General features: G+C 45.3%; 1 long non-coding RNA gene across 4 annotated transcripts; it reads right to left on the bottom strand.

Moving 5' to 3' along the window:
• Window positions 1–1,415: 1,415 nt before the first annotated feature.
• LOC140248618 (uncharacterized) lies at window positions 1,416–58,588 on the bottom strand. 4 transcript variants are annotated; one of them, XR_011902864.1, is made up of 7 exons: window positions 58,513–58,588; window positions 57,288–57,339; window positions 10,590–10,738; window positions 5,214–5,300; window positions 3,032–3,227; window positions 2,215–2,321; window positions 1,416–1,846 (listed from the first exon to the last, which is right to left on the bottom strand). It is a non-coding gene; the product is annotated as an uncharacterized lncRNA (long non-coding RNA). The 4 variants fall into 4 exon arrangements; XR_011902863.1 differs by lacking the exon at window positions 1,416–1,846 and adding an exon at window positions 57,424–57,561 and having other exon boundaries at window positions 1,860–2,321; window positions 58,513–58,583; XR_011902862.1 differs by lacking the exon at window positions 1,416–1,846 and having other exon boundaries at window positions 1,860–2,321; window positions 10,637–10,738.
• Window positions 58,589–72,089: the final 13,501 nt, after the last annotated feature.

A 72,089-nucleotide genomic window follows, 5' to 3' on the forward strand; every position in this document is an offset into this window, starting at 1 on the left:
TCTGGAGTTGAGGTAAGTGCTGCACCACGTGGCTGTCACTATGGAAACGAGTATTTTTACATGGTAAAAAATAGTCCCATGAAACTCCTGTAAGCTGTTGGTTCTAAAGCCACTTGGCAAGCCACGTGGCTATGGGAGAGCAAACCTCTTCCAGGAGGGTGGTGATGGTGGCACCAGTTCTGCCACCTGTGCTGGAGCAAGCGCAGGTCGTAAAGAAAGGACTGTGAAGTGCTGGGCCTAGCTCATGTGCTAGAGTACGTGAACAGGAGTTTCTTAGGATATATACTCTGATCAGCCTCTCTATCAAAGCCCTGCTTTGATTTTTAGGATGGTAGCTGCCAACAAGCCTTTCTTTCTCCCTCATGTCACCTCAGGCTCTGTTAAGATGCCTGAAGATAAGTCTTTGTATTTTCTCCCTCCTACTGACACGTGCTTACAGTACTGAAATAAAACCCGACTCTGGTCTGTGGGTACAATTCAGTGCCACCTCCTGTTTATTTTCCAACGTTGTGTTGGTCTGAAATTCCATTTTTATTTTGTACTCGTTGGCAATAGAGGGTGCCCAAGGAAAGAGTTGAAAAATAGATCTATTAATTCTGTTAATGCGCTATTTCATGAGAAAGCCCACAAGGAGTTGGACCCGATGATACACAGGGGTCCCTTCCAACTTGGGATCTTCTATGACAACAAAGCAGCATGCAGGTGAGCACATACTGTGGAGCTGCTTTGCCTTCCTGTGCTCATCAGCGTGGCTTCCACAGGCAGGAGGAGAAAGAGAGCAAAGCACACAAGGATGCGGCTCTCTGAAGCACTGCATGCTCCCGGTGAAAGGGGGAAGGAATGGAGCCAGCCCTCCATAGAACCCAAGGGCAGCTGCAGTGTCGTGTGGACGTGCTGAGACAAAAACACACCAGGTCTGAATTTTAAGAAGGGTTCAGGGATGAAATGAAGTAAACGAAGTAAATGAAGTACCATTTGCTTAAGTATAAAAGCCACATCCAGAGTAACAACCCCTTATAAATAATACAGCCCCCCCCCCCCTCCCCCCCCCGCATGATATTACAGATTGTTTCAGTTTTGATTGGCTTTGCACTACTTTTAGATGCTGTATTGAGGGATATGGGTTAGGCAATAGACACTGGTGGTAGGTGGATAGTTGGACTAAATGATCTTGGAGGTCTTTTCCAACCTTGGTGATTCTGTGTTACGGTATTTTGGGGGGAAACTACCCAAACAGACTGCAGTACTACGCAGGATCCAAAAGGCACAGGGAAGGTTTCTGGGTATACCCCCCCGACTCCAGCTTTAGGGCTGCCAGAAGCCCAGTGCAGCACACCATCCCAGCAGCCAGAACTCCAACTGAACAAGAATGGCAGGCACTTGCTTAAGCATTAACACTCACACAAATATAAAACTCAGATTGAGCCATTTATTCTGTGCATTCACCTTTCATTGCAGTACGTGCAAAAATTAAGTACTTCTAACTGCTGAATGGAGCAAACAGAAATTGCTTCCATCATCTAAAGCTGACAGCCAGCTATTCAGCCCTCCATCCTCCCTACTGGATGGCCAGGATGATCGGGTTCCTTAACGACGAGCAAGAGCATTTCATTTTCAGCAGCATTGCCACATTATGGCGTGCATTAATTTGCTAGGAAATCATTTTAGAAGAACATAAAGTGTGATGGATTCCAGTTAGAAACACAGAGTACAATAAAGGCCCCCTCTGAAATGTGACATCCCAAGAAATTCCTTCACAAAAAGAACTGGAAATCAGCCATCTTACCCAGACCGTATCTCCACACCGCATAGTTAAGAGAAGGATGGAGATCATCCATCAGGTCATCTGTTAGCAGATATTAAGCATTAACCTATTTCAAATGTTATGTGTGTTTGTAGACAGAAACTGAATAGGTCAAAGAGGCTTCTGGTTCACAAAGAAAGATGAAATGGTATTTAATGCTGCATCTGAATAGCTGCCCATGTAAATAGAGGATGTGTGCAGGGGTAATGGGGGTTACGTTGTTGTAACCTTCTGTTTCTAAAGGCTTGCATTATTTTATCATGTGAAACAAACCTTACAGTGAACAAACCTTGCAGCCACCTTACAGGTAGTGAGCTTTAAAACAAGGTTACAATAAACACAAGAGGCCAGGACACAGAGGACACATTTTCTGTTAGCAGAAGACAAGTTTAATAAAACAGACTTCTTACATGTCAGGTTGACGGTGTCATCCTCATTCCTCCCATGCCCTTCATGGTGTTGGCTGAGAGCTTTTCACTATGGACAGGACTCAGGGTTGCTTCTGTAGGAAGCTTTCCTGAAGGGGAAGATGAGGATGTGTGATGCAGCCACCCACATGCGTCTGTGCACTTGCATTTCCAGACTGTCCCATGTTATTTCTGATCTCATGTGTATTCTGACTCTCCCCTCCATCTATCTTTCTGCCAGCATCACATATCCAGGATGAGACTGAGGTAGTTTATAATAATGGCTTCAACCTGCTGAGTTATGATCACAGGAAAACTGTCAAGAAATCCTTAATCACTTCTATGCTACCTTGTTTGCTTTCTTTCTCCTGTCTTAGCTTTACACCCATTCAAATGCTCATGACAGATGGGAGAGCAGGGGGCCAACACACAGGAGTGCACAACCAGTCTTACTTGTGGTGGGAGGAAAGGGAAAGCCCCACCAGTGAGAAGCACCCACTGTCCTGCATCCCAGAGCAGGGAGCTGCTTCCAGAGATCAGAACCAGGCAGCTTTAGTGCCATTTCCAAGGAATGTGGTCACAGCACCCTTTACAGAAAGTATGCAATGAGGTGTTCCAGCAGGACAGGGACCACAGCCATCTCTGCTGTGACATGTGCCTGGTATACGGAGACTGCTCACTCCACTGCCTTCCATACCTCTTCCCCGTTCACACAGCACACAGATGCCTAAGGACTGGACCCACAGAGATGTTTAGGAGGCCTATTCCAGACTTCCATGGGAGGCTGGTTACCTAAATAGGAGTAGAGCACATGATTTACCTTAGCAGGTCTGGGCTCCCGTGGCTGTGCCCATGGTGGGACCCTCACTGCTCCTCTGGCTGGCGTTGAAGTGTGGTGCAGTGCCACCCTGGTGTTGTGAAGTAGCCGTTCTCCAACTGGTGACGGCCTGATTCACAACACCAGCTGCTGCACGGCACCTGGCAGGGCCCTGCGTCCTCTGTGCTCCATCTTCATCCTGGAAAGCAAAGAGAGGGTTAGATCTGTCTTTCCCACAGGGTGTGCGCTCCCACCTCTTGTTTACAATGACACCAAAGTACTACAGTGAACTTCTTCCCCCAGAAATGGCAGACAGGCGCTGCAGTTGAGATCTGCTGCACTGTACCACTGGCTGCTGTAGTGTGATGCGGGTTCAGCTACATCCTCACTATCCACATCCTGTGTTCATCCCAGGAGGGATGGAGGCTCACAGGCAGGGGACGTAACCTAGAAACTCAGCCGAGCCCCAAGAGACACAAAGAAAGAGGCTGCTGCTTTTTCACCAATGCCAGGATGCTGTTAGAAGGACAACGGTGCTGTCGGGAGTACGTGGCCTCCTGGGCACTGTACTGCCATTCAGCCTCACACCCCTCAGCATGTGCCCTGCCTGGAGTGGGTAGGACACCAGCACGTGCCTGGTCTGTTTCTGGGAGCTGCCCAGGGTGGTGGCACACGCAGTACTGCCCACTGGCTTAAGGGTCCTGCTGGAACCCAGGGTGACCCAGTCTGCAGGCCCTGTGCTTCCCTGCATGGCCCCATCCATCAGGGATGTGAGGAAGTTGAGAGATGCAATTCACTGCTGACCAGCAAAGACGGTATGTAGACTTCAGACTGATTTCCCTCAAAATGCTACACGTGTGGTACAGGGACTCACTTGCAATGGTCAGGTCATTCTCAGTGGGATACCAGCATCACCTCATGGGCTGCTAACTTGTCTACACGCAGGCAAACAACAGGCAAACACTCGAGTTTAGTTTGTGCATTAAGGACTTTCCTCAGCAACCAGAGCTCAAAATGAAGCAGTTTCTGTCACCCAGCTTGGGACTGTCTCTGTGATGAGAACCAAGTGCAAGAATCTTGAAGCAAAACAGGGAGAAAGCACACGATGTGGAGCCTGGCACATTGCAAGGGAGAAAATGCTCCTTTGAATAGCTCTGAAGCAGGTTTGATGTGGAGACAAAACTTCCCCCTTTTGTGATGAAGGGAGTTACCCCTATGCTTCCCTATTTAATCCAACAGAAACCTCATGCACTGACTTTCCACTGAGGAGATGGGAGATGGGGTCATGACCAGTCTCTAAGCAAAGAACTACAAACAAGTGCAGTAAGGAGAGACTTCCCAGGTCCTACAATGTAGCTGCCGCATGACATGGAGATGAATCTGACACCTCTGCACGTGCACGCACTTGTAAAGTCTCAGCTATGTCACGCTGACACAGCTTTTATTTAAAGAGCAGTTCCTGAAATTTTAATACACAGCGCTACAAGAAACAAAACAGCGTATTCATATTTTATGCAAATCTATTATTCAGCTTCAACATGGAAAAGGAAGAGCCTGAAAGTGGAAGCCGTGCTCTGGCTGCTCCTGAGCAGCAGTGACTCGGCAATGCTGGCTGAAGGTGACCAGATGCTGAGAGGTCCCCCCTGTGTGCTGCAGTGCTGCACACACCAGCAGGAGCACACTGCGTCGCACCAAGAATAATGCCAAATGCATTCTGCACATTCCCCGTTCCATGGGAACACTGAAGTCTGACAACGGTACTGTGGGTGGGAACAGAAAAACAAATGATACGAGCTTCCTTCAAGGTTGTTTAAATCCTTATGAAACCTTTCACGCAATCTGCATCCAAGTACAGCAGAGTTCTAAAACGAAATCAATCTCCTGTATGCATCGCTTGCTGCCCAGAAGCCAATTTAAAAGCCTTTTCTACTAAGAACCAGCAATACGCACTCTGCAAGTGAGAAATGAACACTTAACCCAAGACTCTCTCTCTCCTCGCTGCACCAGAGATGGATGCTGCCTTTCTGCCTTCACCCTCGCTGTCAGATAGTCCAGCACGGTGTTAGAGCACATCTGATTTGCAATTTCCACACTCTCCCATTTTCTCTTAGTACAGTTTTACAATTTTTAGCCACCTATGGGCTGTAGTTTTCATGTTCTCTACGTGGTTCAAAAGCTTTCTTACCATTTCCACTGGTGCTCAATTTCCTTAGCAGCTGAGTAGTGGCAGAGCAAGCGCTGCACTCTCCCGTGCCGGCTGGTGCTGTGAGCCCTGAGGAAAGACAACAGAACACATATTTACTTTGGGATGAGGCCAGTATGTGTTCGTTAGGAGAAGAATCTCACCTCCTATAAACAGGAAAACAAACTTCTTTGTTTGGTGGGGGGTGATGAGGGACGTGAGATTCAATAATGCAGCTCACCCTTTCTAGGAATTAACATTTTTGGGGGGGGTTTAGAAACAGAACAAAATAAAGAGAAACCAAAGAGCTGCTTTCTTCACTCTGAATTGCTGCCTGGTGAGCACGGTCCCCAGGTCCACACAGGACAGTAAGTGCAACTCCTCCAGCACAGCTCTGCTCTCACTGCTAATATTCCATGCAAATAGATTTCCTTGCTTTGGTCACAGCAGTCTATTAATTCAGCCCGCTTGTCTGGTACATCTTTATCCTCCGCAGGTTAATCCTGCCAAATTCCTTTGCTGTAGTACATGTCGCACAGCATATAATATCCAACAATGCAATTTTGCTAATCCTGTTTTATCAGCTTTGTTGCTCTGTCTGGTCAATCCAACAGTGAAAAAAACGCACGGAGGGTTTTTTGCCAACATCTCCCCCTCTTTCGCCCACCCCCCTCCCCAACTTTGCATGGTTTCAATTAAATGGTTCGAGAGCAGAACACACTGTTTGGATACCCGCCAATGCCCTTCAGACGCAGAATGTCAAGGCACTTAATTATATAGGTCTCCAAACTCTTTCAGACGCCCCACCTACCCAGCCTGCCGCATTTACCGAAGGCAAGTGTAAAAAATCGCCTCAAATCTCTTTTTAAAACACTTTCCACGCATTAAGGACTGGAAGATGGCTGAATAGCGACGTATTTATTGCCCATTATCTTACCGAAAAGATTACACAAATGAGTAAAGACTGTCTCATTAACAGTTCTTTGTTGCCTTGTTTACTGTTTAGTGGACTCATTAACATTAATTATTAGAAGAAGAACATCAATTATTGCAATAACCTTTGTCAAGCCCACTAAACTGACTCAAACAGCCAATGAGCCGCGCTTGTCAAGCAGGATTTACATGTGCAAAGCTAAGAGAAAGGACAGCCGAAACGCGCGGCCACCGCGTGTCAGCGTTCATTCCGGCACCAGCAGACCTCCGGGAAGAAAATAAAAGGCGAAAGCAACGCAGGGCTGGACTCCAGCAGGCCCAGCTCCACGGGGGAAGATGCAAACTGAGCCATCCCTGCTTCTTCTTGCGCTCGGCACGCCGTATTTATTACGCTAATTATTTTAGTGCGGGGACTTTCTGGCCCCCGGCAGTGCAGCCCTACGCTGTGTAATGGAGACACAGGATGCAGGGTGGGTTGCTCGCTGCCTTGCCAAGGGACGTCCTTACACCTTATGGGATGCTACGGCTGGGGTAACCCGCTGATTTCTTCTTCCTTGAGGAAACCAACCCCAGGTGCGGATCTCCTCTGCCTGAGCCCAGTTGCAGGAATACTTCAAATCCTCCATTTAGTTCAGCAGCTCTGGCAGGAGTTAAATATCAGCGGTAGCACATCTATAATTGAAAATACTGCCAGGAAGAGGGCTGAGTCACTAAGCTGGATCCAGCACCTCTAACTCTGTTTCTCAGGCTAACTGCAAGCACTTGCCCGTGCCCGAGAACGAAATGAGCCTTTTCGGAAGGACCCTGAGCCAAATCCATGGCTCGTGAGATTGTATTTGTACACAAATAGAAACAAGGGCAGCTAAGCACCGCACTCCTTGCAGATGCTTCCACAGCACCACGCTGCGAGCTGCTGGGAGAGAATAAGCTGAGCACTCTCTGCTCCAGCTGGGTTTTAAAGAGAAAAAAGCTTGTAATTTCGGAGAAGCTGGTCTGTGACAGTCACACTGTGTGCGCTACAAGCCGGAGCCTTCCTCCGGGTCTCGCAGTGCAACCCCACCTGGCCCAGCGCTTCCCCCACCAGCGCTGCTGCAATGGCTTCGTGTGGGTCTCCCTGCTAATGGCTGCGTGCAACAATTAAGCTGATTGCTAAATTAGCAATTCTGGCCCCGCAGCCCTGTGGGCAGGGGGAGGTCCACAGGGACGGTGCGGGCCCTTCCCTCGGCAGGAATTGTGCTGACAGGACAGTCCATCCGTCTTGGAGTCTTTAGACAGCTGTGCTTACCTAGCAGAATGTAAACATCTCTGAACTTTGCTTACTGGATAAAAGGAAGCATTAGTTTCCTATTGCATTTCCTTCTGCAAGATCAATCATACATGCAGGCTAGACAGAGCATCCCTGTGTTTGTAATTAATCTCGTAAAGGAGGAACATCTCCCCTCCATCGATTGCTATATTTGTATGCAGCCTTCCTGCGAGACAGAGAGTGGAAGAGGAAAATAAGGGCCAATAACAGAATAGTAATCAGCCGATCCCTTAAGAAGGGCCTCACCTAGTGTGCTATACCGACACAGCAAGATGCTTTTGTGGCCAGCCGGTTCTTTGTTGGAAAAATCACTTTGTAACAGAGTGACTGGGGACCTCAGCATTGTTTCTACATATCCTGAAGCCAGAGGAAAGTGAGGTTCACCAAGAGTTTGGGGCTCTTTTTCTCACTTCTTTTTCCCAATCCCATACACATGTACTGCAAGCAAGCCCTCTGCCTCCTGGATGTTCTGCTGCCTCTTGCCACGTGTCACTGCCTGCACACCACAACTTGACGCCACACCAGTTGTACACCGACCTCTCTGCACACAGCAGACTCCCACCAGCAGCTGTTCCAGAAATAGGTATCATTCACATTTTCCTTTGCACATATAGAAATGTTTAAACCCCAAGCTAAGGAAATATTAGCTAAAAAAGCAAAACCAAACAAAAACACACAGGTTTTTGCTAGATCACAAAGAATCATTTCCTCCTTTCTGAGCACGTATAGGTGCTGCACTCCTGAGGATGACAGCCTTGAGCCACTCAGATGCAGATGGAAATGGGGCAGCAAGCGCTCTCCTGCATTTCCTCAGCTCCAGATCTGACCCGCTGCTGTTTTAGATCTATCCGTTTCATTGCACAAAACACACTGAGCTCACTGACATTTACAATGGGCCAGCACACTCCCAGTAATGAGACAACAAATGGTCTCCCAGACATGGTCAGAGCGAATGTACTCTTCTGGTAGGCGCCATGCTAGTCTGGGCTGTCACTGCCTGTTGTGATTTAAAGGAATAATACACACATTTGCTTTTTGAGTGCAGCACTTGGACGAGTCAGAGCCTTTCCATGACTAACAGCAGCAGGACAGTGCTGTTACAGTTCACTGCAGAGCCCACCCTGTGGTACCACAGGGAATCTTGTTTTACAAGCTGAGAGATGAGGGCTTACTGCCTGTGCTTCCTGACAGAAAAAAAACAACCATGCATTTAAGGAAGATGATTTACAGCAATAGAGAACAGCTCTTCGAAATAAAGCATAGGGCTGGTATTATCTGCTGCATGACAAGCATCGTGGGGCAGCCTGGTCTAGTACCAGAGCTGGATGTTAGCGGCCCTGCCTGTGGCCAGGGGGTTGGAACTTGATGATCCTTGGGATCCGTTCCAACCCAAGCCATTCAATGATTCTGTGATCATCTAACCCAGCTTCCACACCATGCTTACGGAGTGCTCTACTGCTGTGGTCCTTGCTGAACACTCTGACATCATGCAGCCCCTTGCAGGACAGGTGCTGAGCATTTCTTTTGCATCGTTCCTTTTTAATTAAAATTACATTAAATTAGAATTTTTCTTTGAAGGAAAAAGATCTGGAATATGCACAAAATGCTGAAGTGCACCTTTTTCTCCTCTCCGTTTGCACAACTCTTTCTCACACAACACTCACATCTATGCTGTAACGAGCTGGCTTTCATCATGGAAATCGACAGCCCATTACAAGATCGCCTGTTCACTGCTCAGAGGAATCATCAGCAAAATCAAGTGACAAATGAGCAGTCTCAATCTCTCCACCTTGATCTCCTTGCTGCCTGCATGGCTGCGCACCTCACCTGAACGAGGGGTGCCAGATGTGCAGAAGCAGGGTGCCTTCCCTCTGTGGCTCCTGACCCAAGGGCCGACACTGAAAATCCGGGATGGGATTAAGAATCATCCCACCCTGCCTGCCTCTTGTCACCTGGCACTGCTCAGCACCTTCCCTGCCCATGCAGGATGCAGCTACTTCCCCCTCCTGCCCCACTCAGCTGCTGCGATTCAACAGTCCATACTGGAAAGAAATTGCACTCTGCCACCCTTTCTCACAAGATGCCATTTGCAAACACCGACTGCTACAACTGAGCTGTTGTTCGAGCATTCAGTGTTAGGGAAGGTGCAGAAGATGCAGTCTGATATAAGACATAATCACCGTGAATACTTGGCTAAAAGGAGAATGGTCTATCGAGGGCTGGGCACTGGCTGTAACCCAGGAAGCTCAGAGGAGCCAAACGTAACCCATTAAAGATAATAATAAAGTCACTGTGAGTTCCAAGTTAAGACTTGCACAGAGCAAAAAAGGAATTTTACTGTTTGTTTTTCCTTTCCATCCTTGTGACCGCCGCTGGCCTTTGCTCCTACACACACTCCTCTCAAGTCCAGACAACCAAGAAATGCAAACCGCTCTTCAGGCTGCAGTAATTTCTCAGTGGTGCTGACTGAAAAGAGGCTCCTGCTCCTCCCCCCTCCGCCTTCATAAAACTGAAGACAAATATTAATGTTGGTTCCTTCCTTCAGCCAAATGCTTCAGGTACCTTCGGTTCCTTTCTGCCATATGTTTTACAGCCAAATCACAGCTGCGGACAAGAACAAATAAAAGTGTTCCTTCTTAGGGAAAATGGACCCCAAACTCCAAATTCTATCTGCTGTCTGTCAGGCTTCTTTCACAAGCAGATACCCTTCTGTTCTCACACTCTGCAGAGACTTCAGACAGGCATTTCTCAGAGCAGGCAGGAAGACAATAACAACTAACAGAATTATTTGGTTCTGGTGAAGCCAGATAAAGACCACGCTCAGAGCAGGAATTCAAAATTACGTCCCTGATGAAATGTAGTTGCTGGTCGCGGTCATTTCCTCCTTCAGAACAAAACAAAACAAGCAAAAAGACAACAGCACAACAAAAGGAAATGCACCCCCAAACAAACCAAAGCAGAAAAAAAACAGCAGCCCCAAACAAATCTTAAGGACAAGCATGCAAGAGCTTTCCCTGTGCTTTGCAAAGAGCGCAGCGCGACCTGCATTAGTGCAAACCAGCTGCACAAAGCCACCTCTTATTCTGTGACCAAAGTGGTGGAAAAGCATGAATCAAAGTGCAAATACTTCAGAGCTTTACCGTTAAAGCTGCAGACGTGACAGAAAATCACATATGGTCAGCCGTACCGCAAACACGACGCCGCAGTCCTAAATCCAGCTGGTCTCCTTTATCACAACAGGATGCGTCTGTCTAGCAGTAGTCACCCAAAGAACAAAGTCATCTCGTGTCTGGAAGATAACAAGTTGGAAGGAGTCACGTTCAAGGATTTCAGCTTAATTAATAGCCATAGATGTTATTATCCTCTGCCTCTAGCTTTGCTTTTAGTTTTTTTTTCAGACACACTCTCATTTAACGAACAGAAAGCAATCAAGAAAATTAAACACAGTAACTCAATTAAGCATTTTTTGGGGAAACAAACATAGTAAACATACATTCTAGATTTTTACCGTACAATATTAATGTCTCCACAGGGAGACGGGATTATTATGGCACTAATTTGTTTAAGACAAACAAGCACGAGTCTTCTAAAAACGAGAACTGCAAAGCGATGCATTTTTAATCTGTACCCAAAGACAGAGCTGACAAAACACACTCACATGTGCAAAAGGAGCGCCTAGGAGCGAAGCTGAGCTCAGGTTAGTTGCACAAATAGGTATTTTTTCCTCCAGCAGAGATGACAATAAAAGTACTCCTGTCACCATCACAGGCTCCTGCAATGCTAATGTTGAATGTCTGTGTGTGTGCATGTGCACAGGCAGCTTTTGTTAACGTTTGTCTACAAAATTATCATAGGTGTCTTTCCTTGTGCACTGGTTTGTGTGATAGAGGTTTCAAAGACAAAACCGAGCCCTGCCTTTAATATAGTGTTATCAGAGGCATCTCCCTCGGGGAGGTGTTATGGTCATCGTGCTGACACCACAATGAGATATGCGCTTCTTCCGAGAGAGACTGCCACAAAGCGCTTCAGAGAATGGCTGCTCAGCTAACGGATGTGCATAATTACTGCTCGCGATGGCAGGTTTTGACAGGCAGACACGAGAGGTAGCACAAAGACATGCAATGGTGCTGCTGAGCTTGCAACTCGCTCCCTTGGCATCCTCCCAGCTGAACTTCTGCCAGAAATACCATTTTTTTTATGGCACGCCCACAGGTATTTGGAGACCCCAGCCCGCAGCTCCCCTCCCAGATTAGCGTCAGAAGCAGATGGGGATGCTCAGCCTGCCTTCGCCAATACCACAAATGGATGAAGATGATTCTAGAGGAGGGAAACTGTTGGAGCGTACCCAGAGAAGGGTCACAAAGATAATCAGAGGGCTGGAGCTCCTCTAGTAAGGTAAGGGCTGAGAGAGCAGGTTTGTTAAGTCTGGAGAAGAGAAGGCTGTGGGAAGACTTCACTGCAGCACTCCCGTACTTAAAGGGAGCTTATAAGCGGGAACAGGACCGACACTACATCATCTCATAGCGACTGGACAAGGGGGAATGGCCTTAAACTGAAAGCGGCAAGATTTAGGTTAGACGTTAGGAAGAAAATTCTTTACTCAAGAGTGTGGAGAAGCCCTGGCACAGCTGCCCAGAGAAGCTGTGGTGCCCCATCCCTGGAGGTGCTCTAGGCCTGGTTGGATGGGGCCCTGGGCAACCTGAACTGATGGGTGGCAGCCCTGCCCATGGCAGGGGTTGGCACTGCGTGGGCTTTAAGGTCCCTTCCAACCCAAACCATTCTGCAATGCTATGAAACACAGGTGAAAGCAGTCACCATCAACAGGGTACCGCAGCAATAGAGAAAGCCCAGATATGAAAGCGTAAAATTTAAATGTATGAGCAGACAAGATGTTGCTGCAGAAATACTTCCATGGAAGCCAACCAGCCTAACTCAGAGTGGAAGGATGAGGATCACATCTTGCTCCCAGTGTCACAGCTGTAAAAGTGTATGTACATGTTGGGTGCAATGGAGAAGACAAACTGATGGACAGTGTTTCCCCATGCCTTGCCCCTGCTCCCCCACACAGCTGTGGACAAGGTATGTGAATCCATCTGCTTCTGCCCCACAGGTACACCCATCTCAGGAGCTTCCATCCGAACTGACCAAAGCTGTCTATGAAAAAGTTCAGAGAACAACGTGTGTGGCACATCGGTGTGCACTGGTTCTGAAGGGGAGATGGAGGTGTGGGAATCTCAGAGCTCAGTGCAGGAAAAGCCAGTGTGTGGCTGGGGGGCAGCAGGAGCCCCATCACACATTGCAACCACGTTTTGAAAGGTTTTATAAACAAATCCAAGGGGGGCTATTAAGCCTGCCATTCTGTGTACAGAAGGATAAAAAAAAACCTTGTAGATGGGGTTAGCAAATAGAAATCAAACAGCAAATAGCAAAACTACATAAATAACACAAGAACGATGATTAGATTGCTGTATTTTGAGTGGATTTGAGGCAGATGTGAAACAGGTGGTAATTATTTGCTACAGAGTAACTGCAATTTACTTGAATTAACCGCATAATACATTTTGGCCACTAACGCTTGTATTAATGTACTGCTTTCTGAACTTCTTTGGGAAAAAAAATTAGTAGCATATCAGGTTGCATTTTACCACGGCACTTGCATTTACTTCATCCTCAATAAAATACAAACCTCCAGGCAGAACCTGAGGTCAGGCAAGCTGCCAGGACAGCACAGACAAGCAGGTCCAGGCAGAAAATGAGCGCTGGCTCTGTGCAGGAGCTCCCTTCCAGCTGGTTTCACCCCAAACACCAACACCACAGCCCATTCTGTACAGTCAGCCCCAGCCTGCAAGATTCCTCAGCACTGCAGGGCTGGCTCTTGGCTCCCATCTGCTTGCAGGGGGCCTCATCCAATCTCACCTTAGCCTTAAAAATTAACACCAAGCGAGCATGAGATCCTCGGGCAGTGGGAAATGGCAAACACGCTGTTATGCTCCACTGGAAACATTACCACGTTGGCACAGGAGAGAGGCTGAAGGGCAACAATTAATTATCACATTAGAGATGGGCACACACCTCCTGCTCGGTTTATTTTATTCTTAAAATCAGGATCTGGAAAGCCTTGCTTTAGATCAGGCTGTGCCAGAAGCTCGTGCTGCTGTGGTTCAGTTGCCCAGCCGCAGGCAGGCCCACTCCACCTCCCCTTCTTCCAGGGCCATAAACTAATTACAGCCGTGCTCCAGCGGAAGCTTCCTGTTGGGTTGGCATGCCATCCTTTTAGCATAGAACGATGAAAAATCTTCATTTGCTTCAGAGGAGTCTGCTAGCCATATTAATAAATTATGATGCTTGAATAAGAATAGCACGGCCTGGAAAAAAAAGAAAGCACCGAGCAAAAAGCATTACAACCGCTGCGCAAAGCACGTATTTGCTATATTTAGCTTTTTCACCCTACAGGCTGATAATCCCAAAGTAGAATGGAAAACCTGCTGAATCACTGCACCTCTAAAGCAGCACTCTTTCCAGCAGCACATGCTTTTAGTACATGCCTTACATGAAACCTACACCTGGCTCAGGGGCACAGCGCAGGGCAGGACTGCAGGAGCGCTCCTCCCACATGTAGGGCTCAGCCTTGCTGGCCCCCTACACACTGGTGACCGCAATAGAATGGTGACCCTCACCAGAACTCCCAGCACTCCTGGTATTGGGCTCCTGCTCACCCCAATGACCTGCAGTCCCATATGGCCATCCGCAGCGAGGCTTTCAATAACGCCTTCTTAAAAATAATACCCTTTTTCTCTCAACAAGCTTTACAAATCAATACAGAAAAAGAACACTTGAATTAAGCAGATGCTTACGACGTTCCTCCTGGCAATTTACGTGATTTATTGAGTTATACTGCAGTCGTCCTCTTTTTTTTTTCTCCTTTAAACCAGATTACGTCTGAACAGCAGCCGGCAACTAAAACATTTTTCCATCTTTTTATTTATATTTTGTTATATTGTTAGTTCAATAAAACTTAGGGAAGAGCACAGAAGCTACAAGATCTAATAGCCAGGATGTGCAATTAATCAGATTTGAGAAGCAAGCACCATTTATCTCCATAAAACAAATAGAATCTATCCTATTAAGAAAATCCATTCAAATCACAAATGTGACTGCTGCTAGTGAGAATATTTTGCTTGGCAAAAGGCCAAAAGGTTCTAAAATTATGTATTCTATTTTTATGTCCTCCCAGGATTGGATTAGTTACTAAGGCAACTGAAGAGTTCCGTCCTGCTGGTTAACAGCTATACTGTACTCCATAAAATCAGCTACTATATAGGGTCTAAGTGCCCGCAAAGCAAAGGCAGCGCACTGCTCTTTGGAGGCTATTTGCTAATGAGTGGCTTCGTACAACCGACCTCCCCTCCTTACTTTTTAAAGGCAGGTAATTATATCTGGGCCATGGGCTTTTTCAAAGTTTCATTTCTGGGTTGTACTTTTAAGAACAAAGAAGAAGGATGCAACCTCTCCAAATGAGCATCCTCCTCGACAAGGGAATTTGATCACTTTTCATTTCCTAAAGATGCCACAAGTGAATCAAAGAGATGTCAGTACAACGCACGCTCTCTGGTGCGCTGAATAGAAATAGGACATGGTTTAATAGGAAAGTGACAAGAAAGATAAAGAAGATGCCCCAAAATAGCTCTCACTCCTGGAAACATACAAGAATTTTAGCATAAAGGCAGACTATCTGCAACACCCTTTAAGTACCACATAAAGGTCGTATTTTTAGCTGATCCACTGCCCTCAGCTTTAATTACGTGCTTTCTTCATATGGCCATACCTTTGTCACCAGGGAGAGTGAAGTACTGCAAGCCTCTGAGGACTGCACTCTGTTTACTGATGCAAAAGCCCTATAAAAGCCCCACTGCGCAACTTCACAAGCTATCTGCCAAGCCCACCTTGAACTGCATAAAATCCAAAGCTGATGTGCAGCTCAAGGGTCAAGTCTTTTGGCTTGGGTGTTCCTTGTTCAGACAGTCAGCTAGATCCAGTCTCCTCCTTTCCTTTTGCAGACTCAAACCCACTTGAAGATAATATTATTCTGAAGGACAAGAGCACATTTGTGTAACAGCTGCCTCATTGAACATACTGGGATTGTTCAGTCTGGAGAAGAGGATGCTCAGAGGAGACCTCACCCCTCTTTATGACAACCTGAAAGGAGACTGTGGCAAGGGGGGGGTCAGCCTCTTCTCCCAGATAAGAGTGACAGGACAAGAGGTCAGCAATAGGCCTCAAGTTGTGCCAGGAAAGGTTCATGTTGGGCATTAGGAAGAATTTCTTCTCAGAGGGAGCGGTGCTGCAGTGGCACAGGCTGCCCAGGGAGGTGGTGCAGTCACCGTCCCTGGAGGTGCTCAAGAACCATGTGGATGTGGCACTGAGGGACACGCTTAGTGGGTACGGTGGAGATAGGTTGATAGTTGGATTAGGTGATCTTAGTGGTATTTTCCACCCTTAAGGATTCTGTAATATTTCCAGCTCAAGTGCAACGAGGTCAGATTAACTTCCTTCCTAGCCTACAGCAAAAAAAAAAAACAAAAAAACTGATAAAGCAGGCAAGTCATTTCTAGCTCAGGATGTTCCACATTACCAGGCCTCTTCCCTGTGCAAACCACTAGGAAACACCTGGTTAGCAAACAGACACTCTGGGCCACACAGCAGTCCCACAGCTGCCTATGCAACCTTTTTCTTCTACACAATGTGTTTAAGCTCATACCCATAAATAGATGCTATTGGATGTTGACAGGGGTAATTGGAAGTGCTTAAATCAGCTCCTCCATAAATCATTTGCATTCACTGGGTTTCACCCATGCCCTTGCTGTGCTCTGCTTCCTCTGCTCGTCTTGATGGACAGCACATGAACTGGGGCACTTTCTGTTCCCTTGAATACTTCATCACCAAAAAGAGAGCAGCAGTAGGTTAGCATTCAAAGGGATCCCTCTGCGTGGCTGGGAGCAGCCCTGTCAGAAGGCAGGCAGACCTCTGACAGCACCTCTGCCCCAGCACCACAGCTTCCTGGCACATGGCCTCTTGCTGCCTTGAGGCTGGCAGATGCACACAGCTGCTGGGAGGTTCTGAGGCTGACCCACAGCACAGAGCGTGCTATTCTGGGAGCTGGTTCAGGGCACTCAGCCTCTTCTCTCAACTACAGTCAGTTCTACGAGCATCGCTCTCCTAAAGCTTTTCAACAAAATAACATTTAACGAACCATTTGTGATGCTTAAAGGAAGCCTTTTCCAACGAGGTACTGTACCACAAAATGGACTACTGCTGAACCGAGCCAGGAATGCTCCAAGTAGATGCATTTTGTGCACAGAGCACGTTCATTTTAAACACCGTGACGTTTTAAACACCCAACCACTTCCAGCAGGAACTCCTGCAGGGTCCCCTTGCATCAGCCAGGAGTGGGGCACGAGGGAAAAGACCCTCAAGGCTCAGCAGTGGGAAGATGTGAAGGGAGTGAACAGCATCTCAGCACGCCCTTAACCAGTGCAGCTGTTTTAAGCTATCTTTAAGTACGGATGTTGAATAGCTATATGAATGAAATGAACTAAAAAAAAAGGGGGCAGTTAAAAATCAAAGGAAAAATTATGAGATGCTGACCTGCAGCTCCAGCAATGAAAAGTCAGCATTACCAGTAGATGTGCTATACCTTAGAAACTCAGAAATGAGTCAGTATCCCAATGCAAAAAAAAAAAAAAAGCACAAAGCAAGACCTTCACTATATTTTTTTGGGGGGGGCAACTTCTCTTGCTTCAGCAAACCCTCACCTTAATGTGCACCAACACAGCAAAGCTAACCAGAACATCATGGCCAAAGGTAATGGGACTGCAATAACAGGCATCATTACCCAAAAAATAATAGCATAATCAGTATCGGGAACGACATTTCAACACTGGAACCACCACTCCACAAAAGATCTGTGCTATCACTGCCTATTAACCCCACAGGCACACCGTGGGAATGTCCTTCAGAGATGCCCATCCTTCTACTAAGAACAATCCTACCAAGTTTCTAAACAAGACCGAGTTCTTCATTGTTTGGCACAGGCACGGTCCCCTCAACTTTGCAGAGCTGCCCACACCCAGGTCTCCTTGATCCAACGCTGAGCACTCAAAAGTGCTCACTTCAGGAGAAATGAAGCAAGGAGGCTGAAGCTCACAATGGAAGGCATTCAAACTGAAATGCCCCACCAAGCATAAATTCTTCTAGACATCTATTCTATTTTCCAGTACAATGCAAGGCCACACTCATGCAGCCTGCTCCTATGGGGTGCTCTGCGCCTGTGACCCTCCAGGACTTCTTCATGCACTGAGCCTCATGCTGCACAAGGGAGTCCTATTGGCATTCTTTGATATTCAAGTGAATCCATTCCTCAAATCACACAATTGAGAACCAGGCTGCTGATTTAAATGGGAGACTTGCAGGTTTGCAAAATCAGGTCATGAGGGAAAAAAAAAAATCCTGTTTTGCAATGCCTGGAAAACGTACTTGTGGGAGAGATGAGGTTTCTTCTCTAGGGAAGGAAATATGCAGCAAAAGTCAAGGAAAGGAAAATGAATCCTTGCTTCTGAATTGAAACAAACTGCTGTCTTACTGGCATAAGTAAATTAAAGGTGAAGGCTTTGTCAGTGGCTGTGCTCTGCAGAAGACAGCTAGAGTAAAAATGTAAGATTTCTGGGACAAGAGGAGTCACAAGAGATGAACACTGCATGATTTAATTATCCATCTGGAGGGAGAAATTAAGCTTTTGACATGGAGCTGCATATAAAGAAAGCAATTAGACTCCCTTTAAGAAAATTAAGAAGGGAGTAACAGTTTAAAGTGCTACTATGAAATCGTTACTTATATGCAATGGTAATATATAGAAACAGCATCACACTGTGCAGACTGATCTGGATACTCCATGGTTTAATAACAGTTTCGCTTTTCTAAAAGGGAAAAGACCTCGTGCTGGTGGGAGATCCGCCAACAGAGAGAGGTTTCAGTGTGGACACAACTATGACATTATACCGGTAAGTCTTCTCAACTTCAGAACCCTCACTGCTGCTACCTATCTTGGACATGTATTATTCACAGGTTATTAACCCCCTCTAAATCACTATGTGCCATGAATCTGTTCTTCATATTAGCTCAGCATTTACATGAACATGCTTAGCTTAGGTTCAAGCATTTGTGACAGACTTCTGAATAGCAGAATACAGTGCTGGCAAAAGAGCAATCCACTCTTCCCCTTGTTAGTGAATACACACATGTGCCTTGGCTCTCCAGGCTCCACTGGCACCACATTAATTCAACTGAGATGAAGTGCTAAGCTTCCAAAGCAAAACAAAAATAATAATAATAATAAAAATCAAGTAAGCAAGCTTCAGGTTTTCCAAGAGGGTAAATCAGTATGAGATCTTTGACCAAGACAGAACACTGCCACTCCAGGAAACAAGCCCTGAAGCATTAGAAAGATAACTAATAACAGATTTAAGACTTCCAAGATCAGGAGTGTGTATAAGTTAATTCTCTAGACTGCGCACCAACTTCCTTTAAACTGCATTCCCTGGCTTGGAATGGTACCAGAACTTACCAAGCTCTCATCAATATAGAACAGAGGACTGCTGACCCTCTGCACGGTTTTGTTGCGGTATCCTTATTCGAACAAGCAACAATTTTGAGGAAGTAAATGTTTTTCTCTGCTATCATTTCTATCTAGCAGCACTTCTCAGAGCCAAGAAATTGCTCTGTCATGCGTGTAGAAGCACTTGGCTTTGTGCAATAAAAGTCCCCAGAGGGTTAAAAAATGAAACCCAAACCCATACTTTCTGTAATCCTATCAACAAGCACACAATTTGCACACCGAAGAACAGGCCAGTATACATTTGAATGCATTGAATAGCCAAGGGAGATGCAAGACTGTGGCAATCATCTTTCTTTTTTAACTGTTTGTCCAATAAAATGTTCGAAGGAGTAACAATTCTTCATTAACGATACTTTAGCATCCTCTTTTTATCAGATATTTAACTTCTCCAAACTAATGCAAATAAATAAAACAGGTTTTAGCACACTGCTATAAGTACATGTTCCCTTAGTTCTATTTTTTATTGCACTGACAGGGCTCTCTTTGAAGCCCTGGAACCTCAACGGCAAAAACCTAATGCGATTTGACCTCTTTTATACAGAAAATGGGTTGATAGAAAGCAGATATTATCTGCAGCTTTACACATACGTAACCTTAGTAGTCTTTTTCCCACAGTCAGAATGCATGTTCAGAGTGGAAAACTGCAGCTTTCCTTTTGTAAATCAGAGCTTGACTGACTTAGTGTTGGACTCTACAGCTTTTACAAGTGTAACTTCAGCAAGCACTGCAATGGCTGAGGATTCTGTGAGAAACCTTCCTCTGCAAGCACTGCCTGCAGGAACTGCTCTCTGTCCTCTCTCTGTGCCACTCAGAGTGGTCCAGTGGGAGGAGGACTTTGTGCTGCTGTCCATGGTGCCAAGTCAGTCCCGTCATCATGCCTGCCTCTTGTTTTTGGTGTTCAGCTACACCATGTGTATATCCCACCATCACAGAACCCTGCAGGAACTTTGATGTGCTTGCTGCTTGCATGCACATCTCCCTGTCAGCCCCTCAATTCCTGTAAGCACTGGTCATAAGGGAGGAACAGTACGCCTGAAGAACTGAAATGTATTAATGCAGATCTAATAGAGGCTAGTTTTGGAGTCTTATAAAAACCTATACGTTCTTTTGAATAATTAGTGCTGGCACTAAGCCCTTTAATCCAATAAAGCCTCATTATGTCAATAGCAGACCTCACACAATATGCAAATTGCACTGCTCCCATAGAGTAGCCCATGTGAATGAGTTGTCAAGAACATAGGTAGGGACCAGAATCATCCCCAAGCAAAGCATTTATTATACCATACCATGTCTCTCCCTTGTAACATCTATGGGCTCGTAGCTCACTGCAGACAACAGGATGAGCACCATGAGTGGGTAGTCCCTGGAAACTCAGGCTATCCTAAGTTACGCACTGCACTGTACTGCCTGGTAAAACAGAGCCTCTGCTGTTGTAATAACCACAATGACTGCACAGAGAAAGGAGGATGATGGCCCTTAGAATGAATTACCAACCAAAATGCCCTAAGGCAAGTGGTCTCCTACATTACAGAGGCTGTGTTCAGTGAGTGATGAGAGTTGTAGCAGCTCTGGCTTCTTTATCAGAGCTCTGGCCAGAGGTAAGAGAAAAACAAAAGCTAGGAGAACATAAAACATGAGTATTCCAACATCCTGGGCTTCAGAGGGATGTTAAGGATACATGCTATCCCCATCAAAACAAAGCCCCATGCACAGAAATGAACAGAAGGGAAAGCCCTGTCATCTCCTAAAATGAATCAGCTGCCACAGGCACACACAGAAACACCGCAGATTGAAAAATAAAAGGGTATTGCTACTGTGCTTTAAATTGCCATACGTTGACCTGAGCACCAATCTTTTGGACAGGTCAATGAGACTGGCGGGTTTCAGTCATTGCTGCAGTCACTCCTCGTTGTGCTTTGCAGCATTTTCCCCCCTCACCCCACTTCACGACCCTCTCTCTAATTGATTCAGCTGCACAGAGAAATTCTGCATCAACAGAGGTAGAGTTCTGAAAAAGGCAAAAACAAAAAGAACCCCAAACAAACAAGTTATGAAGAAATTCAGTGTTTTTAACACCACCCTTCTTCCAGCCATTCATTCCACACAGGTGATAAAGCCATTTGTTGCTAGAAGACCTCAGGGGTTCGATATCTGATGTAAAGCAGATGATTGCTTCCATTGATTCAGCCAAAATACCAAGTGGAGCTGCATGCTGTCGTGACCACAGTGCATGCATGATTTTTGATGGTTTAATAAATAAACCATTGATTACAAAATGGAGCCTGATAAATCCTGACGGGGCGGATTTGCAGCTGTACCTCTCCTCTGACTCCTACAATTAATGGTCTAGTACTGTGCTCTGGTTAAGCAAGGACCAGCTCATACAGCAGCAATAGTACATTAGCAACATTTATGCAAATGTGCAGAATTACTGCACCCTAAGTAAAAGACAAGGTCACTCCTTTTTTGGCTAAAATTTTCTCATCTGGGGCTGTTTTGCCACAGAACAGAGCATTTCTAACACCGGGGCTTTAGCTGCCCAACGACAGGAGATGGGGACCAGCTGGGATCCAGGTGTGTGTGGGCTGCAGGCTAGGGAAGGGATGGTCCCACTCCCTGTCACAGGTTCACAAGAAAAATGTCACGTAAGGCACACCTTGAGAAGTAGTACCTTTATAAATCAGAAAGATCTGGACCTCATTCGGTGCCCTTCTGCTAAGCAAGGGAGCTACAGCCTTGCCATGAGCAGTTACTCAGATGTCCTATTTCTTTTCCTGAAGTGCTGGACTTAGAAGATCTCAACCAGTGCAGTCTTGCTGATGAGAGAGAGAAAACACGCTGAATCAAAAGCTTTCACCCATCCCCCCACACACAACTCCCCTAACAGGGATGCAGAGCTGGAGCCCAGCAATGCACACAAGTCTTCAGCCCCAGTCCCCACCACCACACTGCAGAGAATCGTTACACCTTTCTGCAACTGACTGACACATTCTTGGAAGAACATACCTAGTTAGTAAGTCAGGCTAATACGTGTCAAGTGACCAACAGAACTGCTTTTGTATTTACCCACTAGACTCCCCAGTCAAAGGAAGGTTCTAAATACAACAGCCACTTACACTGGACTCATACTTAACTTCACAGTATTTTAACAAGTTTGCAAGCACTCAATGACATTCTTTTACAGTTTCAAGGCAAAAACCAGATTCTTAAAACAAATATATTGCAGAGGAGATTGGCAGAGAGAGGAGAGAAAAAAGGGATTTGATATTTATTTTCATTTATTTTTAAATTGATTCCCTCCAGCCTTTCTGGAGACAGAAATACACATGATAATAATAATAAAAAAAAAAGACTGCATTTTATCATGATAAATTTTTGTAATTTAAAAAGGTGGCTTTGCCCATTTCAACTCAAATGGAAAATGAGCTTTCGTTGGAAACATAATGCACAGATCTACACAATATGTTAAATAACATGGGAGGTATCACTGAGTAATGTCCATCACAGACTACTCATCTGAGTTAATTCTGCTTCCCTGATGAAATAAAGTGCAACAATAAATAATGGCTAATACATGCTTCCATATAAAGTCAGGACCAATCTTTTCTTTCATTAAATTTGGTACAGTGTACGTGCCATGCATTTTTAATACCTTTAAATAATTTAGGAGAAACAGTGCAGACTAAGACTGACAGGAAATAGTCTAGGCTCCTAATTTTAGGAAACAACCTATAAATGAAATTTCAGGAGGATGTAACTTCTTGATTAAAGTAAATTGCTATTGTCACACCTAGGGAAAAAAATGTACTATGTCCTATTACTCTAATTTATTACATTTATTGCTATAATTTAGGAGAGTACAACAAAGACAACCCAAGTATCACAGCCCAGGACATCACTGCGCTACATTATATCCAGATACTGTGGAACTGTAACAACTTAGAACTGGAGAAATTAAAGCAAAAAACAGCACCTTACATAAGCTTAAATCAGCCTCTGATTTTTTTAAAGGCAAAAGCAGCAAATGCATTTCTGACTCCTTCCATTTTTTTGCTGGATGGTTCTTAAGCATCTCTGTCTCCTCCCTACCCGTCACTCATGACCCTTATTTCCCGCATGCCGGATTTCTGTCCTGCTGGTGAATCAGATAGAGCAAGCGTGCAGGATGCTGATTAGCTCCACTGCCTTTAAAGTTTCCCCAGCCCATTCCTCAGGCAATCTCATCTGAACACCTATCTACTGCTCACACATGTGGCTCACCTCTTACTCCAGGAAGACCTGCAGTGAATCAGGAAAGCTCTCAGCTCAGACGTTGAAAAGCAAGGATGTAAAAGCCCACCTGAGGCTGGAAACAAAACCCCAGCATATGTTTGTATATCTCCTTGCAAACTTGTGGTGGCGAAGGTTTGCTGTCCTGATAAAAGTGCCAGGCAGGAGCAGATCCACAGAAGGAAAGTTACAGTGCACGAGCTTATGCCAGCAAATAGTAATGCAAATGAGTAACTATATTCACACAAGCAGCCTCCATAAATCCAGAATCATATTTGTGTTCAAATACTCCCTCCTACGGCTGCAAAGTGCGTGGGGAGACTGAGAAAGTCAGCCACAAGCACAGGAATTCATACGACTTATAAGTCATCCTCATTAAAAACAAATGGTATGTATTCACCAAAGAAGCCAACAGTTCCTTCAGTCAGTACACTGAGAGACCAAGCTGCTCCAAAGCAGGCCAGCAGTTTTTCACCTGGACAGACTCTCACCTGCTGCTCTAAGCATCCTCCTCCCCCTCATCCTCCTCAACTCAGCTACAGTCTGCTCCTCACTTTTTACTTCACCATCGCTGCAGAGCATCCTCGGCACCTGAGGTCCCACAAAGCACGTTCAATACCACAGACAGAGGGCTCCCTGCAAATAATACCTCCTTTAAGTCACATCTTACAGCTTGCATTAATGCCAACTAAGTTCAGTAGTCCCTTTCTGGCTGTGAAATCACTCAGTGAATGAAACACACCAAAGGCTCAAACAAGTGCACAACAAGTAGTAAATTCTTCTATGTTGAACAATGTCTGTCCTCAAAAAACACTGAATTTTTTATTTTTTTTAAAGACAGAACAAAATCCCATGAAAGCCAATGGGCGAGAAGTTTAAGTTGTTATGAAAGAAATTGGATGAGTTACGTAAAACCTTGGAGTCTGGAACTTTTAATCAGTCTGTACCACATTCTAAGAGATTATGTAAAATAACTTATCTTGCTACAAAATGCAAGTATATGTGAAGAAGTAATCATACATAAGAAGGAATAGACTATAGTATGAATCTGAAAGCTAGAAATACCTCATCCACTCCAGCATTTACAAACTAAAGCCCAAACATGAGAGCTGCAGCCATTATATTGTGCACTTGGAATAAGTTTTAAAAAGCTACTGCAGCCTGAGCCCAAGGGGGATGAGGGTTTTGAAAGCAGCATAGCTAGACTTTAACTCAGGTTAGGATACTACTTACACAGCCACCGGATACCAACAAAGCCATGGACATTATGGGTTCTAACTCCATAATGTACTCAGGCAGGATCAGCTCATGTACAGGTTAGGCATTTTTTCTGTATCTTACAAGCAAAGCAGTGTCCTATGCATTATCCTCCTCTGAAGCCACGTTGGCACAGCAGCCTTCCTGCTGCAGGGCTCACAGCCAAACCTCAGCCATGTCTCACAGAAAAACGGGAGCTCCTCATGGATGTGCACTCTTGTTTTTTAGGATGCTGTTTGGTAGCATCCTGAGTACTGGAGGAATCAAGGCCTGGCACAGCCTCAGTCTGCAGTGCTCTGGGCACTCACTGCTTGTGCTGTCACACACAGATCAGCAGAACCCTTCCTGCCTGCAGGAGTGGTGCTGTCCTAAAGCAACTTCCAAAGCATTCTTGCTTTGATCATCTTGCTCTGTTTTGCTGCTTCCATCCTTAAGAAAACGCAACGGGAAGCCCTTCTGGTCCTAGGTGAGGAGGGGAACAGCATTTCCCCTTTTAAAAACCAAACTGAGGATAGAAAATAAATGAAGCATAGAACAACCAAGCTCCGCTTTTTCCTTCTACAATGAATACCAACGCACACACCTGTCTTCTTCTCCAGTCTTCCAACAGATATATGCTTTCCTTTTCCTCCACACACACAGCCCCTGTCTGCCAGCCTTTGCTCTAATGTTCGGTATTCCTCTGCAGTTGCAAACCTTATTAAGAAAAGTCTGCTTAGCAGAAAGAAGCTTCTTCCCTCCTTTCCCTGCCAAATCTCCCCCTCGTTACCAGCCTCAGACACAGTGCGTGGTACTGAGGGAAGCTGTGACAGATTTAAGGCCCAGCCCCTGATGCCCACACAGTGCTTCAGACTAGCACTTCGGGACCAATATTACTGGGAGGTTCACAGTTTTCCTAATTGAACATGGAAAAAACGGCATCTCTTTTTTCATCTGAACTCAGCAGCAGAAGGCATCCGACTTCTGGGGAGAGGATATGTAAGTACACCCTGCAAGTAACAGCAGAGCTTCCTAAACAGCTTTTCTATGAGCAATATACAGCATAGAGCTAAATAAATCCTTCTTTTTTGGTTCTCGCTTGAGGCGACCTGCGTTAACTTGAATCACGGCTTTATTATCTAATAAAACCTCCCACCACACTAACTCAGCCTGTGCGTCCATGCACAGAGATGAAATGTGTGCACATGGGTGCGCGCACGCATCCATATCGCATATTCCTGCGCCTCACCATCTGGCATTGTTCTGGGGATTAACAAACACAAAGTTAGGTTTAAAATACCACATACGTGCCCAGGGAAGGAGCGCTCTTACTGAACGCTTTAACAACCTACATACAGGAGCTGCGAGAGATAAAGAAAGCTGGCTAAGGCACAGAAAACACACATTGATCAAGTCGGCGGGCGCAGAAAGTTACAGCGACGTGTTTCATGTGGCAGAATTAAGTTGCAAAATGGTACGATTGATTGAGGCTTGTGCAGGTTCAGGGGAATGGAAATATGATAAATGCTAATGCGACAGAAATGTCAGAATTGATGAGGAATTACACATGCTAGAGACTGAGCAAAAAGTAGCTGAGATTAAGTCAGACAAAGATGAAACGCCAGATTGCCTAAAGCTAATTATCTGGACAATTAATGGAATGCCTGCGACTCATTCTGATTATTGAGAGCACAGCCTATTTGAGAAAGGACAAAGCTATTCGCAGAGGTCCAGGCTGATTTCCTCAGAAGATGCTGGCAATGAAGTGGAAGAAATTCTTACCCCGGAGATCACTAAACCAGCTGCTAAAGTGCAGCGTGGCCGCATCACCTGGTACCAAAACCACACCAATCAGATCCTTGGGCTGTCATTAGCATCAAAATTCAATGCACAGCTCATTTCCAAAGCTGAACATTTGACAGCGACCCCGAATAAGGAAAAAAAAAAATATAAGTGCCTTCAACACATGCAAAGCAAGGAACATAAAAGTCATTACTTAATTTTATTATCTATCATTTTAAGGAGATCCCTACACGTTCTTCTACATATATGCACTTAAGAGCTAAATCTGGTTCCCAGGCACTCTTTTTTGTTTTTTTTAAACGATAACACTTCTCAAATGAGCCAGATGCAAATATCTGCTTGCTCATCAGTTAATATGAGGAAATAGTAAAGATGCTTAATAAAAATATTCCACTTATCTTCAAAAGAAAACAACAACAACAAAAAAAAACCATCTACCTACTCAGAATTAGCCTATTGCTGTGGAATTACCTGAACCTTCCACTACACTCCTGGCCCAGGACTGAGCTGGTGTCTGTAGTGAGTAATACCCAGTGTGTTTTAAGGGCCATGTGTGTGACAGTAATACACATGGGGATCCACATTCTGCTGAAGACGTAGTATTATATTTTAGCATTTTACCTCTTTCTAGTGACATCTCTGGAAATACGACACCTTCACCACTGCCGCGAAGCATCACATCCATCAGCCATGAGCCTCTTGGGCAGCAGAGTAAAATGGCTGGGGTCCACTCTGGTGTTTGGCCAACAGGTTCCCCTGCAGGCAGCCTCTTCAGATACCAGAGGTAAAGCAGAGCAGCCATCAGGCTGAGCAAGTGTCCAAGCACGAGCTTTGCCAGGGCTGGAAGGGCCAGCAGCAAGCAGCTCCCACCAGCCAGGAAAACTCCCAGGGCTGGGTTTATTCATTCAGGCTCTGGCACAGATTGAAGCAGTTCATGCTGCCTTCAGCCCTTGGCTAACACCCTTGTGCTGTATATATTCATTTTGAAGGTTTTTGCATCATTTAACATCTCAACATGTAGGAATTGCCTTGATCCCCAAATGAGGATATTACTTCAGCACAGGGATCAAACAGTTGAGCTGCTCCTGCTGCTGATTTAAATGCAGCATTGTTCCCCTAAAAAGCCAGCAGCCACGGGACAGCACTTGCTGCTGAGCACATTGCAAGCTGCCACACTTCTTGGGACAGACCCTTTGTGGGGCTGACACCCATTTAACACACCACGCCTAGATTAAAACTTTTTCTTTTTAATTACAATCTTCATTCCAGAGCAGGCAGTGGATTTTAGCAGAGGGGAAGACATCCAAATTTGCAGCAGGGAAACCTGCTTTGAACACATGCAGGAAAGGAGAGCCTGTGCCTTCAAAAGATGTTTAATCTGTCACTGGATGGCAGTGGTATGAAGACACACTGGAGAAGCTGTGCTTCCCTTTTTATTATCTGCAGAAGAAAGGCTGGAAAAGGGAGCAGAGTGATGCTCAAGGCTGCACAGCTGAGGCACCAGCTCAGCAACTGGTTTGGCACGCAGACACAAAATTTGGTGGTGAAACAGTACTGGGCACCAGCCCAAACTCTGAACTGAAGCAATTTTGGTATATCCCCAATGAGCTCTGAAAACATGCAGAATAGGCTGCACATTAAGCCCTGACTCCAACACGAAGTGGTGACAGCTGGCATGAGAGGGGTAACAATCACACGCTGATCCCTGCAGTCGTCAGATCTTGGGCTGTGCTGGTTTGTTTGGTGCCTGTCCCTAGTGCTACGGGAAGAAAGCTTGTGATACATACTGTTAAAAGGAATTCTTTTCACCAAGATGAAAAGCGCCCTGAATGCTTTTGCTTAATCATTAAATAACATTCTTTACAAAACATTTTATCTTGTTAACAGTTAAGGGTTTCACAGGCCCTTAAAAAAAGTATTTCAAACTTCAGATGGGTCAGGTCTCTTTTTTTTGGCTATTTTAACTGATTTTCCATTTCAGATGGTGATTAACATCTAGATCAGAGACATAAGCACAGACAAAAGCTTCCAGCTTATCAGGCCACAGTGGTACTTGAAAAACACCCTCGTTCTCTTTGAGCTTTCATTTTAGTTTGCCAAAAACCAGAAGTCAGCTTTTTCCCAAGGGAGAGTTGACACAGAATTTCAATAGATACGATGGAGGTGAGGACAAACACACAAGCACAGTGAAGTCACCACCCTACAATGAAGTCATGGCAAGGAGGTGGGGAACAAAGTGCACTGGAGTTTAAAGAGGAAAAATAGCTAGTAAGTCTCACAGCTAACAGAGTAACCACTTCTGCACTTTGCCTGCAAGAATTAAAGTTCTAAAAGAATTCTATTTTCTTTCAAAAAGAGTATATCGGAATACTGCGTGCTCTGCTGACCCCAAAGGATGCAGAGGAACCACGATGATCCATCACAGCGATGCCACTGTCCACCACTATCTCCCACATCTGTGCTTTTAAAGGTTAAAAAAAAAAAATATCACTGTTTTGAGAAAGGATATTTTCCCCTTATCTCAGTCAAAGTAGTTGGAAATTCATGCAATCTCTACACTTGCAGAGGTAAGGCAGAGATGGATTGTTGTTGGACTCCAAGTTTCTTTAGAGACTTGACAAGTCTGACTACAAAGGACAATCTGTATTCTCCAAAACCTTCAGGATCTCAACTAGAAGAAGAGGTAACACAGAATGGGAAGTTCCATCTTCTCTAAAAATCCTGCCAGAGCAGGCTTCAGAAAGCAAACATTTTTAGACAAGGTACATTTAAAGCCTCTGAATGGGAGAAGAAAGAGGTTACAGGCATGTTTTTGATTTAAATGATGAAATCCCACTCATGAAAATAAATAAGGTACACACACAAAAGGTGGCTCAAATTATACTCCTGTTGTCCCATTAATCATATTTATTGCAAAAGTCTAATAATGTTATCTTTGGCCCCAGCTCCGGCAGCCCATAATTTAACATAAGCACCTTTTTTCAGCATGTGAATTGGGTACTAACACTGTCTCTTCCAACCTCTTTTGTGCTTCTAAATTAGAAAACCCAAATGTCGCTCTTCTTCAGATACGAAATGCAGTCAAGGTCACTGTAAAATAAAAGAGCAATTAACTTCACAAGCAAACTGTTGTACAGGAGTGAAACGCAGCACTTTAAGAAGTAGGTAAAACCTAAAAATATTCTTAAAAATTACATCTCTCGTTCAAGTTAAAATGACAAAAAGGCTCCAGAGATTCATGTCAAATCATGGAAAATATCCCACACCCCCGCGGTTTGTTCGCTGCTCTTTTATCACTGTGGGGTAGTAAAGCCTGCAGCTCGATAGCTGTGATACAGGAGGAACTGGCTGCCTCACCCCCCCTCCAACCTGCTCCCCAGATGAGCTCTAAGCAGCTAAGAAACATTAGAGGAAACAAAAGGAGAAATTCTGTGCTATCAACTAAACGACAGAAGTTTGATGAATTCCCTGCATAAAATTTCACAAGAGATAGCAAGGACAATGGACCAGGACAGAGCTGCCCTATCTGAAAGCACAAAGAGAGATCTAACTTTAAGGGTTTGGAGTTGATAAGTGTATTAAAATACAAAATTATCTTGGCTCTAACCCTTCTCTAGAATCAGCCAAGATTTTATAACTCAGTAAAATTAAATGCGTTATCAACACACAACTGCCTGCACAACCCAGCAAAGATAAATTATCTCATTACTGCCATAGAAATCAGATGAGGCATGCATAGTAAGTGACATATTAAATGCAATTATAAAACCCTACTGAAGTGATGTTAGTGACCTGACACATGACAAAAAAAACCAATGCAGTGCAGAATTATGGCTGGAAGATGTGCAAATATTATTCCCACACAGTGTACACCAGGTACAAAAATACTGCCTAGACTGCAGTAAAATCCAATAATCATAACAGCTGGAAAAATATAAGAAGTGATTAACAGGTAAAGAAGGAAATACCTTAAAGAAGCATTACTTGCTGATGCTGTGATCCACAATTGCCCTAATGTGAAGTGGCCAGCAAAGCCACCTTCCCAATGTCACTCACCTCCGCTCCCTAGCATACAAAAATATCACACTCTGTGAGTTCTCTAATTTAACACCACAAAAACAAAGAGCAAGGTAACAGCACAGCCAAAAGACCTTGGGGAGACCCCCACTCCTGTGACTTGTCAGTAGTACAGCTGACCTGAGCCCCTTCTGACCAGCACTTGTCAGTAGGGTGCCAGAAGCCCCGGTGCTACCACCAGTGGCAGTTTCTCTGTTCTGTTGTGAAGTTTTTCCTAACCTACATTTTCCTTGCTGCAGTGCACTGCTATTTCTCCTGTTCACAACACAGATTACAGGTCACTCCCTCCTCTCCAGCAGACTTTTGCACCTGTCAGGGTCACGTAGTCTAGCAAAGAGACCCGATAACAGCTTGGATTGTTTCACCTTCTTGTCCTACATCATGTTTTCAGAATTCCTCCTCATTCTCGTTGTTAACCTCTGCCTCCTCCTGTATCTTTCTTGAAGTCTTGTGACCCAAAGCAGACACACAAATATTCTTGCTCAGTCTTTACCAGTATCAGGCAGCTCTGAACAATTAATCCATGCATCCTGTGCACATGACTAAAATAACCTTGCAGCAGTCACTGCTAAGTCATATCTTGCTCCTAACACTTCCTAACTTTTAGAGTGCAGAAGACATACCTTAGGAATTGTCTCCTGCTTGGGCAGCCTATTTCCCTCTCGCTCATCCCACAGAGCTGCTTCCCATCTGGCTCACACCACTTTCTTAGAGACCCTTTCCTTTAGTAGCACCACAAGGAGACGGGCTGATGAACCACGCAAAGCACTCTGTCCTGCAAAGTGTACAAGTCATGGATACAGTGACTCAATCTTAGTGCACTGGACCACTAAGAGCAGCTGTATTTTAGGTTAGTGCTATATGCTTGATCCAAGATACAACTGGGAGTACGCAATCCACCACTGCTAACTGGTCTCCAACTCAGCAGGCTCAGAAAGCACACATATCAATAAATATCTTTCTGCCTTCTGCTTACAAGTGAAGCATGCAGTGCTTCAGTCTCCTTCTGCAATAGGAGGAGTGTCCCTCATTCTGGTCTGAGCAAAGCAGTTGTCTGCTCTATCTGGCACCTGCAGACAGGCATTTGTGAAACATTTTATTAGTGTGAAATCTTAAAAGCAGTAAGAAACCCATTCAGTCTGATAAAAACTAAAGGTCAATCAACACACGCTTGCCCCTGATTCAAACCCACAGCTTTCCATGCTCTTTGAGAGAACTCTGTTGACAGCCTTGTACATCAGCCATACAGATGGAGAAAAGAGGCTGTCATCACCCGCAGGAGGCAAAGGTCCGAAGTAAGCTCAGGCACTGCCACATCACTTGTCTTCCTCCCCTCCTTGGTCTGGGTCATTGAAATAGAAGGGTGGAAAATGTGTGGGGGAAAAACTTGTACTACTACCTGCATTGATAGCAAAGGAGAAACACAAACATGCATGTTCTGAATGCCAGTGTCAGAGGATCCAAGGTTTTTGTTCACTTACTGGAATGAGTCAGCTTGAGATGCTTTCCTTCCTTTTAATGCAGCTTTCAACTGTCATAAGCATCTTTGTGAGTGGCACCAGTAGGTGTTAGATGTGGAAACAACCATGCCAGAAAAGAGCGCAATGACTTTGAGCACATTGCTTTGTTCTGTAATAAAATAAGCTGCACTGTTCACAAAGAATTACTCTTTATCAATTGCTTTACTCAACAAGACAGGTCAATGCAATTTCTGTTCTTTTCCTTCCTCTATACAGCTTGCTTTCATTCCTCTTGGAGGTTAGGAAACAAATTACAAACTGACTGGGGCTTGAGACTCCCATCATACAGAGGAGGCAATGTTGTTTCACTGTAGGCATGTTGCTGGGACACAGCTCTTCATTTTAATACATTCACTGTAACCATAAAATTAATTACTTCAGTATTTTCATTAACTAGTGCCACCAATACAGATACTTTTATTTAAGTGTACGTTAATGTGTGAAAATAAAGTTAAAAAAAACCTAATTTAGCATGCTCAATTCTATTTGTGAGCACTGTCAGTATCCTTGGGTTTCAGCTTTTGAAGGTTACGAAGTTTAACTGGATCCACTTAGTCATCTACTTACGTTATCCAGCAGGGATATTTTGAACCACTCCTTAATGTCCCTCGTCCTGCCCAAGACACAAGTCAATGAAATAAAGATAAGGATTTGTTATTGGCAGGAATCAGTTATTTCTGCTGGGAGAAAAGATCGATTGTGATAAGAATTAGAATGAAATGACAGGTAAGATATTTTTAGAGGTTTCTGACCTTATAACAAGTGAACACTTGACTCAGAAAAGTTTAAATAAAGCCTTCATACTTTTACATGAGAGACCACCACATCGTATTGCAGGAGATGGGAACCATGGGGACACAGCCACCTACAAGGGCAGAGCTTGTCACTTGCCACCCCCCAGGCAAGTGGTGTGCAGTGGGGGTCTGCCTCCTCCAAGCTGCTGCCCTGGCCCCACAGCACTGGGAAGGCAGCCACTTAGCTTAGCCCTAGCTTTGTCTTCAAGAGAGGTTCAGCTGCAAGGAGAGTACGAAGAACAGTGCTTGAGATGATGGCAGGTCATTATGCTTCTTCCACAGCAACCAGAACTTATAGGTTGGGATAATCAGCAAGAGGGGCTGGTGACTGCTCCAATTTCCACCTCCTGCATCTTGCCCTGAGCAGCTTTTGAAAACCACTTCTGTCCATAGAGAGGGGCAACTGGAGGCCACTACTTCACAAGGGCTGCAAAGGCAGAAGCTCTGGGAGCCACACAGCATGTGTTCTTGATCTGCCCAGCATCCCCTCACCTTTACCAGGTGGAAGAGAGCAGGCCTACACCTTCCATGCACAGACAGCTGCACTCAGCTCTGCACATCCCTGCCGCACACTTCACACCAGAATGGGCACAGGCTTTAAGTCCTTAATCTCCTAAGTTTAATCAAACAATCTGCAATAGGTCGACTTTCAGAGGGGAACTAAAGGCGATTCCTTAATTAGATTCAAGAACTGCAACACTTGAAGTTAAATCATGCTTAGAAACATGGAAATTGAAAAATGATAACTAATGGGATTTACAGATGATTTCCTTTAAAAGTCAAAAATTATTATTGCACACATGTACCCTAAGGACCTTTCTGTAGGTGTTAAAAATATCCCACTTAACAGCAGACAATGAGAATATATCCACTTATACGGAAAGATGAACAACAAAGCCTCTGCCAAGACATCTTTAATAAAAATAAAGATCCCCAATTATAGACTAGAGCCTGCAATCCCTTTCACCTCTTCCTCCATTTACATCTCTGCAGTACTTCTGCAACCAAAGCTGCTGTCAAGGCCAGGCAATGTGCAGCCACACACCCTTGCCCCAACTCATGTGACACTGATGTGGGCAGCTGGAAGACATCAGGTCTGAGCCCAGGGGCAGGGATGTGGAGCACTCACACTATCAAGTATTTGTTCCATCGTACAGTAGCATACAACTACCTCAGTGCAAATTTAGTATCGTTTAAAAGATACAGGAACTTGACACAAATTAGAAGAGAGTCAGGTAGCAAATTTTGGGCTAATCCTCAAGTTGTGAATCTCTTGAATGCTAGTGATGTGCAGAAATTACTGTTTGCAGTTTAATCCTACACTACCACGGGTAACTTACAGGATTTTCAGAAAAATAAGCGCTCAAACACTTATCTCTCTATGCGGTATCTTTTGTGTGTGTTCGTGTTCTGTGGACTCACTTTGCAAAGATTTGTGTGCTGTGTGTTACTTTGCTTACTCATCACTGCAAGATGTTATACCTTTCCCAACTCTGGTCTGTAGAAGGTCACTTCAAGGGCTAAACTACACCACAAAACCCAAGTACCAACATCAGCATCTCTACCAGTGCCAGAACCTGCCAACACAGCCCTTGTTCCACTGAAGAGCTCATCCTTCTGTGAGCCTAACATAGAAACTGCCATGGATGTGATCAAAATTGGGCAGAAATCCTACACTGAAGTACTGCATCCCACATCAACAACTGGAATGACTTTATTTTTTTTAAAGCATCTGAATACAGAGTCTTACAAGGGACTCTGAAGAGTTCTAAAAAATATTGTTAGTGAATCCTTGAAAGGAAATTTAAGATATTTACCACTTTTTGTCTTGCTCAATAATTCAATTAGCAATAAATTCAAAATGAGACAGAATTTTATTTTAAATCAACAGCCTAAAATGAAAACAAGGAATATCTTTTGTGACATAGATATGGGATGGCACAAAATAATATAGTGGGACAAGACAGAAATGGTTACTGCTTTCTACACAGATTGTGTTAAGAAGTGTTGGATAGAAGTGGTAAAGAAGGAATAAGAGATTGCAACTTAGCATCTTCTACCTAACAATATGCAATTCTTCCACTTTACAGAATCACAGATTCTGTACGAGATGGAAGGGACATTTAAAGGCCATCTAGCCCAACACCCCTGCAATTAACTGGGACATCTACAGCTTCATCAGTTGCCCAGAGCCTGACACAGCTTTGCCTCTGAGAGTCTCCAAGGACAGGGCACCTACCATGTCCTTTGGGCAACCTGCTCCAGCACCTCACCACCTTCACTGTAGAAGACTCCTTCCTTGTATCTCACCTAAATTCCCCCTCTTTAAGCTTGAAACCATTCCCCCTTGATCTGTCACTACAGACCCTACTAAGAAGGCATCCTGGCTTGTATCAGGAATGGTGTGGTGAGCAGGACTAGGGAAGTCATCCTGCTCCTGTACTCGGCATTGGTGAGGCCTCACCTTGAGTACTGTGTTCAGTTTTGGGCACCTCAGTATAAGAAAGACATGGAGGTACAGGAGCAGGTCCAGAGAAAGGCAATGAGGCTTGTGAAGGGGTTGGAAAATCAGCTCTATGAAGAGACGCTGAGGGAGCTGGGGATGTTTAATCCGGGGAAAAGGAGGCTGAGGGGAGACCTTATCGCTCTCTTCCAGTATCTGAAAGGTGATTACAGTGAGAACAGGGCAGGTCTCTTCTCACTGCTGGCAGATGACAGGACAAGGGGAAATGGCCTCAAGTTGCACCAAGATAAGTTTAGGTTGGACATTAGGAAACACTTCTTTACAGGAAGGGTAGTTAAACACTGGTCTTTGAAGACAGGTGTCCTGTGCCCCCAAAACCACTGGCTGCCTTGTCAGGCAAACCAAAGACTGCTCATCTCAGTCAGTCCTTGGATCTGCAGCTTCTTTGAGCATGACAGACTAGAAGCAGCCAGCACAGCTATCCCACATCTGTGGCAGATGGTGATATCCAAACTCTCCCTGTCTCTCCTGCAGCCACCTTCTTCCAGCAGAGCTTCCTCTTGGAAATAACAAATTTAACAGTGCAGCACCAGAACAAATGGCAGCTGCAGTTTGTTGGGCAGGTAAGGTCAAGTGCTTCCCCAGCTCCCTGCTTCTGGTCAAGCACAAGTGGAAAAAATCACCTGTCCAGGAGCCACAAAGTAACAGTCTGGCTTTTACATGACTGCATTGAAACATTAGGAAAACCTCTTGCTTGACTAGGTTAAGATGATATGAAGGCGCTGGACTCCAGTGTAAAATGTAAGCTCAGGAGTTCATTCTACAATTAATGAATTACAAACAACTTCTAGTGATGTGAAACATCCTGGCTTTGCAGTATGAAGATGATCAGAGTACAAACCTTATTCCCTCTTTTACTAATCTACTGGACACAAGTATTGTCAGCAGCGTGTCCACAGCATTCTGACTGATAACATAACATGCTTTTCTAAACCAAGCTACATGTTCACTTTTGGCAGCACATGCATGCTGCTTTTCTCTCTCTTTTTTTAAATTTATGAACATACAACCTGTGACCAACAGGTGCAGTTTCACAGGTTACAATGATGGAAGCCCTGCTTTCTTTTGTTTTTGACTGAAGTCCCCTGGACACTACTCAGAATCTTACTCCATTCTGCTGTTTTTATGTCTGAAGTGCAACTTCCTTTGAATGTACATATTAAGTCAGTGAACTCCTGCACTGATACAAGATCACAGAAGGTATGGATTTGTCAACCATGCATCAGTCTAATTCCCCCCTAATATCCTTCAAATGAAGCACTTCCAGATTAAAAACATCTATTGAGCCATTAGCTTAACTTGTAACTAACATCTGCTTTAATTCAGCATCAAAGATGTGGGACACAGCAGCAGAGGTAACCTGCAGCTCTCAGAAACAAATCAGGTGAAACATACAAGCCAGGCAAACTTCACAGATCTTCAATACGGGAGACAAACAAGATTTAAAACGTGTCTGAGGCCAGCCTTAAACTTTGAGGAAGCCCTAAGAACATGGTGGGAGTAACTATGCTCCTTGTTAAATGGTTACCTGATTTCTATTAACTCCAAAACTCTACTCTCAAACAGATGCTAATACAAGGGCCACAAAAGCAGGAAAACCTGTGTATCCTAATCCTGTATCCACAAGCAGATGTCTCTAAGGGTTCCTCAAGGTGCATCACACCTACCCTCATAAGCAGCTGCGAAATACAACTTGAGTTTAAATAAAGTCTTCCTAAACATGTGGGACATTCCTGCCAACAGGCTATAGCAGAAAAGGCATCAGTGCTGAGGGCAAAAATCCAGCAAGTTTATGGGGGTCAGATCACTTCAGATTGACAGCATAGACACACAGTACCAGCCCAGACTGAACAGAAACACAGCAATAGTATCCATTACCTTGTCAACTCTTCAAGAACAATGCTGAAAACAGCTCACTATAAGCAAGCTCTGTTACTGGACAGAGTTATGCAAATGATGTGGTCTTTTAGGTCGCATGACAAAAGACTGCAGCCTTCACGTGGCCATGGCGAGGGCTATAATTAATTATGTTAATTGCTGAACACTCTCTTGTTTCGGATATCCATAGTGCGTGACTCATGCCATTAGCAGGAAGTAGCAGGGCTGTGCAGCAGGAGGAAGGTTGATTAAGTCTCAGGGTAAGAGGAAGGAGGGCCATGGGGATGACTCAACCATAAGGCTCTCCCACATCAAAGAATAGGCATGCTTTTATACATACTGACAGGAAAAAGAAGCTCCAGCACTCACCACACACCTAAATTTCTTCACTATCTCTAACAGCTAAAACAGATTTGAGTTTTGAAAATCCGTGTTTTTGCTTCCATAGATTTGAAACACAGTACAGAACAGAGCAACATTTCTGGAAGGCTGCAGATGCAAGATGAGCCATGAGTGGAAAACCTGATACTTTTCCTCAGAAAATGTAGAAATTGTATAAAATACAGCCCTACTTTATCCAGCAAGCAGTAACCAGCCATTCAAATCACTGAAGAGAATGATCTGCAATTTTCCTCTAGTTAAAGAAAGCAGTGGGCTTTTGAAACATATGCACCTAACTGTGGCTTTCCATGAGTACAATTAATTTCTAAAGCAGCTAACAAAAGAAAATCTGTTCTACAACAAACAGCAAGAAAAAAAGGATCTAAAGCTGAGCAAGTGTAGAGAGAACAAAGCACAAAAGCAGCTCCAACACTTATGGCAACCCACACGTACAGAATCTGTAGATGAGCTTCTTGCTAGGAAATGCATTTATATGGATCATTATCTTCACATGATACCTATACATTTGAGAAGCATTCAGTGACCACATTATGCATAGCTCCATAAACCAGTTGCATACACACACGGGTGGCTTAAAGAATCCTGAAATTATGTAAACAAGATGGGGAAACAGGGGCTTCCTGTCTGAGGAGAGAAAGAATAGAGGAGAGCGTATGTAGAGAGCTGGGCCCTTCCCATCTATTGTTTTATATAAAAAGCAAAAAGCAAGACTTGCAGATGAAGTTAAAAATACCATTTTGGCTTAACAGAAGGCAGATGTAGAAAACATCAACCCTGCCAGTATGCAGATTTCATAACCACCTTTGCTGTGCTGCTTGGTTGATACAGGAAGAAGCTGGGAGAAGGCAATATGAAGAAAACAATAAAGACTTTCACGTAGGTGTGGGAAGTGGGAGATGGATGTGCGAGCAAATCGCTTTTAAGAACTGGCTGGCTGAAAGAGAAATTTGCACAAGCTTAGCGGAGCTGCAAAAGCTTAGAAACCACAGCAGTTCCCTAAAGGCAAGACAACCACATCTACTGTGTAACCCAACACCACCCATGCAGCTCCCCAATTTTTCTTTAGTGAGACATAGTGGTGAGCACAGCCATGCTACCAGGCCCAAACCTCCAAGGCCAATTGGCTGCTGCTACCATTGCATCCCCCTGGCCCACCCCTTATCTCAGCATACAGCCTGAGGGACAGGCCTGTGAACACCAGCTCTTGGTGTCACATCTGGGTGGGCAGCGCATACTCTCAGAGAACCCTGAGGCAGCACGCAGGCACTGCATTATGGTTGTAGAGTGGTACTTTGTCACGTTAGGTAAGAATCTTGGATAGAGGTCTCAAAAGCACTCATGGATGCTACATGACCAGCTTCTGCCTCTCCAGTATTTTAAAATTCTATTTAGCAGAAGCCCTTTTGACAGGCTCCTTGTGCCCACACGACCACCTGCTCAGCACATGGCCAAAGATGGGGATAAACCCTGCCCTATCAAAGGGAACTGGTTTCTGCTTCCCACAGATAAGGAAGCACACTACACAGTAATATCCTTTTACAATACTGCAGAAAGCCTTAGTTACAACCTCATGCTTCCACAACAAATGCGTCACATGTTTAATGCACACACAAATGCCAGCTCTCAACATTTTTTAATGTGGCAGAGTTTGTAAGCAAGGGTTTGTGTTACTCAGCAAATGAAGTAATAGGGCATGGCCACAAAACCCAACTCTGTAGCTATTTCCTGAAAGACAAATCAACCAGCTATGTGAAGAACCATCATCTGCATGGCCAGAGGTTTTGCAGAGCTACAGCAGGAACTGAAAACCCATTGTGAGCTCTAGTCAATGGATAGAGCTTTATTTATTTATTTTAAGTTGGACAACAGAGACATGCAGTACGGGGCTTACAGCCACTTAGCCAACAGCAGCCTTTCATTAACCATGGAACCAAGAACCCAATCAATTTCTTTAGAATTCACAAGAGCCTCCAGCTGATTTGGTGATCAGTTCAGATGCGCTTCTCTCAGACAACCCTACAAGTGAGCTTAATTGTTTTTGCTAGGAATACACAGAAATAAAGCTGCATGTAAAATCATTTTTAGGTTTACTTAGTTTAAAACAGATGAACATCTTTTATTTCAGGTGATGAAAAAACCCACACACCTACCTATAAACACAACTGAAAAAAAGCATACTAAGGCACTATGGTGTTCAACCATGTTAAAACCCTTCTGGCTCTGGTTCATCTCACAGTGCATTACATTCCATCAACTTCAGAACAGCGAGTAACTTTTCAGGCATTAGCAGATAATAATATCCATCAGATGTAACTGCATTCCTAGCTTTTCAGCAAGCTGCTTTTACTGAGCTGAAAGGAAAGCTGGATTCACCAAAACAAAGGTAATCCAAGCTGCTATAAACACATACGACAGTCTCTCAATTTTGAGTCTCCGGAGAAAATACTCTTACTTTAGAATATGAATTAAATTCACTGACTAGGTAAGAAAAAAACCCAAATCAAGAAAGATGCAAGGAGTAGGTTATTTGCTCTTTTTCACCTGAACATAACCATTAAACAGTTTTTAAATAACAAAGCTGCCACAGTAAGCGTATTCTAGATGATCACACAACAATAACGAGTAGACTCCAGATCACACAAAGGTAGACTAAATGTGACTATTGCTCTTGGATAATTAGCCCCAGAGCTGCAGCATCTTACAGTGAACTTGCGGCATCACTGCACTGGTGTGCAACAAGATATCCTGCCCTTGGTTAGTCATCACATGCGACTCCATCCTGTCATATTCACAGCACTAAGGATGAGTATGTTCTAGAACATGTATCCAGAAAATATTAAATTAAGAATACAACACTATGCCTGCCTCACAACCACTGCTTACAACAGAGGAAAAGTCAATTTCAGAATTAAAGGCTGTAAGAAACCACTCCATTTTCAAAATCAAGTAATGTGATGACACAAAAATCTATTAAATTTCATCTACAGATTTTATCTTATATAATTGTGAAAACAAATCTGCTTCTCGTGAGTGACAGGCTTATCACAGGTTTAATTTCAAAAAAGTCTACTGGAAAAGAAATACGAAAGGAATACACAAGGAATAAACAGTGTTTAACTGTTTTTGTGTAAAATGTATCAAACAAAAAAACATTGAAGATCTGGATTCAAACCTATGTTGTTACACAGTTTGGTACACTGGAAGAAGCTGGGCAGATGCATGCTCAATAGAGAGAGCTGCATTCCTTCATTACTTAGATAATGCAGCATAGAAACCCAATCAAGCAAACAAAGATGTGAAGCAAAAGGGGAACACAGATCAGTGTAATCAGGTTCTCACCCAGGCTGTGGTCTTGCCAACTTACAGCATACATTACTATAGAATTTAGCAGCCAGCTGATCAAGGTTCCATTGCCCAAGGAACACCCTGGGAAAATACAAGCTCGTATCTTTTAGCTTTGTAGACTGTTGAGATAAGACTCAGCAGGTGAAGACAACAGAACTGTGAGCAGCAGATATGGCTATCTATAGTCAGCCAGAGAGACAATGACAGCATTCCACCTGCTTAGCTGCAATCCATACTGTAGCTCTACACAGCAAATCAAAACAGCACTGAATCTTTTGGTTAAGTGGTACCTCAACCACAGTGATCTGCCAAAATGAGAAGTTAGTCAAACTACTATTAGTTTTACTCTGCATCTAGCTTCTTCTATGTTAAGATAGATGAAAAACAGTAGTAGTAAAACAAGATCAAGGGAGTTTTGAAAACTAAGCCACCTTCTCCTCAGTAAAAAACTGCCTGGAACCACTGGTCATTGATTAGGGGAATTTTGTCCCGAGTTTGATAGGGAGCATTTGTTTAAATTTAGTGTTAATGTATATTCTCCAAATGTTGTGCCTAGGGGAATGTCTGGACTTTCCTTAATAGATCCTTGGAATTTTTAGCTACTTCTTTGCTTTGGCAATGATAGTTTTGACTACTGAAATTATATAGAAACTATTTTCTATTGATAGCTGGACAAGCAAATAGTTGAAAATCACTAAGAATATTACTTTTCCAAAAACAAAAAGTATTTCAAATGCTTATGTAACTAGTATTGTTTTACACTTGACAAGCACCTCCCCTTTCAAGATGTTTTGAAACAAGCTGAAAGACAGACCACGATACTTTGCTCAAGATCCATGGCCCATGTGCCTATAGAACAGCTCAAACCTGGTGGTCCTTTGAGACTTCAGCACAAGAACTTGTTCTAGCTAGGGATCCAGTCAGCTTGGTTATGTTCATGTATCAACCAGGGACCATATAGGATGTGCTGAATGCTTACTGCATCCCCATTCAGTGTACAGTCTTGGCAGCACTCTAAGCACTCTTACCACATTCAGGTTTGAACAAAGCCCAGGCAGAAGTCGAGGCTCCTGCCCAAGCAGCTTCGAAATGAAACCTGCTGAAATATGAGATCAAAAAACAGACTCGCTCTCTATTATACTGACACTCTAAGACCTCATGCAGAGCCTAGCAAATGCTTGCATAACACTTTGCAGTGATGATCACTCTCTACATCTTGCCTGGGAGTCATCAGGCTATACAGGACCTGGGGTCTGGAGAACAGTAAGTATCTAGAGAGAGGAGCAGTTCTAAGTGCTTGCATCCATAATCCTTTGAAAGCTACAGCAGAATTGAAAAGACGTAACCCAACAAGGAGGAAAAAATTAAGAAAGGACACTGCACAGATTTCTTTTTCCTTCTTATTCATATGCTTGGACCACTGAAACTATTTATGGCCTTTACTGTGAACAGTGGCGGTGGCTCTTCGTGTTTTTGAACATTACTGGTATCCAGAGTCAAGAACTACTTCAAGAAATCCTTAAATCTGAATAGATTAACAGAAATCTATAGGATTCTGCTTATGCATTACATGTCTGCATATGGGCAGTATGTGAAGCTTACCAACCACGCTCCTCCACACAGACTATGAGCATTATGCCACACAGACACGCAAAAAAGTAATGATCAACATTCTCCCTAAAAACAAGGCAGTTCAGAAATGTCACTTCTGTTGTCACAGCTGATGTCACTGAAGTGTCACTTAGAGTTAATATTTGCCTAATCAAGTCAATTATAGAGTAATTAGGTATTTAAAAGGCTCTCGGATTTGACTTTTGATATGAAAAATCTGCATATTCCTAGATGTTTTAAGAATTTTAAATGGTTCAAAGTTCAACTCTAAGAGCAAGGAGCCTTCAACACATACTCAGAAAAACAACTCTAGTGTTTAAGCAGAAAATGATGCATCACCTTGCTGGCTGGTATGGGGTATCAGCACAGATTGTTACAGAGATTCAGCAAGAGTTGAAAACCCAAGTGCTCTAATGAAGAGCTGAGAACTTCCAACACTTCTACTGTGGAGCCACGACCTTACAAAGGATTGGGCCCTACACCATAACTTAGAAGGTCACTGATAAACACCAGCAGACAAAGCAATGCAGACACACATAATGCTCAAGAGGCCTGGAGACCCAGCCCATGACTCTGAGATGACCCTGCTCCCAGTCTGGGGGTACAGTCAGGATTGACGTAGCTTAGCACAATGGCTACAGGCCCCATTCAGCTAGCACTGGAAGTGAGGTTTGCTTGAGAACAAATGTGCTGCCGCTCCAGAGCTGGAAAGTACCTCAGAACTCCCACTCATCTGCTGCAGAAGCTAAGCTGGGCAGAAAGTTGTCTGTGACACCTATTTTCTTCTTTCTTCACTACAAAGGCTAATGAAGAGTTTCACACACACATAATTGTCATGCACAGTAGATGAATCTGCCTATGTAGCATTTGCAGTCTAAAAACATAAAGACACGGTGTTCAAAGAAATGAGGATCTGGGGCATAAAATAAGCAGGAGGGAGGCTATACCTTTGAGATAATAGGTGTCCTTGAGGGAAGGTCAGAATAAAACAACTACAGCTTGTGTTTAATGAAACAGAATCTGCAAAATGCAAAGGCAGGTTGGTACTGACTCATGTTCTCCTAACTCCTTCCATTCACAAGACAGCAGAATCACCAAGAGGGAGCAAGATGAGAAGCTCTTCCCAAAGCATCTCCCCTAGCCCTCCCAGCTCATCCCCTGGGCAGGGGAAGGCATTGCACACCACGGTGAGAGGGGCATTCTCATCTCCCCTGTTCAGATCAAACTGCTTGCAACATGCCTGCCACCTTCAAACACCTCACAAGCACCAAGGAGGCATGACCAGTAGAGGGGAAAATTTACTACTTCAGCAAGAAGCAAAACCTGCTACCTTGGCAGGTTTTATTTTATTTAAGAAGGGCTGGGGGTTCGCAGTACCAGCAGCAGTCCTTGGGGAGGCAAATAAACGGGTCATCCATGGATGTAGTGGACATGGGTATGTAACACAGGCATTTATCACATGTTCATTTATAAGCTACATGTGGTTTATAGCATGATTAAACAGTAGTTGTCCCTTCTTTTGTACACAAATGCCTTTCCAGGCATATTAGAGGAAGCACCGTCCCTGCACACCTCTGGGACACGTACTTTGAATTCACACAAATTCCAGGGAGCCCTCACAGCCACTCCACCACTCTGAGCTTTTAATATGAAGAATGAAGCCAGAGCCACAACCTGGAGAAGTCCTGGCCTCTTTTTGGGACTGGTTGGTCAGAAATTGATTGACACAAACTTTTATTTATGACAGGTAAATACTACATATACATTTCAGGATTTTTTTTCCCCACCTGCAAATATTCAGCTGTGCCATATACAAAAAGAATTCCCCTTGACGCGAGTTCCCTCTTCCCAATTATAACTTGCCTCGTTTCCCTGATTTCTCACTCTATATTTACTATCCTGCTTTGCTGAATACAGAGTTTCTCCCATTGCAATCAGTGTGGGTGGTCTGGAGCACGAGCTGCTCTGTTTCTGTCCCTCCCCTCATCTCCACACTGGAGGTGATCACAGGCAGCTACAGCAAGGAGCCTGGCCAGACCTCCATAGCATCTCAAAAAAGCAGAAGACTTGAAGGAAGAATGCTTTCACTCTCAGGGAGTTCAAGAAACATATACACATGGTTTTTTTCCCTGTTAAATCAGAAAAAGAAGTGCAACTTGTGGATTTCTAAGCTCTATGTGAGCCTGATATATTAGAGTAAGATGTTCACTGAATCACTTTTCTTTAAAATTCAGTGAGAAAGGAATTCAGTGGAGTTGGAAAAGCACAGACTGCCACACAGGAGTGCAATGCTGCCCAAAGAACAGGGAAAAGGCACTCCTCACATTCTGCATGCATCTTCTGTCTTAAGATGTTAGACAAAAGCACTATTCTAAGAGAAATATTTGTATTCTTACGTTTCGTATAGTGCTCTTTGCCAGCCCACAAGAGATCCTGATTTGTAGGAAATCACAGTAAGGTGTTTCAAAACATTAAAATAGCTTAGACAAGATTACAGCGCTTGTATATACATATTTTCAGTAAAAAATGTCTAATTGCGGCTCATCATATAAGACACCACTACAATACCTCCCATTCTGCTCTCACGGACTCCTCACAAAGCCATTCCCATTTTACACGAGGGCGCACCCAAGGTTTGGTAAGAAAGGAACCCTGTAATTGTCGCTCTTTCTTCAGAAAGTATTAAAAACACAAAGAATAGGAATAAGGAGATTTTTAGGGAATACCACAGGGGAACAATGCCTGCAGCTGATGTACTTTTTGTATGCATATTACCTACAAAATATCTGCACACACATATGCCTCAGAGAACCCATGTAAATTTTAATAAAGGATATCCGTAATCCCTCCAACATTTCATCTCTGCTTCAGCAATTAATGAGTTAACGATGATAAATGCCATTAACAAAGGAAAGAGGATCTTTCCTTTGTTTCCCAAAGAATGCAGAAGCCCGACTTCCTAGTCATGTTCATTTAAGGAACTTTGACAAATAAAAAATACGATTTCATTTCTAATTTCACTATTCTGCCTTAAATGTTTTGATCATCCAATAAGACAAACACAAAGTCCTTAAAAATACAATTTCCTACAACCCACCAGTGCACATCTTTCCCCTTCTGGGAAAATAAGCAGAAGGCACACACTAAGGACAGCCAGCACCACAAAATCCACACTGATTTTCTTCATTCCACAGATAAACTTACTGAGGAAGAGAAGTTTACTATAGTTTCGATCATAATCTGGAATTAGATATTAAAACACCAATTATTACACATCTGAACTGCAATTTGGATCTGAAATTTGCCATTGATAATCCAGGAGCTCAAGTAAGCTACAATGCCACAAACAAAAAAACCCAACCCATTAAAACAAAGTGAAACCAAACAATAGGTAACCTATAGAATATATACCCTACCACCTGTATTATGCTAGTTAATATTTAGGTCCCCCACTATTTCCAAAGGGGTTATTTCAGAGCCTGGAGAGAAGTAATGATTAAGCACCAACAGCAGCTGTAGCATCATGCGCTGCTTTCATGGGCTCAGCGTAATGGATTGGTACAAACACATACCAGCATCTACCAAAGCCATTATAAATGAGCAAAATACAAATGGAAAAACACTGATTTGGGTACCTCATTAAAAGCAGAGCTTTATTGCTCTTTTGAACCTGTCAGCTCCGAACCTTACTGACCTCTTCCACAATGACAGCAGTGTATTTGGCAAACAACTGCCAGAAATAACAGGCAGCAAGTTTGCCCCAAGAACAGTAGCTTTTCAAGAAGTTATTTGCAAATTCAGCCATATTAGAATAACAAACATTACTTAATTTAGATGTTTTGTAAACTGGACACATTTCCAGCCAGCCACATGTCAGTATTACAGCATTTTTTTTATGAAGTTCTACATAACCAGCATTAAAGACATCTATCTGCAAGGACAGTCTGGATCTCACTGGAGAAAACGCATGTAAACGTGCAGCGTAACTCAACATAATATTAATTCTTTCCCCTCAAAATTTCATGTACACGTTTTTATAATTTATTTTTTCCACTTACATAGTTTGGACAGCACTTAGAGAAAAATATTTCTTTGAAGAATAACTCTTAGCAGTCCCTCTGCTCGTTACCCACGCCATGCAGCAGATGACCATCACGCGCACACCACCCCCAGCGTGCCGCAGCTCTGGCAGCGACTGCAGCACAGAGCAAAGCGCCCAGCATATGGGTGCAAATCCACAGGGGTGAGCAGCACCTCAGGACACAGGAAGCAGGATGCAATGCAGCAGAGCATTTTGAAAGTCAAAGGCAAATTCTATTCTGAGTTTTCCAATGGATTTGGGGAACACAAGGCCCGCCTGCCCTGCTCTGAAGGCTGCCTGCCGAAACTGCAGACCGGCTTACGCAGCACTTCTGAACAACCTGCTCATGCCCTGCTGCACCCAGTGGATCTGCCTATCTGCCAATAAGGACACAGCCCCATTCTGTGGGTGTTACTGCAGGGACAATGGAAGAAATTGTATTTCCCTATACAATGCAGTAGACCTCACAGTGTGAGACCTAACAGTCACAGTACTGCACAGTCACAGTAATGCACAGTAACAGGCAAAAAAAAAAAAGAGGAAGGGAAAACTACTGAACTACCATTTGTTCCTTCCTGAGGAGGTACATGACCTTCCTCTGCTCCTAAACTCTTCAGCATAGCACAGGTCTGCTGTAAGCAGCTGTAAAGGACCTGCAGGCAGCAGCAGGATTCGTCCCTCCACCCACAACAAGCCTCCAGCAGTACATACCTCCGCATTTACATGCAGATACCCAGACGGCAGCAGCATATAAGCACACACAAGGGCGAACAGCCACAGCTGCTATTTGCTTTAAGGCAACCTTAAACCTCCGCCATTCAAGTCCTATATCATCATGCTGTTCTGACGATGAAGATTTTTTGCCATGCACCATGAACAGCAATATATTAGCACAGCTTTGGAGACCAACAGGCAATGAGAAAATTACAATACAATACAAGACGGAAAAGAAGAAAGCAATGCATGGCTGCTAGGGAGGAAGAAATGCTTACCTTTTTTTTTCCACCCCATACCCTTCTACAAACCCAAGCGAAGCTCCCAGTCTGGCACAGCACCTGGGCTCACAAGCGGCACAGAGGCAGTGAGGGCTGCGCTGCAGGAGGGATGGAGGTGTTCGGAGCAGAACTGCTGCCAAAGGAAAGCGACGGGAGCCACAGCGACCCCCTCGACCCCAGCCGCTATCAAATCCGGGAAGATAGAGTGCACATCTGTTTTACGAGGCCTCCGGGGAGCACCAACTCCAGCTACTTACCCTGTCTGCATTATTAATAGATGTTAATGGCTCCATTATATCAAAAGAAGCCTCTTCCTCTTTATAATATGGAAATTCCAAGCTGAAGGAAAAACACAACAAAAAGCCTCATACTTGGAGGCAGCGGGCTGTTCCCTGGTCCCACCAACTGCAGAGCTGCCCCCCACCTCCCCCAGCCCCAACACACTGATTTGGTAGCCAAAAATCGATCCGAGGCAGTCAGCAACCGCAGTAAAGCAAACGGGCAGACAAAGGCTTCCTGCCATAAGGCAATTCCTGAATGCATGATTTTTCTTTTAATCAGGTGCTGAAAGATTCCAGCTTGAGCATATATGCATTTTTAATGCAAAGGATGCGCTGTAAAGATAGAATAAACACATACCATTCGTGTGTTCCTTGTGCTTGTAAATTCATGGCTTTATTTCTTCAGCAGAAGTTATCCGTCACCTCAAAAAGTATTATCTGGGCTGACTGGATGACAAAGTCTCCCTGTCAAGCCTTTGATTCAGTTGATGAATAAAGGACTTTGATCCCAAAGTATCCCTAGGCTGTGGTTCTGTTAATGCACACAGCTCCTCCGGGCCCATCCGTCCTCAAGATAGGTGCAGCCATGCACCAAAGTGCCAAAGGACCTGCCACTGAAGACACTGACCTGTTTTAATCTGATCCACGTGTAAATGCTACTGAGTTACCACTGAGCAGTAAGTATATTATAGAAGATGTTATTTTAACCCCTTAATCACCCTGCACAGGGGAAGAAAAAGTTTGCATTGAAAATGAACACATCCTCCAAGATAATATAAGAATGCTGCTTGCTTTAGCTCAGTTTCTTCTGCCGATGCTAAGAGCCATCACACTGAAGGGAGCAGAGCCCTCTCCTCCTCCCCAGTTTAGTGCTGCCTCCAGGTAATTCAGACAGGCGTTTATAAAGTACCAAAATGCCCAAACAGACTCCATCCCATCTGCTATATGACCCTAACAGGAAATCAAACACACCCACCGCCGCACAGCACAAAGCTGCAGACCACGAGCTCTCCTTCAGGACAGTAGCACCCCACAATCAGTTGCATGATGATGTTTTGGCATATTCGGGGGTGGGGAGCGTGAATGTGTCGAGCATCACCTCCTCGCGCTGCAGATGCACGCCGCAGCTGCTCGCCGGTGCTCGGCGTGTGAATGAGAAAAGCCGCTAATTCTTCCAAGACAAATGCAAGCAATTGGCTTTGTTGCCACTCGCCTCTGCAGCTCTGGAGACCACGCCGCAGCCACGGCATCACAGGCACTGTATTAACTGAATCACAGGCAGTGCCAACGCCATCATCTTCATCTCTCTCACGCGCGCTCTAATTACTTATCCAGATCGAGCCCGACTGCTGGAAAATTAGCTCTCTCCAGGAGGTAACCGAGCTGAAAGGCTCTTTTTACCAAGAAATGATGGGCTGGCCTCTTAGCAGTACATCAGCCAGCGCACAGCCATAAGAAATGTCACAAGATGTAAATTTGTGAGTGGGATTCTCTTCCCCCCAGAAGAAATACGACATTCTTCAGAAGACATGAAAATACGCACATGTAGGTACAGACACACCGAATAAAAAGCCAACTAAATTCCTGACCCTGAACTTGAAGAATTCACTTAGCAAGAAGAGTGCACGTTATGTGGATCTTTCTATTGCTCTGTAGGTTCACTCCCACTTGATTCTCACAACCAAGTTGGTAGCATGCACTTACAGGTTTAGTTTCTTGCCATCAGCTGCAGAGACCAAGTTTTTGTTCCAATGCCTTGCTGGGGAAACCAACACTGCAGTCACACCATCAAACCAACTCGCAGCAGCAGAACAAAGCAGAGAGAGGACGACGCATTTTTAAACTCAAAACGTTCCTTTAGTTTGTAGCAACCTAAAGAAAGCAATAAACCTAAAAGTAACTCGACTTTACTTTTAAAAGAGCACTTAAAACTGCCAGATACAAGTAGCTTAGAAGGAGCAGCTTTCAAATTATTTTCTAATTAGCAACTGTCATTATGAGCTGATCTGCTGTACTGCACACATGTACAGACACACACATTTCTAACATGCTTAATGCACTCTTTGAGCCAATTCCAGTGGCATGCAAGAACAGTGTATATTTTAGTACAACGGAGTTTTAACTTACGCAGCCACGTGAAGCACACTAAGCATCGCCATCAGAACAACGCAGCAGGATGAAACATACAATGACTGTGATACTGATGAGCTCTGCAACTTAATGCCTTATTTTTAAAAAGGAGGGGAGCAGACCACAGAATGAAAGCCCGTTCTTGCTGCATTTACAGCAGGTTCAGAACGCCGAGCCTTCCCCATTCTCTTAATTGTGAACTGGGTGTTCTGCATGCTAGGGATGGAGTGAGAAGAGTTGTCAGCCCACCTGACTGCAGAACAAAGAGCATTTTTTTCTTCCATCCAGCATTTGTTACTGATGCTTGAGCCACACCCTTCAGCCCTTGCTGAGCGCACTCCTTACACCCTCCTCCTTCCTGCTCACATGGAAAGGCATTTTCTCTGCTGAAATAAAATATTAGGGATTCTCGTGCTCAGAAATTGCTGCGTTTGGGCAGCACTTTGAAACTCCCTTCCTATGTGTGTGGAAGGTTCAAGAGACGGGGCTCCAGACCACACTGTGCTTGTCAGCACAGGGAGCCCTGTGCAGGGAACAAGGAGCCCCTTGGGATGGGGCTCAGCCCTCAAGGGTGGCTTTGCCCACCCTGAGACACAAGGATGGAGAGGAAGAGCCCCAAAGCAAACAAATGCCTAATGAAGAAGGAAAGCGCCACATGCTCTGAGCCACACATTCCCATCTCACCCCAGCAAAGCCCTGACTTGCAGAGGCCATCTCTGTGCTGCTCAACACAGACTCTCCTAACTCTCCCCTCACCCCAGCCAGGGAACACTGCAGGCCACAGTGCATCTGCCTTCCCACTCTCCCACGAACAGGAACACAGCTGGAACACCTTGCAAGTTAGCTGCAGAACATACCAAAGCACAGTTCTTTTGCACCTTCATGCAAGTGAGGTATATTACTGACCTGGTCTATTCAGAAAGACATCAAGCGACACAAGGCAAGATACAGACACTGTGAGAACAGGTACCTGCGACACAACTCATCTCACTCCTGCTCATCAGAAGCATCCCCTGCATCACTGCCATTTCCTGCTCGCAGACATGCGGAGGAAACCCAGTAAGGCTGCTCCCAGCAATGCCAACTGCCCTTACCAAGCTCTTCACAAGGTGGTGGCACCAATGTAGATCCCCAGGCAAGCTGTAGGCATCCTGAAAGCCAACAGGGCAGCCCTTCAGTCCTACATTTCCTCAAGTACCACAGCTGCACCTTTTGTCCCCAGTGCAGTTCAAGAACAGTGATCTCCACACTTCCTACCGTCCCAAGCTTCAGGGTAGGTGGCATTAGGGAATAGATTGACATAGCCAGGATTTCTTTCACAATACCAGCAATTCTATAGCCTCTTAGATTTGCTAAGGTTTTTATATTTAAGAAAGGGTTTTGTTCTGCTGCTTCCTGATATTTGATATGTTATGATCCGACATACATTATGATCCAACAGCCACACACACACCAAAGGTAAGCCGCTGTGCTGTGCCCCTGAGCTACACTGGGATGCTGTATCACACAGCACAGCAAAATCCTCTCATTGCCTCAGCACTGCACACCCAGAGAAATACAGCCTCCTTAAGCTTCCACAATACTATTTCCAAATAACCAACAAAGCAATAAACATAAGCAGTAAGAAAATGCATACCAGCCAAGACGCATTAAGACTGCTGTCAAGCGTTATGATGATAATTCAGGCAGGGTGTGGGCAGAGATCCCTCCTGAAGCTTCCTGCAACTGGTGCTACCACTGCTTGTGGAACATGGGCTCCCACAGATCCTGCTCCAAAGGAAGCCTGCCCTGAAGGAAGCAAGGCTCACACAGAAAGAGTGAGGTCCACACCTCTCCTGTGACATCCCAGACTGGGCAACACGGGAACGATGTCTGCTAAGAAACACACAAGCAGCTGATTACTCTTAAGCCAGTGGGCTTTATACAGTTGTTTCCATGGTGCTGAAAATACACCTGTAGGAGAACTAGGCTTTCCAGAAGGCTGCATGTTGTGTGAGTAGACAGCAAACCCCTGTGTTTTAACACAAGAAGTAGATTAGGGTGCACAGCAGGCACCCGACTGCTCATCACTCCTGAGTGACGCTAACAGTGAGCCTGTGCGGTTCATCCTCTGTGAGGAGACATTCCTACCACCTTGCAGTGGCACCTGAAGACATCAAGGGCAGAAAAGCAGCAGACTAATGGAGTAAATCAAGCCACCAGGTCAGGACTCAATAGTTGCAAACTGGACTCACTTTACTTACTTTAAAGCCTGCCAGCCCCACAAGCTGTTTCTCAACCATACACCATGCTCCCACAGCTTCGTATGGAGTGCTGGACTGCCTCTGACAGTCAGAGACAGCAATGAGAAATGACAGCCTCCATAATCCAGCAAGTGATGCTGTCCAGGGGCTAAAGCCAGAGGGTTGCAGAGCCTTCCTGCTGAGTGCAGTGCACAGGAGCGCAGTGCACAGGAGCGCAGTGCACAGGAGTATCACTCACAGCCATAAACTGCATCCACCCTGCTCCATGCAGTGCTACAGCCCCTTCTCAGGGGAAGGAACACAGTGGTTCCCTTTCACCAGGCATTGCTTCCATTTTAGAGAAAAGCCCTTTCTTCCCCCAGCAGAAGGCTGCACGTGAACCCACATGCAGGCTCCAGTACTGACACCTGAGAATCAACCCCTCTCTGAGAACACGAACCTTGGTCTGTGGATGAGCCTACATGGCTCTGAGGAACAGGAATTCAGAGCCACTTCAGCCCTAAAAAGCAGGAGCATGTTTTGCATTTCTCCCTAGAAGACCACAAGCACCTTCACAAGCACCAGACATCAGAGCACCTCCAACAGCACCCCCATAGCCTTGCTGGCTCTGAGCTGGGAGATCAGTGCTGGAGGGAGGCTTACATCTCTGTGCCCAAGGTTGGTTGTTGCACCAGGAACACCTCAGCAGTGTGGCTCCAGCAGGCTCCAGCCTCCTGATACCAGGACACAGGAGGATGGTTCACAGTGTATCACCAGGGAGCTTTGGTCCAGCCAAATCCTCTGCATTAACCCACATCAAGTGCTAAGCCTTGCCTTCCTTCATGCGCTATCGTTTGGTGAGGAAGATTGAGAAATCTGACCTATTCAGAAGGGAAAGTCGTTCTTCATCAATGAAGGGAATAAATAAAGTCATCTCCCCCCACCCTCCCTTTCCTCATTCATGTTTTCCTCCCTTCTGCTTTAAAAAGGGAAATTCCAAGCTCACACAAAACTGGCAGCATACTGCTGAACTGCTAAGGACTGTATTTACTACAGAGGTTGAATGGCACAAGCCCATAAAAGCAGTTGCAATATCAGCTATAGTTCAGTGGGATGTTTCATTTTGAAATAGATGGTTTTGCTGTTTAAGTATAATAAAATAAAGTGAGACTTCAGCTGAAGTAAGATTAAACGCAGGAATCCTATTGGTTTGTTAAAGCCAAATTGTTCCTCCAGTGAAACTTCGAATCAGAGACGAATTATCTGTGAGACAAGCGATTAAAGAGAAGGAAGAACAGACTCACAGTTGTTTTTCCCACACAGGAAGACCAGCCGGGCAAACAAACCACCTTCACTGTTTGCCTCGGGGCAGGACCCAGAGTCCATAAGCAGAGTGTTCATCTTGACATTAGCTTGGTGTAACACGCACCATATTTAAACAAAACCACACCAATCCCCCCGTGGCAGGGGGAGCGGGCCGTCCCTCCGCCCCACACACACGCTGTGTTACAATCTGCCACCTCCCATAAACGCTGCCATTCGTCTTCTCTTTAGATGCATTGCAGGAATATTTCCATATAAGCCCTATTAGAATGAAAACAACAGTGTGACAAACAGCTTTGCAAATGGGTCTGCTGCTCAGACAAAGCACAGGCGCAGCACGCTGGTCTGCAGAACTACACTGTGCAATTCACAGTGCTACTAGCTGATGTGAAACCCAGTACATTTAGTAGCCGCTTTATCTTCTCCATCACGATATGACTTTCCTAAAGGCACAGCTGAAGAAGCAGAGCATGTGCTCTCCTCCTGCAACAGTTCCCACAATCCCTCCCCTCCCCTCCAATTTACACTGATTACAGGTTTCAAAATCTTACAGATTCATTTTTAAGTTCTATTTAAAATGCTGATTTCTACTTGTTTCCTTTTCATCTAGATCAATACCGCACAGATGATAAATATGTACCGCTCACCATCCACACTTCTTCATCTTACCACTGAATATCCTAGAGTGAGCTCAGAAAAAGCAGTTCCTGGATAGCACTCGTACTTCCCTTCGTAGCCAATTCCCCATTTAAATTTCTGAGTGGGCTCTGTTAGCGCAGACACCCATTGTAACATTCAGATAGAAAGCGCAGCAGAAAGAAGCCGCCTCCCAAAACGTTCACCGCTCATTTTAAAGTTGGTCTAATTTTATGATGACACTCCAGAGCGTGGGCATTATTCCCTGCAGAACAGTGCCTCAGCCTTAGGACGTCACCACATCAGTTTTCTATTCAGCCTCCGAGAGATGCGAAGCCACCATTTTCTTTTCGATGCATGCAAATTAAATTCCGTTTGTCTCCGCTGAAAGTACGAACCACAGATCTCTGCACTTCGGCGGCGAAGCTGTCAGCAAGCACCGAAAGCAACTATCAATTTCTAGGGGAAACCCCTCAATCCTGTGTAAAGGAAGTAATTAAACATTTAATGGACGAGCAAGCTGACACGATTATTATTTTTATTATTGGCAGGATACCTTACAATGCGTAAGATCCCCCTCGCACTGATGATCTTCTCCATCAGACTCCCACACAATGCGGTTTTTCAATAGGTGCAGGCTTCCTCAAGCCTTGCAGAAGCTGCACATTTTATATGGCTGCAAATTTAGCGAAATAAATAGCTGCTCGCACATCTGGGATTATCACACTCGATTTTACATCCTAGAGCTTTAAGACAACTGCACCTCGTAAGCACCCAGCTTACGGAATGCGACAAATTCCTCCATTACCATGCAGTACTTTCAGCATTTAGAAAAGCCCCAACATTTTCCTAGCGAGAGCATTTAGCAGAGCTTTACCCCATTAAGTGGGGTTTTTAAACAATGTCCACATTTAACTCAGATAATGCACGGGGTTTGGCTGCGATTCTCCAGCAATCCCAAGTATTCGGTAATACAGGAGACTTACTGCGCAGCTCAGGAATTTCTGTTTTCCAGCAACCCCGTGAAAACTCACAAAGTTAATTCACCGCACTCACAGGCAAAGGAACCTGAAGAAGAAGCAGGGAGAGCAGCCCTTTGCTCAAGGCTTTAACAGTAATTTCATCAATAAGCTCCGGAGCTCCAGGCAGCCGTGCTGCGGCACAACGCGGGCGGATGAGCTGTGGCTCCCCGGTACAGCATCGGGCCTGCAGAGCGCAGGGCAGCGATGCCTTCATTAACTTTGCTGCCTTTCGGAGGTCAGGCAGATGCCGGCCGCCAGACAACCACTTCGTTTCAGGCATTTTTATGAGACAAAAGGCACACAGTTAGCGCTGCATTGTGCCCCACCCAGCTGACTCAGGACTGTCGTGGTTTCACTCCATCAAGCTGCAAGGCTGTATTACTGTCTCCTAATTAAGCATCCCCTCTAATACACGCGTGCATCTCAGAAACGTGCTCTTTTCTTCCTCTCTCCCTCCCAGAGAATACCTCGGCAAGTCGGATGAGAAGGAAAATCGCATGAATGAAACAATGAAGGCATAGAACAGCGCTGACCTTTTCTTGCAATGACACCTCCCACCCCTCCCTCCCAAACTAGAAAACCTGTTCTCAACAAATGATGAATTACCAGCAGCAGAAATAACCCCCCTCCAAAGCACCCGCTCTCCCACACCCTAAAACAGGGATGCATACATTAGTTGTTTTTCCTGAGAGTATCCTCGGCGAGGATTTTCCTCCCTACCTTTGTCAAAGCACAGCCTGCTTCCATCTCCGTATGACATACTGCACATCGTGGTCAAAATAAATTAAGTCTTATTGTTTCCTCTCCCAGCACCATGCATATATATAGGCACCGCTACACAAAGGCGCAGTATGTGGAAAGCATGTTACAAACTTCATGGAATTCAAGGTATGAAACTTCCATTAAACACATGAATTTAACTTAATTAATAAGAGCAGCAAATTCCTCACGGAAAAACATCGAAATTTGATTAATTGCTATTTATGTGGATGATTTCAAGCAACATTATCTTAGCACTTAATACCAAATACATCCTATCAGAAAATACTACAGACACTGAAAAGTGCAGATAGCATTTTCTACTCTCAAAGCAATTTCAGGTAGTACCACACTCTCCTTGGACTATGTTACCCAGTTTAACTGAAAAAACAAGACATGTAACCCTCATTTGTCCTTTGAAAGGCAAGCTTAAGAGAAGCCAACAATGCCATGTTAGCACCAGTCCTACAGGGCATTATTCATCTGGATGCGCTGAAGGGAAGGTAACCAGACAGGCCTGGTCACCCCTGCCATCAATTCCTAAGCCCACCTGATAGGTTTTCCCTCAGTTTTCCCCTTTGCAGTGTCTTTTAAATTTGAGTTTGCATCTCCAGACATCGCCGCGCACCTCTGCGGAATTCAGTTTTCAGGACCATGGCTTGTTGTGTAGGCAGAGATGCAGGCACAGCGAGGAGCTTCTTGTTACACCAATACTCCATCGTGTGTATTTGACAGAATCCCATTAACCCACAACGACTTAACCTGCAGTGCAACATGGCCAACCCTTTGCAGACAGGCAGATGCTTCTCAACGGTAAGGTGATCTGTGCTCTTATTTCATGAATGCCATGACTTCCTCACAAAACAAGTGATACATGTTACCATACCTTGGTTGTGTGCCGTGGTTTGCCCCCAGCGGCACTGAAGCCATCCCCAGGTACCTACCTGCCACATCCCAACGGCTCAAGGAAGGCCAAAGCGCCGCCACAAGTTAATGGAAATACATCTCACTTGTGGTCATGATATAATAGGGGCTGGTGATGTGAGCACTGGAAATGCGGGTGCATTCTTTGCTATTCTTTTACGGCACTGAGCGTGGAGTCCTTCACATGCTACCCACCCCAATACCAAACACCTGCAATGTGCCGCAGTCCCGCTCTGTCACGACCAACCCATCTAGTTAAATGGACAGAAATCCTCCTGCTGAGACCCCCTCCCTGACCCCAAGGCACCAACAGTAGGAGCTTGCCAGGTACTCACACGTCGCAGTAAAACGCAGGAGGGGGCCAGGCAGCGGCGGCCATCTTGGGACCTGCAACAGTGGGAGCAGAGGTGTTACTGCGGCCCTGCAAGCATCTCCATCAGGCACCAGACCCGCAACCACCCCCAATGTCACCTTGTTTTAACAGGGTGAGGCACATAGCAAATCAGGAGGCGCACGCCGAGCATTTTAACATTAGAACCATCGAGAAGAAGGAGCTGAAGCAACACCTGCAATGCGCATCCATGAGTAACCACTCCCTTCATGCTAGAGCTTCAGGGGAACAAAAATGAAATAAGAAAGCTTTAAAGCAGGTATTTCACACCTTGGTGAGGTGCCTGGCTAGGAAGGAGGGCAGCATTCACAAGGTGACGCTGGTAATCTAAGGGCTCCTCCAACACCCCATTTCTCCTCAAGCAGGAGGAGTTCCTGGTTTGTCAGAGAAGTGCTGCACAGAGCTCAGTAACGGCAGTGCTACGCACGCATCTATCGCTGTACCACAGGAGGAAGGACTGTTACAAGCAAGCATCCCCACCTCTGCTTTTTTTCTTTCCCTTGACTTTCCAGCCGCCGGCTTTGCTCGGAAGCACCTCGATGAAGCAGCGCAGCCCGACGCCGCCCGCACCGCGATGGCTCCGGGCGCGGCGTGCGCGGGGCTCTGCGTGCCACCTCCCGGGGCTGCCGCACCGCAGCCATCGCCGCAGGAGGTGGGCGCATGCCGCACGCCCACGGCCACGCCGCCGCGCTTCTGGAACCTTCCCACGATGCAGCGCCCCGAGACGCGCCGTGCCCCGCGACGGATGGGGCTCCGTGGGCAGCGCGGGCATCCCGCGGCCGTCACAGCGGAGCGAGAGCCGGGCGAGCGGCGAGGCGTGCTCCGCTCCGCACCTCGCAGGGCTGGGAGCGGCGGATGCGATGCTCGCTGAAGTTGGGGGTCGTAACTTAAGAAATAACACTCAGAGAGGAGCCACCGCGGAACCCGGCGGCCGGGGCACCTCCGCAGCGCCCGCCCCTCCCGCAGCGCGGTGTGGCTGCCCGGCTGCCCCCCGCCCCGAGCCGCCCCCCTCCCCCCTCGGCACCTCCGCCACTTGCGGAAACTTTTCCCCCATCCGTAGCGCGATGATCACCGGACCCGGGGCGTGGTGGTAGTGGGGGGGAAGAAGCGGGGCCGCCCGCAACAGGTCCGCACCCCGCGGCGTATGGGGGGGGTCCGCGCGCACTCACCCGGAGGGCCCCGCTGCGGCTCGCCCACCTGCGGGGCCGGGCGCGGCTCGGCGGCGAGCGGCGGCCTCCCCTGCTGCAGGAGGCAGGCAGGGGCGGGGGCGGCGGGGCCGTATATACCGGGCACCCCCCGCCCCCGCGGGAGGGGAGGGGATGCGGGGCGGGGGGGGGCGGCGCGGTGCGGTGCGCGCGCACGGCGGTCAGGTGACGGGGCAGCGCTGCCACTGCGGAGCCGGGCGGGACCGAGCCCCGAGTCCCCCCCCTCCCTGCGCAAAATGGTGTCCGTAGGGCTGAGCTGGGGGCAGGTGGGGCGGGAGGGGGCCGGGAGCATCCTCTCTTCCCCCCCATCCCCATAGCTAAAAGCCGGTGATGGGGGTTGCGGTGCGCACGCCCCGTGATGGAATGAGATGAATTAAAAGATTGACCGGCCGTGCTCTCTCTGCTCCTTAGGTTGCTGGAGCTCAGTGCCCGGAGGGGGTCTCGGGCCGCTGTGCCCCTCGGGCTCTGTGCTCCTCTTTTGGGGCTGCTGCCCTTCTGGAGAGGGGGTAAGGGGGCACACGCTGCGGCCAGATCACCGCCTGCCAGCAGAAATCGGTGCGCTCGTGCGAGCCCCGAACTCCCCTGTGGGCGCTTTCAATCTTCATTCCGCGGCTGCAGCCTTTCTGCCCGTGTGTCGGCTGTCACACGGGTGCCTGAGGCTCGCGTTGGAGTGAGGCTTTTCCCCTGACCTCGCAGGTTCCCCTTCCCGCGGTCCCCGACCGTGCTTCTCCCCGCAATCCTTAAACTACAGTCCCGTAGCTTATTGCCATCCCTAAGCTGGGTTTTTCCTGCTAGAAATTTCTCACGGGAGCGCGTCTCCCTGACATGATCCACTTACTGCCTTTTCCTTGTCAAGTGCGGGCTTGTTTTCCAATAGAAATAAAAGCAAAGAGCTAATTCTGCAATCCTGAGGCAGGCAGCGCTCGCGCTGAAATCAAGGGGAGGCTTGTCTCGGTGCACAGATTGCAGATTCGGCATCAAAATCGTTGTAATAAAACACTGTCACAGGAGCAGCGTCTCCCACTTTGAAAATAAACATCTCTGCTCCAGTGAGGTGTTTGTGCAGCAACAGGAGGCTATCGATTTGGGAGAGCACTCGGAGGCATGGGCACTCCCAGCCCTTGGTGCTATGGAGAGAGACGCTTGCTGCTGGCAAAAGTGCAGAGGCAAACATCTGTCTGCAGTGGGGACCCTGGGGCTGGTGGCCTAAAGGATGCTGGGGAATAAGGGCTGCATCCCTGCCATTGCTGACCTGGGGGATCCTTACAAGAGGGAGGACAGAATTGTTGGTAACAGTGGTAAAATGCGAACAAATCTATGCTACAGGGCAGAGTGTGTGTGTGGGAGAGAGGAAGCGTGAGGCAGAGGAAGGTTTACCACCTTGTTTATGTACATTTCCAGGATTTCTGTAGTCATGCAATCATCCCATTATACTCATGGCATAAGAATACTTGCCGTTATTTTTGAACAAAAGCTTCCAAGCGCTTAAATGACATAAAACAGAAAATTGAGTCTTTAAACAGTGCTAGAAAGTGTTTCCAAAGAATGTGATTCTAATCCCAGTAAATACCAAAGCTGTGAAAAACATGAGGAGTTGATTACTTTGTGTCTTGTAACTTATGGTTCATAAAGAAGTACTCTTTGCCTGACAGAGATGACTTTTAGGAGTTGAGTTGCTGACTTCAGTGGGAGAGGGTCTGAGCCACAACTACCTTAATCCTATAGGAGATGGTGAAGTCCTTCTCATTGCATCTGCCCTAAAAGTCTCCTTACAAGGCAAGGAAAGAGTTACGGGTGCCTTAATAAGTAATGGTCACACAGAACCAACCTTTTCTCCCCTCACCAGAGAACATCTCTACCACAACAAAATTAGCTCAACTTGAGCCCATGAACATTTTGTTTCCCCGAGGGGAATGCGAGCACGGTATTTCCTCAATTGCGCAAACAAATTTTGACGCAAAGGAAGCTGAAACAACACATCACTCAGAGAAAATCTAAGGCGCTCAGCCTTTAATCTGTTTAACATAAATAGCTGCCATAACTGCTGTGAATGGGGCAGTTCATCAGCGGCCCCAGGATGGAGGCTTGGAAGTCATGGTATGAAATCTATTCATCTTGCATCCCACATCCTGAAAAATGGCAATATACGTGTCTGGTGATCTGAGATGTGCCGATAAGACACGGCTCTGTTAGTGCCATTTATGTGGGGAGCAGCTCGCTGATCAAGTGTCAAATATGGTTTAAGGGTATTTGGAGGGCACAAAACAAGTCACATGGTGCTGGGTCTGTACACCAGTGTCCAGCATCTCCCAAGGGCTCAGGGGAAAAGGACCGAAGGGACCATGACTTCTCCCACCTGCCTTTCAACATTCAGTCTAAGTTTGGTCTAAGAACTTTCAACTTTTGTTCTAAGACATAGAGCACTCCTCCAGCTTTCCCATGATGTACAGTGCTCACTATACGAAAGAGTCTTTTTAAGCTCCACAAAGCAGATCCCTCACTGAAACTAGGGCAGTGGGCAGCCTGCATAACACACAGCAGGGCTTGAGAGCTCCTGGTGTCATAAAATGCAGTGCAAGCTGGCAATGTTTGCATCTAAATTGAATGCTCTGAACATTTTGGAATTGCTCATAAACAACAGGTTCCAGTAAAGATGTGAGTAATGCCATTAGTCATTGCAATTGGACCTTTTGCATCTCCATGGACATTGGAGGCAAAGTTCCCATTGACTTCAGCAGGAATAGGTTGGATTTCTGATAGATTTACTGTCCTTACCTCAGGTGTTGAAAACTTCAGGGTCCATCAGAATACCACGTTGTGTGATTGTTCTCATATTAATAGCAGGACAGAAAACCATCTTGGAACACTAAGAAGCTGATGCGAGACTGTTAATAAAAGAGTGCATTAAATGATGATGCCTCTTTTGAAAGTAAATTCAAAGGCATCTGGGGCCATTACCTTTCATATCCTGGCAATTGGGGAAATTAACCTTTAGCTCTTCTCCGTTGACCTCTTTTTTCTCTGTTTCTGTCATTCATTCTTGTTTCCTAATGACTGGAAAAGATAGATGAGTTTTGTGATATATGCTTTCTTAGATACACTCTGCCTCCTTCCCATACCTTCCCAAGTGCTGCAGTGCTCGTGTTTGCTCAGTTTTTGGTACAGTTGCAGCATCACCCAGATTTACTTCCACCTCATCCTTTTCAATACCCCAAATAAACCGTTTACACTTCATTTATTTCAAATCCCATGCTATTTGAGTGGGCAAGTTGGCGATGGGTTGACAGTTGGACCAGGTGCTCTCGGAGGTCTCTTCCAACCTTGGTGATTTTATGATTTGATGATTTCATTGGGCCTTTCTGAGGTATAAATCTGACACCCATCTTCTGCTGTCACCTGGAGGAAGGTAAAGCCCTGGAGGTGCTGGAAGCAGTGGGTGGTCACTGCTCTCAGGAGAGGTCGGACCTTTTGGATTTGTATGGGGTGATGGTACACAGGTAGGACACAGAGGTAGAAAACTCGACACTAGGAGAAAGGCACCTGTAACAGCTGTACCCAATGGATGGGGACCGTGTTCCTCTGCTGATCTCAAGGAGGACATCAGATCAGCGAGTTTCAAAGGATATGAAAAAACCACTGCTAAACACAGGAAAGGTGGCTATAAAGCCAGCAGACAGTGATCACAGCTCTTTTCAGGGCAACGACAATCATTTACAAAATTCCTGACGTTCCACTAATAGGCAAAACTGGCTTTATCAGGACAAGACCCAAGAGAGCAAGAAGTGGCCTTTAATCCTGAAAAACGGAAACTCTGCCTGAGCTGCCTTTGCCTGCAGAGAAAGCGAAAGCCCTGAGTCATCACGCTGACTCGCAGGCTGCCGGCTGCAAACCAGGCACTGAATTCCCACCTATGTTCACTGCACATATTGCAGATGAAATGCTGCTGACACAGTTGTGTTTCACCACGTGCCAAAATGGGTGATTCTCCTACGGTTTTCTTTTCCGTGGGGGCTTCCCCTCTCTGCCTTGGGTTGTGCCTGCGTGTATGTTGTACGCCGAGAGCAAAGTCTGGCAGAGCTTGTTCTCACATTGTTGCGTTCAGGGAGCACTTGGTGACTTGCTCTTAGCCAAAATGTTTCTTTCTTTGTTTGTTTGATTATGTTTAAAGACATTTTCCTTGCAGAAGCTGAAGATGGGTTGAGTTCCAGGTCTCATCCTCTCGTGAGGTGTGTCTGGGCCACTCCAAAGCACTGCTGGGTGCTCCCAGAACCTTTGTTATGGTCACACCAAACCCCTCAGCATTTCTGCAGCCACTCACAAGGCTTTGTTCTGCTCTGGCTTTTGCTTTGCTCCTCTGGCCATCCCTCCTCAGGTCACAGCCACACACGTGCAGGGCAATGCTTGCCCTGTCCCTGGGCTGCTGCTTCCTGTGAGCAGGAGCGCTCAAGGGACAGCGTGTCACTGAGCAGTAATAGAAATAAATGCAGGCAGAGCCCCCTCCTGTTGCCCACAGAGGCTATTTTTGGAGGAACTATTTTAAGGGTTGTTCTGGCGTTCCACATCCTGACATTTCAGCACTTTTACCTCACCTACTGTCTGCACTAATGGGTTTTCAGCGACAGATCATCCCTATCAACCCACTGCAGTGATCCTTTATGCCCTATCTGCGCTATACACACCGTGTCAGCAGCACCTTTTATTTATAAAACAATAACTCCAGGAATAAAGGGACATTCCCGCCCTCCCACTGTCCCCAGAGCCTTGGAACTTCTGCATCCTTTTAGTATTCACTGCGTGATGCCTGCGTCAAGCAAAACACACTTTGTGCAGAAACTGGTTAATAAATAAAATTGAAAGGTGCTCCAGAGTGACCCACAAGGCAGGGCTAATCTCCTATTCTGCTCATCATGCTTTCTCACTTTACTTCTGATGTTTACAGATATTTTTTTTCTTCATCTGTTTGCACAGGGAAGAGATGCTGACGTTGCCCTCTTCATGAATAAATCTCTTCTCAGCATGTTGGCCAGCACAATAAGAAATTATCAAACAAATTAGAGCCTGAACCTGCAACCTTTTCTCATGAAAGCAAACCTATCCCTGGGCCAGCCCACGGCCTGCAGGAGGCTTTCTCCATAGCAAGAGCCACTCACGTGTGCTGCACGTACAAGGACTGGGGAGTTTTGTGCTGCAGAACTTGACTGCCAGCCAAGGCTGGATGCAGCTCAGCAAAGGGAATCAAGGTGGATGTCAGGGACCAGTTTCAATTTCCTTTTCTTCTGCCACCTGGCACAGGCATTTGTTGGAGAGGCCAGAGGTTGCTGTAACTTGTACCGCGGCTTAAGGTCCTTGTGGAAAGACATGCTTCCAAATTCTGTGTGTGTGAGATGCCTTGCCTGCAACACACAGATGGTTTGGGGCACTTATCCACGTATGGCCCATATTGCCATGTCTACCATGTGCTAAGCGTCCCTCTTCCCTCTTGTGTCCAGTGGGGAAGTGGTCGGGTGCTGGGGTACTTGCACAATACAGGTTACTTATGTCCTACGTCCTCACCAGCTCAGCTGGACACGGGTGCCCTGGGCCCTTCCCCAGGCAGGAGAAATGCCTTCCCCAGAGTTTCAGTCTGAAGAGCACCTCATGCCCCAACTCTGAAGGACCTTTGGCTGTGGCAAGGGATGGCTTCATCATCTTCTGCTTTTTGGGAGCCAGAAAATTCTGCTCCCAGAGATGGTTCCCAGGATTGTAGACCTATTTGGCCATGCTTGCCCTGCTGGAGCAGCAACCAAACTTGTGGATTCTGGTGCCCAAAATTAGAAGTAAAAGGATAGAAAATACATATACTAGGAACTGTTTTTTGTAAATGGCTGAAGTGTATTGTGTGCAATAATAGAGAATTAAAAATTAATAACACTAACTCAGGCTCTCAGCAGTCCTGGTTCCCACTGTGCTGAAAATGGTTTCAATGTAAGTCTTTCATGTGCTGGAGCCAACCAGATAAGCAAAACTCTTCTTGGTATCTCCCTCTACTCAAGCTAGAATAGTCAATAAAGCCTTTGTGTTGTGCCTGGAGAAGAAATGACCAAAACAACAATATCTCGAGCCAAGAAAAACCTTGCAAGGGTAAAGATGATAGGATTTCAACTAAACAGCAGAAGTATGCTTCGGTATGAATAACTTCATAGGCCCATGCACGCAGCCCATGTCTGTCAAGTGCACCCAGCAACAGTGAGCAGTGTGCAGACACTCACTTTGCATGGCTTCTTGGTTACTAGGGTTTGAAGGTTAACCACATAAACACCAGCAACAGTCCCACAAAATGGTGCCAGTTTTACAGCTAGGGATGTAAGGCAGAACGTACAGAAGAAAAAAGGAAACAAAACCCACTGAGTGATAATTTAAACAGTCGCAGCTGATGGATGCACGTTGGAACGGAGGCTAATTAAAGAATTATTTATGCAAATATCCAAAATGTAAACAAAGAGAAGTCCCCTCTGGATGCACAAGCCAAATGCTTTTCACTGCCTCCTCTTCCCAAGTACTGAAAGACCAAAACCTTGTGGCTGTCTTTTGCATTGCTGCCAAAGGCCTTGGAGCACAGAAGTCAGTCCAAGAGCAGAAGCATTAGAGCCCCTGTATAGTAGAGAAATGGGCCCTTGATTCTGGCCTGCTGACTGGAAATAGCTGTCTCCTTCCTGAGAGGGACAACCGGGATGAGGGCTTTAAAGACATTTGTCTTAGTGGTGATGGCTAAGGGCAGAAACTACTCTCATCTCCCCTTGCTTCCTCTGCCCCTCAGCGTAATACACGTATCTCAGTGCAAAGCACAGGATGTTCACGTTAGCTTGCAGCATATTGTTCAGAAAGGCTTTAATAATTCATTGGAATAATTAAAGAGGAAGAAATCCATAACTTTCTGTGGCAGTTTGCTCCCAGTGCTAAAAACGTGCACCACATTTGCCATTTGAGCGGGCCTGAACTTACCATCCAGTCTTTGATGCTTGCTGTCCCTTTCTTCCAAGAGGTTGAAAGAACTCTTTAATACCCAACATTTTCCCTCCCTTAGAGTGCTTATCTGTTCTCTCTCATCACCCCTCAGTACTACTTCTGATGACCTAAACAGACTGAACTCCCAGCCTCTGTCAGGGAGCAGCGATCTGGTTGTCCAATTGTTTTGCATCTCCTTTCTTGATGTGCTTGCTGATTTTTTTTTCTGGAAACATGGATGTCAGAAGCACACCACACTGTGTGTTCTCCATTTGATTTCATCAGTGCTGCATGCAGATGTGCTTTGTAACAGGTTTTTTGTTTGTTTGTTTGTTTGCATGTTTGCTTTTTAATAAACATCCCTTTCTTAACCATTGGAATCCATGGATTTCTCTTAAGGATTATTTCCAGGCTGCAGACTTCTAATTTTTAGGTGTAATCAGTATTTGGTGCTTCCAGATGTGTGGCATTTCAACTAAAGAGACTCTGTATAAATTGTTCCACTGGAGTTTACATCACTCTGCTCGTACCTGTGGTCACCTCATCTTTCTTGCAGTGCAGATTGCTTCTCCTCAGCTCTTGAGGCTGGTTCACCCAGGCTAGTTGCCCTGGTATTTATTTAATCTTAGTGCTTTTTAGTGTCTGCTATGCTGCGAAAGACAGGGACTGCTTAAGGAGATATAGGTAGAAATTAGTTTTTCTTTATTCCTTTTCTCCTGTATGTGAGAACATATAGCATAGAATCATACAACCATAGAATCACAGAGTGCTTTAGGTTAGAAGGGTCCTTAAAGCCCACCCAGCTCAAACCCCCCCACTTCTGGCAGGGCTGCCGCCCACTGGATCAGGCTTCCCAAGGACCCATCCAATCTGGCCTTGAGTGCTCCAGGGATGGGGCACCACAGCTTCTCTGGACAGCTGTGCCACGGCCTCATTGCCCTCTGAGTGAAGAATTCTCCCCTAACACCTAACCTGTATTTCCCCTCTTTTATTTTAAAGTGATCTTCCCCTTGTTCTATCACTATCACTAAAAAGTCAGACCCCATCCTGTTTATAAGCTCCCTTCAAGTACTGGAAGGCTGCAATGAGGGCTCCTCGGGGACTTCTTTTCTCCAAGCTAAACAAGTCCAACTCCTTCAACCATTCTTCATAGGAGAGCTCTCACCCTTTGATCATCTCTGTTGCCATTCTCTGGACCCACTCCAATAGCTCTACATCAGGCCTGGCTACAGTACTCCAGATGGAGCCTGTGATAGCAGAGCAGAGGGGGACAAGCCCTTCTATCTTCCTGATGGCCGCCCCTTTATTGATGCAGCCCAGGATTCTGTTGCCTTCTGGGCTGCAATTGCACACTGCTGGCTCATGTGATTTGAGATCACAGCAGTTCTCTTCTGGAAAAGAGGAATAGTTTATTTCATGGAAAAACACGAGATAATGAGGAACAAATTTTGAAAATTTCCGTACTTTAAGCTTTTAAGATTCAACTGATTTAACCCAAGACATCACTTCCAACACAGAGGAGATGATTTGTGCGCACATGTTGGTGATTACACAGTCAATGAAAGCCACACTTGAAGCAAAATCTTTGCTAGTGCCATTAGAGATAATGGCATTAAGAAGAAATCCCAAGCAGGGATAATTAGTCAGAGTTCATCAGGCCTGGTTATGCAAGCTACAGAAGAAGTAGTGAGGGTGAGTACCTTGAAGGAAGGACTTTTCTTAATGATGGTTTTGTTATTCTATCACCATCATACAGTTATTGGTTGTAAAAGAGATATGTGCACTATTTATTTCCCTGAACTCTGCACAAAGGGAATAAATAAAGCTCAGGAGCTGAAGTCAGGAAAGACAGACAGGTCAATAAATCAGAAAGTCATTAAGAGTGGGAAGCGGATTTTGTGCTGGATTGTGAAATGTACAGGAAGCTACTGAAGATTCTGCACACAGGGATGAGTTCAGTCAAGTGCATACTAAGAGATGAGCCATTGCACTTTAAAGATTGATATTTAGTGAGGGGACATCATAGAAGAAGAGTTTACAGGAGTCATACTAAAGGCAGTGAAAAGGTAGTTGCTTGGCCTGACTGCTTGCAGGCCGATTTCCAGAAGCAGTGGGGTTTGCAGTTCAACATTCTCTAGGCTGGGGTGCCTCGGTTGCACATCCTGCTGCAGCTGAGGTGATGGAGAAGGAGGTGAGAGGGCTCCCACTCCCCAGCTTTGAAAGTGGAATTTCTCCTTGTGCTCTGAAGTTCCTGCCAAATGTCTCAAGAAGTGTAAGCAAAGAGGAAGGAGTCTGAGCTAAAGGTTTTTTAGCAGATAGGTTGGTTGTCTGCCCTACTGGAGGAGTCCCCTAGTGCCTGAACCACAGCTGGGTGCTGAGGGAAGGTGGTGTTTGCAGCTCACATGGGGATGTGTGGATGTGCTGCTTGTTAACAGGAAGTTGAAAGTGGCAGCCAAGAGGGAAAATGGTTGTGCTGTGGGGGTTGTCTAAAGACAACCTGAAAACAAACCATGGGAGTCTCAGTAAGGATATTACCAGATATCAGGAAACATTTTAGAAAGGAAGTATAGCAGACTTATGAAACAGCTGGGTGAAAGAGCTGTCAATGAAGTACAGGTTGTGTCCAAGCTATTGAGATCAGGAAGAGCACAAGCTCTGCAATCAGATGCAAAACTGTAGTAAAAGAGGCCAAAACAGACTTTGAGGAATAATTTACTGAAAGGCATAAAAACCAATAATAAGGCCTTTTTAAACTACATCAGGCAGAGGCCGCTTGCCAGCACAAACACATAGGCCAAGAGATGGCCGTGATCTAATGGAAGCATTTAGAGAAAAGAGGGCCGTATCAGTGGAAGCAAATGAGCCCTTTGTGCTGGAGAGGAGATTTGGGAAGTTTCCCATGCAGAGCATTTTGTTATCGGGGGCTGAGCAAGAAACCACCTCAGATTGAACTGTCAGTAGAGGAGCAAACTGATGAAATGAACAGCAACAAATCACCAGGGCCAGCTGGGATTCCCCCTGGGCTGCCCTAAAAGACAATTACAAGGCTGCTGAATGACTGAGAGCAATGTGCAACCTGTGCCTTCAAGCAATCATACAACAGGAAATGGTTTGGTAGATAGGCACAGTTTTTTTTTAAAGCAAATTCTGGGAAACCACGGTTTAGTATGGCTGCGTTCCATACCAAGCAAATTGCTGGATGGTATAATGAAACAAAGTCCGGGCATATTGGTTGGATTGATGCAGGAGGGATGTGCTGCTCTGCAGATTTGTTAGGAACCTTCAGAAGAGTCTGTAAGTCCGTAGGTGAACACAACCATCTCAACACAGTGTGACTGGCTCCCCCAAAAGCTGATGACAGGTCTTATGCCACAGTGCTTAGTAAAGAACCATGCAGACTGAGTTCTACTCTCACTCTTGTGTGTTGGCCAAGCTAAGCTCTGCAGGGACTGGGGAAGAGATGCATCCTATTTGTCCCTTAGTGCACTACTTGTAGGTCAAACTTCACCTTGGGACTTCTGCTGGGGCAGATGGGACCATGGGGTCAGTAAACTTCACAGAATCACAGTATTGTAGGGGTTGGAAGAGACCTGCAGAGATCAAGTCCAACCCCCCTGCCAAAGCAGGCTCCCTACAGCAGGTTTCACAGGTAGGAGGCCAGACGGGTCTTGAATATCTCCAGAGAAGGAGACTCCACAACCTGTCTGGGCACTCTGCTCCAGTGCTCCATCACCCTCACTGTGAACTTCATCATCATCATCACTTGTGACAGTGCCTCAGTTTTAATGCGGGCCACAAAGGGCTATGTGGTGTGCAGAGAAAGTAAGTGTGGGACAATAGTGTTCTTGCCACAAGATTTTACAGTTAAAAAGAACAGTGGAGATATGCAAACAGTACCAAGTCTGGATTTGTCTCTTTCTTGAAGGTTTCTTTCATGTTGCAGCTATTGTAGAGCAAAGTACCAGGACTAATGCCTCGATTGAAAGACCTCCTAAGCTTGCATCCTTTTCTGCAACTTAACTGTCTGATGACATTTTTGCTTTTGTGGTGTATTATTCATCCTATTTCTTGTATTTATTGGATTGCATCTTCTTCTGGAGGAAGGATAGCAGGCTTACCAAGACACCCATTCTAATTGCAATTTGCAACCTACGTGTAAGCCTATTTAGTTTATGTAAAGTAAACATCTAAGCTCATGAAAACATGAAATGTGACTGGATCTGGGACACACCTCAACAGCACCCCAAATCTGAATAGCCCTCCACCTGGTAGAGAGTTTTCTACAGCTGCTATTTGAACACAACTTTCTAAACCACCTTTGTCCTCAGCATGCAGAAATCTCCTCATGTTGCTGATGATCCTCAGTCATCTCCAACAATGTAGTTTCTTCACCTTACTCATTGCCATACACAAAATGACCATTTCTGTACTGACATCCTGGGCTGCTGTGCCCTGAATGAACTGTGCTGGCAGATAAAAATTGGAATTATTCTTCTTTTTGGGGATTTGTTTGCTCCCACTTGGTAATTAGGGTAAAAGCCTGTTGTTCAAGGTTAAAGAATCAGCTGGTAACTCATTTGCAGGGTTTAAAGAGATGAAATCATCTAAAGAACCCGGGTGTGCATTTAAAACTAAAGTTCTGTTTTTGCATTCAAATGGTAGTGATATATAATGTGATGATTAAAATGGAAGATGAGAAAATACGTTGCTTTGAAAGTTTTAATCTGTTATTTCCATCGGAACATGTCAGGGAATCAAGGATACTTGATTTTCCTTCATTGTTCTGTGTAACTGAATATACTTGGGTCATTATATCTGAGTAGTCACATAATGACATTCTTAAAAACAAAACAAAAAAAAAGAGAGCATATGATTAAGTGCGTCTTCTTTCTAATCTTCTGAAAAATCAGATTTAACAATTTTTGGAGTCCTTTTTTCCCATTGATGAACTGCAGATTTACATGACTAATGTCTATTAACACATGTAAACACCCCTTGCCTCAATGGGAACCGGCAGTGAGAAAATAAATCCTGCCCACGGCCCATTCTGTCAGATGAATCAAGTCTATGAATGGTATTTTTTCCTAGTGAGGTATTGGCTGGGTTGGGAAACACAGCAAAGGTTTAATCTAATAGGCTTTCATCTCTGAAGGCAAATGTCAGCATCAATTTACCTCGGGGCTAAGTGAGACCTCTGGAGGGATTTTGGCTCTGAGCAGGGGGTCAAGGCATGAAGCCACTGTAATGAGGGTGAGAACGGGCTGGCAGGCACAAGGCAAATGGCCAAGGGGTACGAGAATAGGACCTGCTCCAAACTGGGACATTTCCTGCACATGGAAGAGAAACCGAGCACCTGGAACTGTAGTATGCTCACCTGGCTACATGGAGATGCTTGCAAGTAAGTGTCAGTAGATGTTTTCTCTTTTAATAAAGCCAAACAAGCACACACATCCTGGACAGCAATCCATCAGACGTGTTACATCACATACGTTTCAGGAATATTAGGTAATGGAGGAATGTAACAAATAGTCATTTTTATCTTTCTCTTGAATACCAAATAATGGCTATCAGTATCTGTCAAATAAATAACGTGAATAATTTAACAAGACATCATTATTTTGCAAGAAATGATACCCTGTTCTATTAAGCTTTGGAGTCAGCTATTGTGCAAAGATAATAAATACATGGAGTAGTTACAGCAGTCATGTCCTAGAAATCTACTTCAAGTGCCACGCTGCGTTAAGAAAAGCAGACCGTTTGGACTCTCAATGCACCGTGCAGATGAACAGCTAGAATGCATAATATGGGCACAGCCTTCAGCTCTTGTCAGCTGGCAGAGCTCCAGCTGGTTCAGCTGCGCACTGCTCATGTACTCTCTTCAGGCACCCGCCTTCTCACTTCCATTTCCTTAACAAAACCCTGTATGACCATATTGTGCCAATGTGCCCTCTCTGCTATACTTTGAACTTTTTCCAGAAAAAAAACCTGCTGAAGTTCTTGCAGATAGGTTCTACAAAATCTCATCAGAACAGGTAAAAAAGAAGGGAAGGGGAACCCTGATGGTGAAGCCAGTGTCTGTCTGTGCCTGGTGTCACATCAGCTAGACACAGCTGGGAAATCCAACTTAACACTGTTGGTCAGAAAGACACTTGTTTAAAAAAAAAAAAGAAGAAGAAAAAGAAAAAGCTGCAATACTGGATCAAAAGGATGCCAGCTATCAGCTTCAGGTGGTGCTGAGGGAAGCTGTTGGCCTCCTCACAGAACAGGGCGCATTCACCTGTAGGCAGGGTTGGGCTGCACATCAAGTCATTAACAGCTGTTTGATTGATCTTTGTGGATTCCTGCATGCAGCTCATTATTTAATCAATTAAAATGACTTGGAAAATGTTATTATTTCAAATGGTTGCTTAGGGTTACAGAAATCATTCTAATTACAGACAGCTTTGGGGGTGCTGTCTTTTGCCAAAAAATTTCAGTAGCAAAATTCTCTTTTCTGTTTGTGAGAAGTTAGGAAAGTGTTAACTATTTGCATTACAGTTTTCCATGCTGGCTGTTTA

The sequence above is a fragment of the Excalfactoria chinensis genome, chromosome 2 (genome assembly GCF_039878825.1).
Source record: "Excalfactoria chinensis isolate bCotChi1 chromosome 2, bCotChi1.hap2, whole genome shotgun sequence".
NCBI classification, from domain to species: domain Eukaryota; kingdom Metazoa; phylum Chordata; class Aves; order Galliformes; family Phasianidae; genus Excalfactoria; species Excalfactoria chinensis.